The sequence below is a fragment of the Silene latifolia genome, chromosome 8 (genome assembly GCF_048544455.1).
Source record: "Silene latifolia isolate original U9 population chromosome 8, ASM4854445v1, whole genome shotgun sequence".
Classification (NCBI taxonomy): domain Eukaryota; kingdom Viridiplantae; phylum Streptophyta; class Magnoliopsida; order Caryophyllales; family Caryophyllaceae; genus Silene; species Silene latifolia.
The window spans coordinates 30246335-30318423 of NC_133533.1; the positions used below are offsets into that span (position 1 = coordinate 30246335).

Sequence of the window (72089 nt, forward strand, 5' to 3'; positions counted from 1 at the left end):
GTATTTCCTCACATTTACACTCGTTTTTATTTAAATTTACACTTGTATCTCCTCACATTTACACTCGTATTTCTCTTAAATTTACACTTGTATCTCCTCACATTTACACTCGTATTTCTTTAAATTTACACTCATATTTCTTAACATTTACAGTCGTATTTCTTAACATTTACACTCATATTTCTTTACATTTACACTTGTATTTCTTTACATTTACACTCGTTAAAATTATATAAATTTGAACTCATATTTTTTGTGGATATGAGTTGGTGGGGAAGGACGATGATGGTGGCGTTTTTTGGTAGTCGGACTAAAGTTTTACTCGTAAAGGACAAAGTTACACTTATAAAGGACCAAATTCACACTCAAAGGACAAAAGTTACACTCTAAAACCTTCAAATTGACTAAAAAATCAAATTTACACTCTTAAAATGTTACATTTACACTCGTAAAACTTCACATTTACACTTGTAAAATGTTAAAATTATATAAATTCAAAATTTCCGTCACAAAAAATCAAATTTACACTCTTAAAATGTTACATTTACACTCGTAAAACTTCCCATTTACACTTGTAAAATGTTAAAATTATATAAATTCAAAATTTCCGTCACAAAAAATCAAATTTACACTCTTAAAATGTTACATTTACACTCGTAAAACTTCACATTTACACTTGTAAAATGTTAAAATTATATAAATTCAAAATTTCCGTCACAAAAAATCAAATTTACACTCTTAAAAATGTTACATTTACACTTGTAAAATGTTAAAATTATATAAATTCAAAATTTCCGTCACAAAAAATCAAATTTACACTCTTAAAATGTTACATTTACACTCGTAAAACTTCACATTTACACTTGTAAAATGTTAAAATTATATAAATTCAAAATTTTCGTCACAAAAAATCAAATTTACACTCTTAAAAATGTTACATTTACACTCGTAAAACTTCACATTTACACTTGTAAAATGTTAAAATTATATAAATTCAAAATTTCCGTCACAAAAAATCAAATTTACACTCTTAAAAATGTTACATTTACACTCGTAAAACTTCACATTTACACTTGTAAAATGTTAAAATTATATAAATTCAAAATTTCCGTCACAAAAAATCAAATGTACACTCTTAAAATGTTACATTTACACTCGTAAAACATCACATTTACACTTGTAAAACTCATACACTCGTAAAACATCACATTTACACTTGTAAAACTCATACAACATTACATTTACACTTCAAATCTTAAACTCAAAACTGATTAATTAGGGGCTAGAGAGAGAAAGAAAAATTAATTAATGTATAGAAATTTGATTAGTGGTAAATTTTTTTGGTAATTTTCAATCTCAACCATCCATCTCAATCCAACCATCCACATTTTTTTTCCTTTTCTTTTTAAAGGCCTTTAATCAAATTCATCTTAACCTTCCATTTAGTCCATCCAATGGCCCTTAGAGGGACTTATGGACTCAATTTGAGAGGAGGACTCATTAGATCTTACCTCTATATATATATATATATATATATATATATATATATATATATATATATATATATATATATATATATATATAGTATTGATTGATTGATTGATACGAGTTGTAAAACACTCTTTTTTATAAAAGTAATTCTTTCATCCATATCCATATCCATATCCATTTACAACTCGTATCAATCAATCAATTAATTTTGGATTAATTTGGATAAAGAACACTCTTTTGTATAAAAGTAATTCTTTCATCCATATCCATATCCATATCCATATCCATATCCATATCCATTTAATTTATAGTCATCCATATCCCACCCTCATCCATTTAATATTTTTCCATCCATCCATATCCATATCCACCGGGTGAAGCGGGTACCCGTTGGATATTTTCACAGCTTATAAAATTTAAAGATAATATATCGTAAAAAAAATTGTTGCGATAAAATTAAAAGGCATACATAATTCAAGTAACAATATGTGTTAGCAAATAGAAACCCAATATATATCCAACAACAAAGTGTCTTTGCAAAGCAAGTGATCATAAAAATACGCCTCGTCAACTACAAAGAAACCGTCAACGCATTATATTATTGATTAAACTAACAAAAGTAAGTTACTTTGATTAGTGAAAATAACAATATCCACATAAACATAAGTTTTACTTTTCCTAAATAATAGTATGATATTAAAATTATGTAAAATTTCTGATAAAAAAATATACTTTTGAAGGGAAGACATTAATGACCTAAATAATTATTACTTAATAAAAAATTAATTATTAATATTAATTTCGGATATCCACAGGGTGGTTAAGCGGGTGAGAGATGATAATCCATATCCCACCCTAAATTCACCCATATCCATATCCTACCCTAAATTCGAAAAAAATTCTTCATCCATATCCCACCCATTTAATTTCGGGTGGATGGATATCCACAGGGTAAGGGTGAGACTGTCATCCCTAGTTGTGACACTCCATTTATCTCTCCCCATGCCACATGTCTATATATGATTGGACCATTTTTTTCAACTTAAAAAGCAAAATGGAAGCAGATCTTTCCGTTGGAAATGTACAACAAATTAGTAACGGCTCTATTTTTTTTTAAAAAAAAAAACTTTATTAAAATAAAAAATAATTACATAGATAGTCATATTTTTTCATGCTCTATAAATAGAGACCAATCTTGATATATTTTTTATCACAAAAAAAAAATCCATATTTTTCCTCTGTAGCTTATAATAACCAAAATACTACATATAACTTCTTAAAAATTTACCATTTCAATAATTATGGATCTTAATGACCCTAATTTTGGAAATACCTCAAATTATCCACAAAATGAAAACTCACAAAGTTTTGATTTTGATTTTACAAATTACCCCAAAGTTCTTTATTACCCCAAAATTATAATATAAACTCTCAAATTAATCCAAATGCACATAATTTTCCAACTCCCCCATATTATCACAACCCTCAATTTTATCCAACCTCCCAAGATCAATCAAATTTTCAAAATGTTCAAGTTTCTCAAAATATCTCAAGAAATTTATTTCAAGAGAATCAAGAAAAGCAAAAAAAAAATCTAGAAAACAATCTACCCCTAGTTTATGGAGTATTGAGAAGGATATGGTTGTTATGAAATCATGGTGTTATTATAGTTGTGATGAGATTAAAGGGAATAATCAAAAGGATGAGGGTTTGTGGGCAAGGGTGATAGAAATGTATGAACAATATCGACGAGAACATCCAGATAAAATTGGCGAGAGAAATTTGGATTTGATGAAAGGTCGTCATCAAAGAATTTGTAAAAACATCAATTCGTGGGTTGCTTGTTATAAGAAATCATACACTAGAAAATCAAGTGGAATGAGCATGAGTGATGTTAAGAAAGACGCATATGCTCAATATACTCAAGTGAATAAGTCAAATTTCAATGAAATGACAGTTTTTGAAGAAGTGATGAGTAAACTAAAAAAATGGGGAGTTCTAACGAGAATGGATATGGGAGGTAATCAGTACGTGGAAGAAGGCTATGATATCATTCAAGAAAGTGAAGGTAGCCCGAAAAGATCAAAAACCAATGAAGATGGAGACTATGTAATCCCTACAAATCCTGATACTCCAACTAGTGTTCCTACATCTAGTACTATTAGTCGTCCTCAAGAAAGGGATGCTGCTAAGAAGAAAAGGTCGGGGAAGCAGAAAGTTATAGAATCTTCCCACAATAGTGAGTTCACTGAAGAGTATCGTGCTATAAGAATGATAAGAGAAAAAGAGCTTGAATTGTCGGAAAGGCAAATTCAAGAAATAGCCAGGCTTAATAAATAAAGAGATGAAGCTGAGAAGCACAAGAGTTATGCCGCAATACTGAACACATTATTGGCAAAAACCCATTTAACTCTTGCACAAGAAGCCATGATAGAGGATCTTACAGAGAAAGTGATGGGTAAAACATTTTAGTTGTATAATTGTCACTTCATTTCAATTGTAGTGTATTGTTATTTCGTTCCAAGTTAGTGTATTGTGATTTCATTTCAATTAGTATATTGTCATTTCTTTTTATTGTCAGTGTAATGTCTTAATTTTATTGTCATTGTATTGTCACATCATTTTAGTACAATGTGCTTCAGTTTCTTTGTCATTGTAACATCACTTCATGTCTAACATAATGACAAACTAAATTATTGTGTTTCAGTATTCTAATATCTATATAACATGCTTGACTCTTAGAAAAATATGATATACAATTCAACAAAATCTATTACCTACATTTTTCTCTCAACTAAAAATATGTTTGATTCTGAAAATGAAACAAACTTAAATGATTCCAATATCATTTCTTTTGATAAAAAAATGAGAGATTTCTATGAAGGACGAACAAGAAATATGCAACAAAATCGTCAGATGGATAACATGGTTGATGATATGATAGGTTCCAATCAATACTATATATTAATTCCAGAAACCAAGGGACTCCAATGTAATTAAATAAATCTATACAAATTAATCATACTATATAGTTTTAAATCGATAGCACCGTGTGATGGACCTGATAAAGGGACCTCAATGTAAATATTATATAGTTTTGGTTAAAAGTATAATATAAAGATGCCTTGATGAAGAATATTTATGGAAATTACATTAAATTAAAGTAATTAAATTTATAAAACACAAGAATATAGTGATTTTCCTTAAAATTAACATGTCCCACTTATGGAATTAATTAATATCATCATAGAATTATACATTAAATTAAATATAGTAAAAGTAATAGTAGCAGCAACGAGATTAATAAAACTAACGGTATTAATGTGGGAGTAGTAACAGTTATAATAATGATAGTGGGAGTAGTGAAAGTAACTACGAATGTAGTGAAAGTAACAGTGGTAACAATGAGAAAAAGTATGAACAATTAAATAACCAATCGACTCAAGGAAAACTTTACACCTTAAGATGGAAATTCAAAAATAAATGCTTAAAATTGTGTTTTATTGGGTTTGGATGAGATTTGGTAGTGTTTTTAAAAAAAAATCAAACTTACAGGTAGTAGTTTTTAAACGAAAATTATTTTGGTAGTAGTTCTTAAAACCTTGTAATATAAAGGTAGTAGTTATCAAAAAAATTAAATTATATAGAAGCTTGGTAATTTGCCTAAACATTTGTGAGAGACTAAAACATGGTCAATTTCCTTAAAATAAAATAATTAGTTAAAATGATCAATTTCCTTAAAATAAAATAATTAATTAAGATGGTCAATTTCAAGGAAACTAAAAGAAACAAGATGCTTGCTAATTTTCCTAAATATTTATAGAAGACTAGAAGATGGTCAATTTCCTTAAAATAAAATAATTAATTAGAAATCTATGCAATTTTATTAAACTTTATTATAGTTTATTAGATGTATAGAGATGTTAATTATTTTAAATAAAAAAATATAATATAAGTTGGTTATAATAATTCAAGTTAGATTCCATAATATACAATATTGTATAATTCTTTCGATTTTATTTAATGCATATATGTAGTATATTTATATAAATATATAATCCTCTTAAAATTGCATGCCTAAGTAGTAAAAGTAATTTCGTCAGTAAGGAAAAGAATTGTATATAGTTATATGATAGTAATGACTCATTTGAATAGTAAAAGTAACAATATTATTAGCGAGATTAGTGAAAGTGGTAGAAACAACAACGGGAGTAGTGAAATAATCAATATTAATGCGGCAATAGTGAAAGTAACAATAATTACGGCGGGAGTAGTGAAATTATCAATATTAATGCGGCAGTAGTGACAGCAGTAACAATATTTACGGCGGGAGTAGTGAAATTATCAATATTAATGCGGCAGTAGTGATAGCAGTAACAATATTTACGACGGGAGTAGTGAAAGTAACAATGATTACGGGCAAGTAGTGAAATGTTATTACTATTGTTTCATTAATAAGAGTAAAATATTAATAGCGGGAGTAGTCGATTTGTCTCAAAATTTATTTCATCGTAATTTTAAGATATGTCTTAGAAAAATATATTAATGATAAATTTATGGGTTATGTAACTTTAAGTAATTTTATTTAATGAAAAAAAATTAAAAAATTAATGGTAAGTAGAGGTAGCCCGGGCGAAGCCGGGCACCAATACTAGTTCAAATCTATTTTTACAACCTTCAAATCTTATCCCTAAAAAAAAGCGTAGATATTATGAAAGAAATCGAGAGAAAGGTCACATACGGTTGTTCAAAGAATATTTTCATGATAATCCTGTCTACCCTGATCATATATTTAGGCGTAGATTTCGTATGCGAAAACCTATTTTTCTTCGAATAGTGGAAGCTGTCACTGCAACTGATACATTTTTTCAGCCAGGACCAAATGGATCTGGTCGGGAAGGTCATTCAGCATTGCAAAAATGCACTGCAACTATAAGGGTTCTAGCTTATGGATCAGCTTGTGATGTTGTTGATGAGTATTTACGAATGAGCACCGCACAAACTTCAAAATGTATCGCCAAGTTTGTGGATAGTGTTATTACAGAATTTGGGAACCAATATCTAAGAAGACCGAACGAACAAGATGTGGCAAGATTATTACATGTTGAGGGAAGAAAGGGGATTCCTAGGTATGATGGGAATTATCGACTGCATGCACTGGCAATGGAAAAATTGTCCACCTGCTTAGCAAGGGCAATATACAGGAAGGAGTGGGAAAACAACAATTATTTTAGAAGTTGTTGCAAGCAATGATCTATGGATTTGGCACGCATTTTTTAGAACACCGGGTTCACTGAATGATATAAATGTACTTCACCGTTCTCCCGTTTTTGACGACATCTTAGAGGGGCGTGCTCCAGAAGTTAACTATTATGTGAATGGTAATCATTATAATATGGGATATTATCTTACTGATGGTATATATCCAGCATGGGCTTCTTTTGTTAAGTCAATTCGTACTCCGGTACTTCAAAAGCACAAATTGTTCGCGCAACATCAAGAAGCTGTCCGAAAAGATGTGGAACATGCATTTGGTGTATTACAAGCTCAATTCGCATTTATAAAAAAACCAAGTCTAGTTTGGGATCTGAATCTCATGGGTAAAATCATTATGGCATGTATAATAATGAATAATATGATAGTAGAGGACGAACGAGATACATATCTTAACCAATATGATAGTTCTGACTTTGATGGGGAAGATCTTGATGACGATAATAGTCAACAATCCACATATTCAACTCAACGAATTGCAAGTCTATCATGAACAATCAATCACGACTTCAAAATAGAGAAACTCGTAATGCTCTTAAACGCGATTTGATCGAGCATATATGGCAAAATTTGGTAGTGGTGATTAATGTTGTATTTTTATTTCAAGATTTGTATTTTTATTTTAAGAAATGTATTAGTTTTGCCTCTTTTTTTGTTATTATTAATGTACACGTATTGTATTTTTTAAATTTTTATGAATTACTAAGATTTTTTATTTTATTTTTTAAAAATTTTTTTACAGTATTTTTATATTTTGTGGGTTATAAAGTAACAAAATAATTTATATTTTAATAGTAGTAATTAGAATAAATATTAATGTATAAAAGAGAATATAAAAGGTGGGGTATAGGAAATAGTGAAAAGTAAGTGTTATAAGAATGTTATTGATGAAGTGTCTAAATTATGAGTAGTATTATTGAAGTGAAAGAAGAATGAAAAATGTAAAAATAGTAATATAATAATCATAACACTCATATTATGAAAATTGTTGATGTACATAGTCTTATATTAAAAAAGTGTTTGATAAACTAAATGAAAAGGTAACTATTTTGATGAAATTACGTACAAAGATATGATAATTATTTAATAATATAAAGTTGAGGGGTAAAAACAGAAAATCAAATTAAATCAGGTACCTAAAATCTCAAATGCTACTCTAGGTAGTATTTCATTCCAGATAGCTTATTTGGTTAAATAACATGCCAAACACATACAAAAAAATAAGGTACCTGAAATTTTGGTCAAATAAGCTACTTTGACCAAATCAGGTACCTGAAATGCCTTGCCAAACGGAGCCATAAACTTGAAACGTAATTAAAACGTAAACATATCTCTTTAACATCGCTACTAACTTGATCGTTGTTACCGTCATTAGTCTATATGATTAAAACCGTTTTAATCGAAAATTAGGTAAATTAAATTACGATTTTTTTTCCGAAAAATCGTCTTTTTTTGTTTTAGAAAGATTTTAGAGAGAGAGACAAGGATGGAGTTAACGGGGGTAATGTTTGAAAGTTGTGTTAATAGTCGACGATAATTAGTAAAAGTATCGACGATATTTAACACAACCCACCCAAAATACCTTTTGACCCTGATTAACTTGACCTGATTAACCCGTTTGTCGGGTCTAACTACATTGTTGGGTTCCTTATGTTGATGATAACATGCCCATTTGATTTGTGTTATCTTAGTTTACCTTTTCAGGATTAATGATGTAATCAAGCTTGGATTAAGAAGTGTTGAAGTTGTTAATCATCCTTTGTAATTAGTCGTGTGTCATCTAATGTACAAGCGAGAAAGTTAAGTATATTAGAGTAATAGAAACAGTCCAGACGACTGTTGCTTTTACACGCAAACAGCTGTTTGGATTATGCCACAACTCGAGAAACTTGAAGTCCCTTTTATCTTTCAAAAGCTTTCACGTGATTATCATTTTACAAAGATAAAAATCAGATTTTTATTAAGGAGGTAGTATCCAATAAAGAGTGGTTTGAATTATTCAAAATGTTTCCTCTTTGTGCAAATTCAATCCCTTGGTTTTTAAGAAAACAAAAGTTGCTTTTTGCCATATTGGTGTTAACTTGTCTTTATGTGACTTGTCTCACATCCTTTGTTTTCTGAAATTACATGAGCATTTAAGGTTGTCTTTCAAACCTTCTTTCTCTATTCTTACCTTTGCAAAAGACTCCTTTTTGGTGCAAGTTTTGGGTGGTTGCAAATGGTCTTCACATGTGAGGTCTTTGACCCTTCAAAACCCTAGCAATCCCTTCACTCACCTCCTCTATATAAACCGTGCTCCTCCTCATTTAATCCTTAAGACTTTTCTGATTTAATTCTTCCATATTTGCAAAGTATTTTTTAAAGCTTTAAAACCGTGTCTTTGCAAAACCGTTCAAAAGTCTTCAAGTGTCTTTCAGTTTCTACAGTCGTGGCCACTGTTGCTTTTCTATACTAAACTCTCTTGCTTAAAAGTGTTGATCTTGTAAAAGTTGTCCACCTCTATTCTTTGTTAAGAATGTGTTAGTGGAAACTTGATCCTTTACATTTTAAGTGTGTTAGTAGAGTTTAGGACGGAGTAGTCCTTATCTCTTGACAACCGGAGTAGGTTGTGGGTTGGCAACCGGAGTAGGTTGCGAGTTGTTGAGTTCTAGGACGGAGTAGTCCTTTAACTCTTGGCAATCGGAGTAGATTGCGAGTTAGCTTGTCATAAGAACGGAGTAGTTCTTGTACTAGCTTTGCAACCGGAGTAGGTTGGCGTCTTTTATTACAAGGGTCTTTTAGTTGTCGGAGTAGATCACTAAAGGAAAGTAATAAAAAGGTAGATTGGACGTAGGCACTTGAGTATTTGCCGAACCAATTCAAAAATCTCGTGTTCATTGCTTTTCACTTTATTTATTTGCTCTCTTTACTTTGTTTGTTTGTATTGTTTCGCTTAACCTTAGAAGTAATGAGTTCATCATCATCGTATTTGGTCCGCAGTAATACTCCACAAATCGAGACAAATAGATACAGTCAGAACTATTGTTGCTTTCATACTTCAGCAAACATTCATCGTGATACTTGTTCAATCTTTCAATATTATTCAAAGTATCCTCTAATCTCTTTTGTTCACTTAACTTACTTTAATCCAATAAAGTTGAAGTTAAATTTTTTAAAAGAGTACCTAATTCACCCCCTCCCCCTCTTAGGTACTTGAATCCATAAACTCAACATACATAGTCCACCACCAACAACAACAAACAACATGATCACAAATAGTAAACTAAGGCCCTGTTCTTTTGGACTGAAATTGTCTCCCAACTTAGTGGAGTGAGAACTGAATCAACTTAACTTAATCGAAAAGCCGATCAATTCGATGAACTGATCAATCTGATTCAATCGAATCAATTGAATTGAATCGAATCAATGAAATAAAAATAAAAGATTATAATAATAATAAAATTAATACCAATAATAATAATAATAAATATTATAACAATATTATTCATTATTATTATTATTAATATATTAATATAATATAATAATAATCTAATAATATATATATAAAAAAATAGTAATATAATAATAAATATAGTAATAATAATAATAATATATTAGTAATATAAATGATAACATTATTTATAATAACATAATATTAAATAATACAATATATTAATTATAATAACTAAAAAATAAATACGATAAGTATAACATAATATAAATATTATAAATAATTTTAAAAATTAACATAAATAATAATAATAATAATAATAATAATAAATATGTTACTAATAATATTAATCAAAATGAATATATTAATAAATAATAAATATAATATAACAACAACAACAACAATAATAATAATAATAATAATAATAATAGTAATAAAAGTAAAAATAATAATAATAATAATAATAATAATAATAATAATAAATATTATTACTTTATACTACTAATATTGCCATTAATCATAATAATATAATAATAAATAAATATATTAAATATAAATAAAATAATAAAAACAATAGTAATATAATAAATATAATAAATGTATATTAATATAATAATAAAAATATTAAATAGATTAATATAATAATAATAATAATAATAATAATAATAATAATAATAATAATAATAATAATAATAATAATAATAATAATAACAACAGTAAGAATATAAAATATGAATAGTATTATTAATGTTGAAATAAACTGAACTGAACTGAACGAACTGAATGAAGCTGAACTGAACTGAACTGAACTTAATTTAATAGAGCTGAACTGAACTGAACTTATAAGAACTGAAATTAAGTCCAAAAGAACAGGGCTAAGGCTCTGTTTGGTAAAACGAACTAAAAAGGTAGCTGAAACCTGAAAAGGTATCTGGAAACTGAAAAGCTAACTGAAACCTGAAAATGTAGCTGATAAGGAATCGAAAATTAGGAGTGATAAGGGTTGATTATATAAAAAATTGTTTGGCAAACTAACTGAAAATGTAGCTTATTTTGGTAAAATGACGTACAGGGATATAATAATTATTTAATATATTATAAATTAAAAGGGCAAAAACGTAATATTAACAAGAATCAGGTACCTAAAATGTGAAATGCTACTCTAGGTAGCATTTCATTTCAGGTAACGTATTTGGGCAAAAAAGCTATTTGCCAAACACATCCATAAAAATAAACTACCTGAAACTTTTATAAAAAAAAACTATTTTAGTCAAAACAGGTACCAAAAATGTCTTGCCAAACGGAGCCAAAGTACAACTACAACGGTTCATGAAAACCTAAGACTACAATTCACAAACGGTTGAAAACCGTTGCAATTTAAGAACACTACTAGAACCCTAAGACCAAACACAAAACCTTGGACCTTTTCCCCATTTTGATTTCATATAGATTTAAGGCAGAAAATATATTCATGTGGGTCAAGAGCCAATTTAGATCTAAGCAACATTTGATTCATGCCTCACGAAGGTGGACTCTTGCCTTTTGCTTGATTCATGCCTCGCAAAAGTTATTTTTTCTTTTTTTGGTAAGATTTAATGTCCTTTTCAATCTTAACACAGCAGTTTATTTATTTCATTTTTAATCATTTATATGCATCTTTTCACATACTTAATGACAAAAAACCCCTTTTAATGCTAATAATGTAATCACATAAAATCATCTCGAATAATTTTCAAACATTCCATATGATTCAGTAAATGTTAAATCATATTCTTGACTAGTTGACTATAACAACCATATCATTATCACTATTTAATTTCATTGAAAAATCCAACATAAATTGTTTGATTGTGTTGAAAATTATTAACCCATTTGAAATTTTTGCTGTTTTTTTGCTGTATTTTTTTTTATTTGGGTTAATGGGTTGGTTTTGATGAAATGTTTGAGGGATAAAGTTGGCATCTTTTGCAATAATAATAATAATTAATTGTAAAAGAAGGTGTTTGATTATGGCTAATGATGAATTATCATCCGAAATTGGCAGAATTAGAGGAGAAGAGGGTAATAACAATGAGTTTGATGAAAAAGTGTATGTTGCAGTCAGTAAAAAATTGAAAGCTTGTAAGTCAACTTTGGTATGGGCTCTTCAAAATACAGGAGGGAAGAAATTGTGTCTTGTTCATGTTCATCAACCATCAGAAACTATATCTATTTGTGAGTGTTTCATTTCGATTCTCGCCTTATAATTCTGTTTTTCTGCTTGCAGGAATATAACCCATTTGTTACGATATCATTTCATAATCTGTTGCTATCAGCAGCATGTAAAAGAGACATTTGATCTCTCTGGCTGGTACTTGGTTGATACTTGACCGATATTACCAATCCTAGGCCGAGATATATACTAATAGTGGGATGGATTGGTTGGGTGACCAAATAAAACTAGCCGCTATAGGATACATCACCAGTTCATTGTATGTTATCGCGAATGTTACCATGATCACGGCCGATACAACAGTTTAATATGATGGCCTTGGGTGTAGATTGAGCCCATTGAGGTCTTGAGCTAGCTATTTATGAAACACTAAAATCACCCTATCCCTTGTATGATACTCATTTGTTTTTTTTTCTTGAGTAGTACTCTTGACAACAGTTGCAATTGTTTTCGTTTTGAATTATATCTTATCCATCGAAGACCTAAGTTGCCAGCTTACAAAATAATTTTTTTTTATCTGTCTAATGTATTTTCTCTTGCAGTGGGTGGGAATTTCCCCCTAAGCTTACTTTCAGAGCGGGAAGTAAGGGCACACCAAGAGAAGGAAAGGCAACATATGAACAATATACTGGACGAATATGTTCGCATTTGTACAAGAGCTGGGGTAGTCTATCATATTTCTTGTTGAATCTCTATTAGTTCACAGTATGCAATCTTTGTGTTATCTTTACGCACTTTTTTTGTGGATGGATGCCTGTTGCCAAAGTGTTTGCTTATGTTCAAATCCTCTCTATTGATAGGTTCAAGGTGAGAAACTGTATATTGAAATGAGAACAGTAGAAAACGGACTAATGAAACTCATAACTCAGTACAAGATTGAGAGGCTGGTGATGGGAGCAGCAGCTGACGATAGATACTCAAGGTGAGTCTGATGTTAATGTACTGGTTTATTCTTCCGTACTTAGCTTATGCTCTTCAAGCAAGAAAGTCATATGCATTCATATTTGCTTTTGTGTTGATTTGGTTGAATTCATTGATTTCACTCCGTCCTTTCTAATTTATAGTGAGTTCTGGATTCTGGATTCTGGATTAAAGAACATTAGCCAAGTGCCTCAAGTACTCCCGTAAATGGCGGGGTTACGAGGGTCAGACGTACATGACCTTACCCCTGTACAAATGACACAAAGAGGTTGTCTCAATATGACTCGTAATGAAAATTGTGTCGACAACATCACCGTAAAAAGATGCTTAACCACTTTAGAGAGCCAGGCCATTTTGATTTCATCATATCCAGAACCAACGGATAATGAATTTTAACTCCATTGAAAACGAAATCATTGTTCTTGATTAATAAGAAGGAAAATATTACATCAAAGCGTCGTGTTTTTTCATGATCTCTGGCGATTTTTGTGCTTGAAGCAATAAAACTTTTGTTTACTTGTTTAAATTTCAATTTCAGGAAGATGGTGGAACCAAAATCTAAGAAGGCCAACTATGTGCGCCAATGTGCACCTGATTTCTGCCATATTTGGTTCGTCTGCAAGACGCGTCTAATCTATACAAGGTGCAACATTTGTTCCCTGACTTCCCTCGTACAGGCATATCCCTTTTTACGATATTAGAGAACTCTATGGTTCTGTAACAACCTTACAAGAACAGTTACAGTTTTGCAAACACCAAAATTATACACTTCTGTGCATTGATGGACTGCAAACCCTGAAATTGTAGTATGGATGCAGCTGTTTTTGCGATTATGTCCGTTTTGGCAAAGCTTTGGGTTAAACCATCTTTCGGTGAGGACCACAAGTTGAGCTTTAAAATTTCCATAACTCACCCTTAAACAACTGCCATTATTTTACCCAAGTCGGTTAAGTAATTGGGTTAAAACTAGGGTTGTCAATGATATGAGCCGGCTCGTTGAGCCCTCGGAATCGGCTCGGTCAAAGCTCGGCTCGTGCTCGGTCAAAACGAGCTCGAGCCGAGCTTGGATAAATACGAGCCCGAGCTCAGCAAGGCTCGTCTCGGAAGCTCGTTTATAACTTTTTTTTGTATAATCTTTATGCTGTAGTATTATGTTTATTTCAAATTAGATGTTATTTAGTCATTTATATAAGTATATTATGATATAATATTTTTTAGTATTTTATAATTTAGTTGTCTTTCAAAAATATTTATATTTGATTATTATTAGACTTAAAAGTGAGAAAGTGAAATTATATAATGACAAAACGAGCTCGATTCGAACTCGAGCCGAGCTCGAGCTTTTCCCGAGCCGAGCTCGAGCCTCCGTTTTTTAGGCTCGACGAGCTTTGAGCCGAGCCCGAGCTCGAGCTAAAAAATTCGAGCCGAACTCGAGCTCAGCTCAGCTCGTTTACACCCCTAGTTAAAACACTCCTGTTGTTTATGGCCAGAAAATATTTCTCTATGAATGTGAGTAATGGTGCAGAATCTCAGTACCTGAATTTCGTAAGAGTTGGTCTCATGATTTTCTTCTTCCGTATTAAATCTAGTTATTCTAACTTCAGCATTATCTGCATGTAGGGAAGGTACCAAATTACCACAACTAAACTATAAATTAGAAGACAGACAGATAGCTCTCAAGCCTAGATTGACTCCATCTAGTAGTGGATGGTCCGGTAACATTAGTAGGGTAAACTCTGAAGAGAGTTTCGATGATGTTGATCAATCTTCCACATTTAGCCTTTCCCATTTATCCATATTTTCAAAGTCTTCTGAGACAGCTACAGAATCAACGCCTTTACCTATATCAAAAACTGAAGATCACGAGCCACCATTTAGGTCACTTTCACTGCCTCCAAGACGTGAGGAAAAACGACATCATTCACAGTCGGCGAATCTGCTGGTAAGCATCATACAAGGGTGTTTGAATTCGGTAACAAGAACGGCTTTTTATTGCTTAAAATAAAATTAATTAACTAACTGACAATTTGACGAAACTATGACAAATTTATTACTTGTGAAAAAAGCGTTCTTGAAAAAGTTGCCTTGTGTAATTTACTCATTTTGTTACGCATGCTTCTAAATTGCTGATATTGGTCATCAAACTTAAAACAGAAAATGAGTACGAAGGACTCATTGTCATTGCTTGATCAACTAGAGCAAGCTATAGCAGACGCTAAAATTGCAAAGCAGGAGACATTTCAAGAGTCATATAGGCGACACCAGGCAGAGAAAGAAGCAACGGATGCTATTGCCAAGGTAAAGCTGTTCTGAATACTTGACTTCATTTTTCCAGATGTGACTTAGCTTAGCTGATAAAGTTGCGGAGAGGCGGTACTTGTAATCTTGGTTTGAAAGCATTCAGTAGGCTCACACATGCTTGATAATAGATCTTGTTCTTGTCCACTAAAAATTGCTTCTTTTAAGTACTCCGAAAGAGTGATTCTTTTTCTTTTTCAGTTATCTCACACTCGTTAACCATTTACTTATCTTCCTGAGATGGATGAAGTAATAATCTTCAGATCCATACTTCGAACTGTTCTGACTAAAATACTTGTCAATGTGCCTATTCACAGGCAACTGCAACGGAGAATTCCTTCCATGAGGAATTGAGAAGACGGAAAAAGCTTGAAGAAGAGTTGGCTAAGGCCAAAGAAGAGCTAGAAAATACGAAGCAGCAGCGAGACACGGCCCTAGAACAACTTCAAATTACCCTGAATCAGAATTCATTACTGAAAAGTCAATCTGATAAATCTAATGCCATGGCGGAAGAGTTGGAAGACAAATTAAGGTCTACTTTGGAGCTGTTTCAAAAGTTCAGACAACCCTAAAGCTTCTACGGAGTATAATTTTAGCTAATCTTTGCTGAGAGGGTAGATTAACAATTAACTATGCTCTTAATATGTGATTGTATGGGAGGATGATGTTTGAAGTAATCGCAAGGATGTTCATGGTATTACTAGTATAGTTGTATATATACGTTCTAAGCCTGTAATACCGCGATACCTAGGATTCAAACTTTTGTACAGAAACCAAAAAGAAATATACGGTTACAATAATTCCTCATTGGTGCTTGAAATCTCTTAACTTCTGCCTGAAAATTGCTCAGAAAGATTAGAGGAATTTAATTTCTATATTTTACTAAATTTTCTGTTCTTTAAATAAACATTTTCCATAAATTTATTCGATTCTCGGGATAAATGAGTTAGGCGGTTTGGCTGGGCTGGGCAGTAGGTGGTTCGGTCTCAGGGGGAGTGGTGGATGGCGAGTTGGGGTCAAGTGGTGTTGGGTCGTTTATGTTGGGGGGTTGGAGGGTTGATATGGGTTCGAGTTCGATGGTGGTAGTGGGCTCGTCAATGAAGGAAGGGGATTCGAGATGTAGGGCTTGGTATGGGAATTCAGTTTCGATAAATATGACGTCTCGAGATGAAAAGTAAGTTCCTGTATCCAAGTCGTATACGCGCCACCCTTTTTTGCCAAAGGGGTACCCCACGAAAATGCACTTAGTACTTCGAGGAGCAAATTTGTCATTGGAACGGTTTATGTTTCGAGCATAACATAGGCACCCAAAAGTTCGAAGATGGTTCATTGGTGGTGGTTTTTGAAAAAGGGTTTCGTAAGGAGTTTTCCCGTGGTGAATGGAAGATGGGGTTCGATTTATAAGGTAAACGGCGGTTAGGATACATTCACCCCAAAAAAAGATAGGTAAACTTGCTTGAAAAAGTAAAGCACGGGCGACGTTTAAAATGTGTCGGTGTTTGCGTTCGACTCTCCCATTTTGTTGAGGCGTGTCAACTTGGGAGGTTTGAAATAAAATGCCATTTTCAAGGAAAAAATCGTGAAAGGAAGTAAATTCGGTGCCATTATCACTTCGTAAAATTTTAATTTCTTTTGAAATTGTCGTTCTACAATGGCGAAGAAATTTGTCAAAGTTTTTCGAGTGTCGGTTTTGCGTCGTAGTAAATAAACCCATGTCGAGCGGGAAAAATCGTCAACGATAGTTAAAAATATTGTGATCCACACGAAGCATTAGCAGAGTATGGACCCCATAAATCGCAATGAATTAAATCAAAAATACCGTTCGCAATACTAGAACTTAAAGGAAAAGGGGCAAGAGTTTGTTTAGCTCGTAGACAAATATCACAAGTAGTACTAGAAAATTCAGTTTTAGTCTTATTAAAATACGGCAGAAAACGTAACGTAGTTGAAGAGGGATGCCCCAACCTCCGATGCCACATTTCATGAGAATTGGTGATGTCGACTGCGTGAATACGAGGAGTTGGATTCCGGACCCCTGTCAAAAAATGAAGCCCATCGACTTGTTCACCCGCACCAATCACCGTCTTCGAGGAACGGTCCTGTATAGACACAATTTATGCGAAAATTGAATAATAAGCGAGTCATCATGTAAAAGAGTAGAGACGGAAATTAAATTACAATTTAAATTTTCGGCAAAGTAGACATTGTGTAAAATTAAACGTGTTGAAAAAGAAATATCACCAACATGTGTGGCTAATGTGGAATCTCCATTAGGCAATCCCACAGCCAATGGTGGAATGCTTCTTAAATTAGTAAAGAAAGAACGACAACCGGACATATGATGAGACGCGCCGGTATCAATAATCCAAGGAGAAGAGGACGAGATATTACCATTGAGACGGTCCGCAGAAGAGTTTTGGTGCGCCTTTAATAGCTTGGCCAGAACATCAAGCTCGGTGGGATGAAGGGTGTTGAGGTCGACCTTATCAAGATGAGATGCTGAACTGGAGCCGTGTTTAAGAGCTTTTCCAGAGGCCATATGAGCAGAGCCGTGTTCAGGGGCTTTCCCAGCCACCATGTGTGCACGCGGTGTCGAAGTGGACGAGGTTTGTTTAAGCTGCTCATATCGAGCTCTACCTTGGACATCGGGTATGACTGTGCGACTCATGTCTTTCTCATTTATAACGATTCAGTCTCGTGGACGTTCCCCCCACCAGTCGGGGAAATCGCTTGTGACTCGAAAACAGACCGGATAAAGATGTCCAAAGCGACGACAGGCTATACAGTAGGGTCGATTAGGATCGTCAGTGTGAGGTTTGGTGTTCCTGTTATCACGCCATTATCGTCTCTGTGGGTCCCTGTCGGCATGCTAAGAGATCGGCCTGCAGTCGATATATTCGGGCATCATTATATTGTTTTGACAGAAACGAGAACGGATGTCGAGCCATACCTGTTGTGCTTCGGTTCGTTTCGAGATCGATCGCTTGAGAGGAAGGTCGATTGTATTAAAAATCCACGCAGTCACAAGAGCGTTTTGTGACTTTCAGGACTCGAAATTGGCGGCGGTGGTGGCTGGTTTCTGGATTGTGCCATCAACATAACCACTTTTGCCTTTGGCTAAAAGAGCAAGAAGAAAGTCTTGCGCCCATTTGTCATAATTATGGCCTGTGAACACGGTTTGTGAGATTTTAATTCCGGGATTTTCAATGTGAGCATACTGATAAACCGGGTTTTTGGAGGAATCGATTAATTGGTTGCTTTCTGTGGTTTGGGTATCGTTTGGGTTTGTCATTGTGACGATGAATCGAGATCGAATGAAAGAAGAACCTAGACGGCTGATACCATGTTAGAAACTGTATATCGATGTATTATTGATATTTATCACTGAACTTGTGTTATTTACATGGTAAAGCAAGCTATTTATATTTACAGCTAATTACTCTATTTACGGTAACGAATATACAATGCAATCAAATAATGGCAAATAAAGCAAGGGATATAAATCCCTTGATGCTCTCTTGAACGTTGGAGAGAGCAGTTGGTATAGGGCTTGGGCTTTTGATAGCATATTAAAGCTTAGCCCTATTTCAGACTTTCAGTTTTAATGCTATTAGTACAAGTTAATAGTCTTTTGTTTTTCTTAAGGTATTTTATACCTTACCTAATTATAATAGGCCCTCTCTTCTTTCCTTTGTATGTGTGCCAAAACCAAAAATAACCAAATGACCGGGGCGAGGGGAGTACATTGTATAACGGACATTTGTTAGAATTAGTAAAAAATCTATTTATATTACGTCAACAATAAATGGAGCTCCCTTGAGATGTCCTCGAGTTTGATTCCATGAAGCTACCTATATTTGGGGAGTGATTTCAGATACGGAGAGTGAACATTGAGTTTAGTTTTGTTGGGAGGGAAGGTAACCAACTAGCTCATTTATGGCACACCTTCCTCCCCTTGTTTACTCGACTAGAAAGAATATGGGTTGGCCTGAGGTGGCTGTTAAGCTTGTAGAGTCGAACGCTTTGATTATTTCGGAATAAATAAAATCACGTCTTTTCCTCTCAAAAAAAAAAAAAAGAATAAATGAAATAAAGTATACTCTGACCTATATGCCAATATATTACAATTTCCTTAAAAAGAATACGATAACTTAACAACTGTCAAATACTTACACGAGTCTCTCTCATTCCCATCGAATCCTAATTACCCATATCATTAAGGGGGCGTTTGTTTCGCATAAAGGTATCGGTATGGAATCAGGAATCAAACCAGGGTGGTATGGGTTTGGAACTCCATTCCTGATAGCTTATGTTTGGTTCAACTCCGGAATGAGGAATGAACTTTTTTTTTGTACGTCTATTATTATTCATTGTACCATTTACTTATGTATTATTTTTCTCCTATAAAATTTCATATATTAATTAGTTAAAAACTTGAATATAGTTTTTTGTACATATTTTAATCTTTTTTTGATATTTTAATACTTCTATTCTTAAATATTATTAAAAATGTTCAAGAAAAATCATCGTTTGTATTTTTCACGGGAAAAAAAAAAGAATTCGAGAAAAAAAAATTATAGTGATATATTTAGTTTTGTGAGGAAAAAATAATTTTTTTTAATGCTAATTTTCTCCCCAACACTTCTTTGATATGATACCCAAGGTATCATTCTCATACCCACCTCCCCCCTTGGGTATGAGAAACCCATACCTCATGGGTTTGAGGTATGGGTATCAAATTACAAAAAATGTGAACCAAACACAAGGTATGGGTTTAGCTCATTCCAAACCCATACCTTATACCTACAATGCTTGAACCAAACACCCCCTAAAATACTTAACTTAGTACAATCATAGTTAAACACCACCATTATTTGATTCGTCACCTCATATATGACACTAATCCCACCACACATCAATTTCATTAATTCTTAATCACAGAATTCTTATGGAGGGAGTATCACAATTAAAACTCTAAAAACATGAAACAAAACAAAAAATAAACAAAGGTTGACGACATCATAGACTTTGTCAACTCTCTTCAGTCAAACATCTTCAAAATTGGTATCTTTTTTATTTTAGTTTTATTCCAAATTATATTTTTTGTTGAATTAATTAGAGAGTGATATATGATTTGATGATGATATAAAGCTATCTTCTTCGTTGTCTTGCTACATTGGTTTTTGGGTTAAAGACAATTTATCTCTTTTACCTCTAAAAGGTCTGTAATTTACTAATTTTATGTCATTTACTTTTTGACTTATTACTATAAAAAAAACTCTTTTTTTACTTGAAGTTAGTTGAATCTGTGTTGAATTTCCATAGAAATTAACTTTATCTTGTTGTGTAATGTACCCATAATTGTAGTTCATCAAATCATTATATAATTGTCAGTGTTTGTGATTATTGAAGCTGTAGGATTAATTGGGTTTATCTTAATTTGAGGTAGTAGGAGTAAAGTTGCAATCTTTGCTTATTTTATGTAAAATTCTATTTTGGGAAAGGGACTGTTTCGTCGTATGATTCATTTTAGTCGACCCCAAATCATTTCGCGAGCTTGGGTTTTTGGATTTGTTTTTGTAGAATTCTGTTTTGGGAAAGGGGCAATTCCGTCGTATGATTCATGTTAGCCGACCCCAAATCATTGGTGAACTCGGGTTTTTGTTGTTGTTTTAGGTGTGAGTGATTGAAATTGAATGTAGGTGTGGTAGGAGAAGCCCAGAAATTGATGCATCTGTAGGAATGGGATCAAGGGGAGAAAGTATGGTGGAACCCAGAAGAGAAGAGATTGTGGATGATAAGATATTTGTGGCAGTTGGGAAAGAAGTGAAGCAAAGCAAGTCAACACTCACATGGGCTTTGCATAACTCAAAGGGGAAGAAAATCTGCATTGTTTATGTTCATGTGCCGGCGAAAATGATTCCAATGCCAAGTAATTACTGCTCTTTACATCTTAGACTTTGCTCTTGCTAAATGCTGTGATTTTATGGTATTTTTTTTAAATTGATATTCTTTGGTTTCCGAACAGCCTTTTTGTGTTGCCACTTGCTAGCACAAGGGTAAGGCTGCATACATTCGACCCCCCTCGTGCTGGGGGACGGGAGCCTGTTGGTGTTGTTGTTTTGGTGTTCCTTGGTTTCCAAATGTTTAGTTTCATGACATTATATATCGAGATTAATAGCTGTAATGCATTGATCGTATGTTTTCTACTCTTCTTCGGTTCATTACCTTATAGTCTGCACTTGCCCCAGCTGGCCAAGGAAAAATTCGAAAGTTTTAGTAAAAATTTCCGATTTTTTTCAGGTTTATGTTATGACATTACTTGTTTGGCCCCTCTGAGATTCTTCGCTCCCCTAACAATATATCCTGGCTTTGCCACTGCAGCTAGTGATGTTCTGTTAACCTTTTTGTTTACTCATCATTTATCTCACTCAATTAGCTCCGTTTGACTTTTTCTCGGTAAAAGATAGGGTCAAATGTGCTAATTTAGTGAAGCGGAGGGTGTAAATTTTTTCATGCTTGGTTTTGGTAATTTCCTGTTATGTCGACAAGTTTTAGTATGGTATATTTCAGTCAGTCATAAAATTAGAGCATGTTTGTAAGGTGATCATCAGAATGTTTAATTTTTCTTTACTTGATGAGTTTGTAGCTTTATTGTCAGTTCCCTTACACTGGTTTCAGATACTTACTTTCAAACATACCTTAATGAGATGCCTTTTCATTTGGATGCTCTTTGTTTTGTACTTTGGGTCTGTATGTATAGTTCATTGCTCTCTTGCTGCTCTTGTTGTGTGATTGTAGTGGGCGGAAAATTTCCAGCTGATCAAGTGGGAGAGAGGGAACTGAAGGCATTTAGGGAGAAGGAACAACAAGAAATGATCAATATTCTAGATTCTTATCTTAAGTTGTGTACTCAAGTTGTGGTATAGTTTCTTTTTACTTTTCATATTAGCAAGCCACAAAACATAATCTATCCATTTAATTTTCACTGACTAGGAATTTTCATGTAACTATTTTGGTAGGGACGTGCTGAGAAAGTACATATAGAAACAGATTCGACCATAGAGCAGGGAATAGTGGAGCTTATATCTCAGCAAAGGATAGGGATACTTGTCATGGGTGCGGCTACAGATCGTTCGTATTCGAGGTGGGTGTAAGGTCGAGGCCTACTTTCTCTATAGGTGTTTTCAATTTTTAGCATCTGGTAATTGTATCTTGCTATTCTACTTTTAATACGGATGACTAAATTTTTATAATCCTTGATATTTTTCCATCAATTATACTGAAGGAAAATGGTGGAACCCAAGTCAAGAAAGGCCATATATGTGCGCAACCACGCGCCTGATTACTGTCACATCTGGTTTGTATGCAAAGGTTATCTAATCTATACGAGGTAACCTTTCAATTTTGCTTTGTTTGTTTGTTACATTCACTTCTTTTAAATAAGTCAATGGCGATTACTTTGGTTGTGTGAAGAGATCTTAAAGCTCTCTTGATTATACTGTGATGTCACAATTTTACAAATGAAGCATGTATGTCTTAACCATTTTACTGGTTGGTTGGCCACATATATATACGCCATATTTTATCCTTATTGTGTATTGAGCTCGTTTACTGTCCCAGAGACTTGGTCTGCTGAATGCCTATTTGTGATTATGAAGGGCTTTATTAGACCATAGTTCAATACAAGTTCATTTTGTCCATCTGTGATGGATCTGTGATGAGAGTCGAGAACGTGTAAAATAGAAACTTTGATTCTCATGTAACTTAACCTTATACAGAAAGTGTTTCACTTGTCCGGGCTTTAGGCTTCCTCAATTCTCTTATTTCCTTCAGAATTTGGGGGACTGGTTGGCCCTGTAAATCGAAAGGGACTTCGCATTTTTGTGCCTGTGGCCATTCTCTTTATTGGCCCAAGGACGTGAACCCTTTCGGCTTTACTTTGGCATGTCAGTCAATTGAAAGTTTCTTCTCATTGATAAACTGCAAACAACAAATTAACAGTATTAGTCACGATTTTAGTATAATCACTCCTCCAGTTTCTTCAACTTCGCCTTATTATCTGGGGATGAGATAATTATATGAGTTAGTTGAACAAAAACAGAAGTTTCGATCTTAGAATTTTATGAGACTATTCAGATTTCTATCATATTTGAAGCCTATTTCACAGCTTTGTTCTCATACTTTTAATAGCCTGCTTATATGGGTTATGAGGCCCATAATTCGAAATTCAGAATAAGTCATATCTTGAGCTGACATTTTTATTTTCTCTTCAGACCTTTGAGTTTTCTGATTCGTTTTAACAAAACCTTGGTTGCAGAGAAGGTGTCAAGCATTCAATTTTGGATAATAAAGAGAAACTGTCAAATAACCCAAATAGTAATCAACTTGATGTACTAAGTCCAAGTCAAGATTTAGTTTCGAGATCGAGATTTTTTGATTTTGATGGAAATGAAGGTGCTTCTGAAGACTACGGCCATTCTTCAAGGGTCAGTTTTTCCCAGTCATCTGTCCATTCAACAGAAGTTGATTCAGTTTTGGGTTCATCCAGACTGTCGTTTGTCAGTAGTGATGCCGGAGAACCTGGTCAGGAATTACTGGTTTTACCTCAGTCTCTGGATAAGAACCTGTCATCCTCACCTCCTAGTGTATTGGTATGGACCCATCATTCGTGATTTTTCTAAACGTTTTTAGAATGAGAAAACTGACAGTTACTGGTGTATTAACATCAATTATTCCTCTCGCAACAACCTGATAGGGCCTTTTTAAAACATCTAATTTGAATTTGGATAACCTTCTAAATTCGTTAATTTGTTGATTTGCTCCAACAGGAAAGCAGTATAAATGATCATCTGTATGATCAACTTGAGCATGCCATGATAGAAGCTGAAAATGCACGTCGAGAAGCTTTTGAGGAATCAATGAGACGTCGGAAAGCTGAGAAAGAGGCTCTAGATACAATTTGTAAGGTAGAATTAAGATTTAAATTCTTCATAAAAAAAATTTATCTCCTTTGATGGAGGGTATACTAAACTATATTGCTGTGGGTAGACAGTGGGTATTAAAGGGTCTCCCTCCATCCCATCAATACAAATTGACCAACAAAGTCGGGTTTTTTTTCTGTGAAATTGGCAGGCTAAAAAGGCCGAAAGATTGTATTATGAGCAATTAAGACTAAGGAAAGCATCACAGGAAAACCTTGCTAAAGCGAAAGAGGAACTTGAAAATACGAAAAACCTCTGGATTAAAGTTTCACATGAGCTGCACGAGACAATGGATCAGAAGTTATCGCTTGAAACTCTAATCGAGGAATCGAATTCTTCTGTCAAGGAGTTGGAAGACAAGTTATTTTCTGCAGTGGAGTTGTTGCAGAAGTACAAGAATGAGCGTGATGAACTCCAGATAGAGAGGGATAATGCTCTTAGAGAAGCTGAAAAGTTAAGGAAACAACTTGACGAGGGACCATCAATCTCACACGTCCCTGTTTTTTTCTCAGAGTTCTCTTTCTCAGATTTGGAGAAGGCGACTAATTACTTCGACCCATCCTTGAAAATTGGTGAAGGAGGCTATGGGAGCATATACAAAGGTTTTCTGCGTCACACTGAAGTGGCAATAAAGATACTTAACCCTGGCAGCATGCAGGGTCCTCAAGAGTTCAATCAAGAGGTAGGTATATTAAAGAACTGTCTTTCTAATTTAGTCAACTTTATGTTATTTTTAGTTTTTGCTTCACTTCTTTTGGTTTACATTGTATAGAGTGTGAAGATTCTGTTCATTTTATGCGGGTCTAAAAGTTCGATGTCTGTCTATTTGGTTGATGGTTCTCTGCCAACAGAGTGCCCACACACGGAGATTCTGTCAGAAAGTGAGGATACTGGTGTCGGGAGTGGGGACACATCTACAAAACAAAAATGTGTATAATTTTAAATAATTATAGATTGTTCAAGTTAAGTAGATGTTTGATATGATAAATAAAAAATAGTAACGGGTAAAATCATAAAATATCCTACTCGTAACTTTTTTCATGGGGACCCCCCTTTTTGGGTGTTTTAGAAGAAGTTTCGGATTAGTAAGAGCCATATTTGGATTCCGTACCATTTAATCATTATTGTTTAGTGGTTTACACATTTTTATAGTTTCAGTATGGTTTAGTGGTTTACACATTATTTGACCAGTAATGAAAAATCCTCATAGGTTGATGTTTTAAGCAAGCTCCGTCATCCAAACATGGTCACTCTTATTGGCGCCTGCCCAGAATCTTGGGCTCTAGTTTACGAGTATCTTCCCGGTGGAAGCCTTGAGGACCGACTCGTTTGTAAGGATAATGCCTCCCCACTGCCATGGCAGACTAGAATCCGGATAGCCACCGAGTTATGTTCTGTCCTCATCTATCTCCATTCCAGCAGACCTAGTTGCATTATACATGGCGACATAAAACCCGCAAATATACTTCTTGACCACAATTTCGTGTCCAAACTCAGTGATTTTGGTATTTGCCGCGTGGTCTCAAATGGTGAAACCTCGATGGAGCAAACTAGATTGTTCTTTACTGAGCCGAAGGGCACATTTACATACATGGACCCTGAGTTTCTTTCTTCCGGAGAGCTGACACCAAAGTCCGATGTTTACTCATTTGGTATTATATTGTTGCGCCTATTGACGGGAAAATCAGCCTTGGGGATAGCTAAGGAAGTGGAGTATGCTTTGGCTAAAGGCACTCTTGATACCTTGTTGGACCCTTCTGGTGGGGACTGGCCTTTTGTGCAGGCTGAACAGCTGGCTCGGATGGCTCTGAGGTGCTGTGATAAGAACCGAGTGAACCGTCCCGACCTTGGGTCTGATGTATGGAGAGTTCTTGAACCAATGAAAAGCTCATGCCAAAGCTTATCTATGCTTCGGCTGGAATCTTGCAACCAAGCACCAACTTATTTCATGTGCCCTATTTTTCAGGTTAGTCAGCACTTTATTTCATCATATTTCCATCTTTGCTATATTTTTGGATTAGACTCGACCATGACAATCAGGTCATTCGGGTCAAGTCAGTTCAAATTAGGTCATTTTGAGTTTTGAGTTTAGGACTTTGGGTATTGTTTAGGTGTGTTGATATCAGGTCATATGAGTATGTATCAGTTTGGATAGAGTTATTTCAATTTGATGGTTAGAGTCGGGATGGAGTCAAGTCATTTTGGTCGTGTTTGGCAAGGTTTTTGGCATTTGCCATGTAGATAAACTTAGATTTAGTTTTAAATTTAATCTTTTCGGGTCAATTTGGGCCATTTAGGGGTCAAATCAGCAATGTTAGACCCATGTACCCTACAAAGTTCAGGGCCTGTTATGGTTTAATATGAAGGCCGTTACTTCAGGCTGCAACCGTATTGTAAGATATAGCGAGATTACGTCGCAACGGGTGATACGATCTAAAATTATGGGGTCACCTTCAGGTTGGATTAGGTCAATTTGGGTTTCACATCATTGTTTGTTTTATGTTTAGGACCCTAAATCGAGTTTCAGGTGAGGTTATTTGGATCTGGGTAAAATCCGGGTCGTGTTAGTTTGTCAGACCGAGGTAAGACGACCTTATAACAAAGACGTGATGAAAATAAAATGCACGAGTAAGCTTGATAAATTTCAAGTTCCAAAACAAATGTACCTTAAGCTCTTGTAGTTTGACCCTATGACGATGTTCCAAATTTGGGTTTTCAATCTTTCGGTCCCAATTTTTTCCCTTTTATGATGATTTCATTTAGAATGTGCTTAAACCTCGGTTGAACTTGCAGGAGATTATGGAGGATCCACATATTGCTGCAGACGGTTTTACATATGAAGCGGAAGCTATACGAGGGTGGCTCGATAGTGGCCATGACAGCTCACCTATGACTAATGTCAAACTTGCAAATCACAACCTTATTCCTAACCGTGCTCTTCGTTCTGCGATTCAGGAGTGGCTACAACCACACCCAGGTGCCTAGGAAATTATATATCAACGTCACAAATAACAAATCTCACTTCCCTCATTAGTCATTCTTGTCTTCTGGTGACCCAGAAACAGGCCGGAGCTTTTAAGACAATGAAGTACTCCGTAGTATTGTTGTAGCCACGATTCATTCCGTCTAGCTTATATGTGCTCTAATTAGTTAATGAAATGTACTACTAGTACATTATTGACAATCATGACCATTTCACATACCACGAACATATAAATCAATAGATCTCAATGTTTACTACACAATAGTAGCATTATTAATTGGTCTTATTTAAGACCGTCATAACTTAAGTCTTAAGACCTCTCATAAGTCATAACCATAGGTCCATCGAATTACCTGTTACTTAGTAACTACGATTAGAGAAGTGGCAATCTTATCTATATAAATTCAGAAGACAATACTCATTGTACAGCGCGCCACGTCATAAATACATTTTTTTTTTTGGAAAATCCAGGTTATGGTGGAACCCATGAGTGTGCAACGTATTTAATTATTCAGATATCCGTCTTTTCGAACCTGCGCTAAATTCCGTGTCGCAACAAATTATATAAAATAATCTTATGGAATACTTCTTCGAATTAATATTATGATAAAATTTTATACATTCCGTGTAAAGAAAATGCATAACATTTACGCAGAATTAATTACAAATGCGAGTAAATGTGATCAAATTACATAATTTTTAAAACGAAATTACATAATTTTAAAAACAAAATTACACAATAAAATTACAGAAGGATTACAGTTAGATACGGGATCGAACATACAACGGAAATGAATTACATGTATTTTTGTTAATATTATTGTACCACAAATTCACAACATAATTTTTAAAAACTACAGGGTATAAATTTTTTTTTTTCAAAAAAAATAATGACGGCATATGTACTTGGAATATAAAACTCGGCATCTTAACTATCAGCCGCGCACACCGAAATTGGTAGGTGGCAATGATAGGAAATCGAGTTAATATAGTCTTCAACAAGCATTTAAAGCTATTTTTAATTTTTACAAGAGTAGATTACGTTATTTCCTTATAAACCAGTGCATGTGAACTCATGTTTGTAACAAATTTAAACATTAATTATGTACATCGTTGATTTACACCAATTAGATAGGTACAATAGAAATGCTGATGGGCATATTCTGCACCCGCTGACCGAGTCAACATATTGACCAAGGTCAAAGCCAAAAGACAACAAGTCAAAGGAAAAACAGCGTACTCACATCCAGTCCCCTCGGCATGGAGTCAACCAGGCCTGCCGGCCTGTCATGGGTCCCTCGGCCGAGGGTAAGACAGTCTTTCCACCTGCTATGCCACTTGGCCACTACGTGACAAAAGGTGAAAGTCTATAAATACTCATCATCTCTCATTGAGAAAACGATCCGAAACTAACTGGAATAATCTGGTATAAACTCCCTTATCTCTCTACAATATACTTTGCCAAGTTAACATACAACTTATCTCTCTAAGTTTACTGACTTGAGCGTCGGAGTGAGTACGTTCGGCCCCAAGCCGAGCTCTCAGTTTGTTCATCTTGACAGGAAAGAGTGAAAGGAAGACACGAGCAACGACATTATTCTACAAGCTTAAGTGGTCACAATCCTGCTCCGGAATTACACCCGGAACAATTGGCCGTGGCGTCTACTAAGCATGTTGGTCGCTTTCGCGAGTATCAACTGCATTTGTAGTGACTGCTCGGCTTTGGCCGTGGCGTCTACTTTGGTACGACTACGGAGGGGACAAGCATTTCGATGGAAAACTTGGATCATTCTTCATAGGCCCACAACAGTCTCGGACACCTCCGCCGCTATACGAAATATTTCCTAAGGTTGTCTGTGTTCCAGTGGCTCATTAGAGGCACACCCTCCATGTCTGTCAGCCGGTATGTCCCCGGCCTCATTTCTTCAACCACCCTGTAGGGTCCTTCCCTGTTGGCCGTCATCTTACCATGGATGTTTCCTTTGTTGGTTGCGGCCGACTTTCTCAAGACTAGATCTCCTACCCTCAAGTCCCTTTTATGGACCCTACGGTTGTAGGCTCTTCTCATCCGGTTTTGATATACTGCCAAGTTGAGCCGTGCCGTATCTCGACTTTCTTCGACCAGGTCTAGGGAGTGACGGGGAAAAACGACCGATATGCTAACATGTTTACAACAACAGTTGGGAAGCGCAAATCTGACCACCTCGGCCAGTCCGAGAGTGGAGGAGGAAGCGACCGACATGCCAACATGTTGCTAAAAAAATTGGCACGACCAATATGCTAAAAACGTTTAAGTACAGTTGAGATACGCAATCTAACTGCCTCGGCCAAGCCGAAGGTAAAACGAAAAAGCGCTCAATATGTTAAAAAAAACGTAAGAAGACAACTGAATGGAGAATGAGATCAAAGCCGAGGCCAAGCCGAGGGCAAATAAACAAACTTTATTAAAAATGTTTACAAGTGAGACAAAATCAAGTCGACGGCCGTCCCCATAAGGATAGCCTAAACACAACCTACCAAAGTTTAACAAAAAAGAAGGAACAACAAAAATTACAATATTTCAGACATGAAGCGCCAAAAGGATGGCAGAGAAGAAAGACTCAATAGTTGGCCCCCGAACAGCTGAAGCTGTCCGAAGGGCCGGGTGAATCTGGTGACGACCGCCCGTCTCCCTATGCTTATTCTTCGCTCGCCACCGGCACGAGCAGAGCATCACCAACGATGGGCGGCCCAGAGGACGACTTGGCAGCTTCACTTGCCTTTGCCCTCTCAGCCCCCTCTCTAGCCTCCTTCACCTTAGCATCACGAGCCTCCTTGGGCTCAGCTTCCTGAGCAGCCTTCGCCGCCTTCGCCTCATCCGCGGCCTTGGCCTCCGCAGCAGCCGCCTTCTCATCCAGAAGCCTGTCAAAATCTTGCCACGGAAAGGTGCCTTCAGGAAGGAGCTCTTTAATCGCATCCCTGGTAGCATCTTGACTTGGTTCGTCAGACGGCACACATTTCGGATGATGACGGTTTTCAGCATCTCAATATCCTTCTCCCTCTGAGCAAGGATAGCCTTTGTGCCCTTATGCTCCTTCGCCTCGGCCGAATGCAGGGTCTTCCATCTTTCCCTCTGCTCAACCATGGCCTTATAGCCGCCCTCAAATTTGTTTCTCTCCTCCCGCAGCTTAGCGGCATCAGCCAGCGCAGACTCAACCTTAGCTCTCTCGGCCAGGACCACCTTCTCAGCGTCCTCCTTAAGCTTTCGCTCAGCGAGGAAGTCCTTCATGGTGGCCAGGTAGTCCCTCTTCGTCCTCTCGGCCTCCTTCCTAGCAGCGGCAAGTTCAAGCCTAAGCCGTTCGAGCGTAGGGGCAGTTTGAGCCACGAGCTTTTCTTGCTCGATAAGATGCGTGCCGGCTAGTTCAGCCCACTTCACCAGCCTTTTGGCCAACTTTATGCCATCCGCCCTGAGCTGAACGGAGGAAACCTTCTCGGATGAGGAGTCGGCGGCGGCATTTTTATCGCCCGTCTGCACAGGCTGCCTCTCCAATTGCCGTTCGGTGAGAACAACAGCTGGCGACGGCTGATCTATAAAAAACCCAGACAAAGTGTCCATGTCAACATTCATCGACATATCAGAAAGCCTGTCATCAGGAATGTATAAGGAACCTGCTAAATCCGAACCATGGGTTAGATCCGTACCAGTCCTGGCCTTCTTGGATTGAGGGCCGGCTGACCCCTCCTCTTTCTTTGCCTCGGTAACAGCAGCAACAGCAGCAGGCGTTGTCTCTTTCCTCTTATTTGAAGGAGGAGGACCCTCCAAAACGGTGACGTCCTCGTCAACATTGACGACCACCTTCTCCTTTTGGACTACGGGGATTGGAGACCGGATTGGAGTTGACGTCGTAGCCGCCGAAGACATTGCTTTTGGTTTTCGGCGCGGCACGTTACCGCCAATCTCTGCCTGAGTCGCCCCCACATCCATTGCCTTCAACGCCTGCTCCATAAGTTCGTGCGGGGCCTGCTTGCGATCACGCGGCGCGGCCTTAGGGTGCAGCTCAACAACTCTCCCGTCCTGGTCAAGTCCCAACTTTTTTAGGATGGAGACAGACATATCCCGGCCAAATCGATTTGCAAAAGAAACAAAGCAGGAGTTAAGCAAAAGAAGTAAACCGAGGCTCAAATAGAGAAGCATAAAAAGCAAAGGTGGACCTCATACCGACCCCACTCACCCTGGCCGAGGGCCGGTATGAGGCCGACGTGACAAAGCGGCTCGTCTTGAAGGACGATCTGCGTCGGAGGCATCCAACCCTTCGGCGTGCCATCCCTCTCAGCCTCGAACATGCTCATGGCCCGCACTTCGTCATCCTTAAGATAGACCTTCTTGGCGTCCATCTTAATCTTATTACGGGAGACATATCTGTAACACCCCTATACTCCAAGTGCCTTACCAGGACCACTCAGGTATAAGGATGCCACCATCTCGGTTACCCGAGGCATGATATTCATAAGACAATAACGAAACAACTTTAAAAGTAAATAAAGTTTAAAGTGATTACATAGCAATACCAAACTGATAAAAATAAATACAAGATCCTCAGACGGTCTACTGCTATAACTATCAAAGCTATAAAACATCGTCTGACACAGCGGAAGACTTCTAACTGCCACGTGATGACTCATCCGCCTATCCCATACGCATCACATCATACCGCTCAATAATCGCTCACCACCCCGAATGGATCACCACGTTTTTAAAACATTTAAACGGGTCGAGTACTAATCACACAATTCAATATATATCAACAATAAGATAAACAGACGACTTAAGCGTCACACACACAACCATACCAATTCCAACAATCTCAATCACCGATCGTCCCTTTGGACCGATTTACCGCCGATGGGGGACGCGGCCGTACCCACCAAATCCCCGCTCCTCATAATGAGCGATAACCCTGTCCATTAATGTGCACATCCCTTCTGTGGCGGGTTCCACAGAAGGCGAAACTAGGGCGTGAAGCCACTCCCGCAAGTGACCCCACTCAGCCGAGGACACGCCTCGAGGACCATAGACAACAATCACAATCACAATCACAACCGTCACAATACAATTACTATATCAAACAACCAATCACAACACATCAACAATCATCCCATTATGGGACTAATACTGAGTAGGAAATCCTACCTGGAACAGCAACACAATCAGACAGTCTCAACAGCTGTATCACAAATCCTTTTTTTACGAATCCTCCTCCTAACATATAATCACATAATTACTAACAATCACAAAACTAACACAAAACCCCCAATCCCAAAATTAGGGTTTAACGAAACTTGACGAAATACTATAGAATTGGTATGTAGATCTTACCCTCGACGCAAGGATCACAAAGGTATAAAGAACGATGGAATCCGACCTCTCAAGCTCCGGGATTTGTCAACAACACGGATGAATGCGAAGAACGGAACTTGAATCTCCCTTTTAATGTTATTAGGTTTGTAAAAGTGTATTATGAAAGTGACGGAAAGATTTATATATTAATCCGTGTTATTAACAAAACCCGTCGAATTATCACTCGCTAACCGAGCTACTCGATCGAGTAGCTAAGGTACTCGATCGAGTGCCCCCTTACTCGATCGAGTATCCTAGTTACTCGATCGAGTACCCAACAGGTCAGAAACTATTTTAAAACGCAACTCACCCTTACTCGACAGAGTAAGGCCTACTCGATAGAGTACCCAAAGACTCATAAATACGGAGTATTACAATATCTTTCATGCTCCCCCTGACTCTCACACCGCAAATTGACGCGGCGCTGGAAGGACCGGGACAGTGGATAGTCCTCCGGAACCTCGATATATACCCACCGCCCCTTCCAATCTTTACAAGATGTCAGCTTGGAGACGGTCACATAACCCGGCTCGGTCTGCACGCTGTACCACCCCGTGCCGCCTAGGGTAGTCTGCCGAAAATGGTGGAGCCGGCGGAAAAGGTTCACCGTTGGGGCCTCCCCCTTAAAGAGACAGAACCATACGAAGCCAATAATCGTCCTGATTGCCAACGGATGCAGTTGTGCCACGGCGACATTCATGGCTTTAATTATGGCCGCGACGTGTTCATTAAGAGGAAACCGGAGCCCATACTCCAGGTGTCTAATATACACGCCGATACAAACTTCGGGAGGGCAACAGATCGCTGATCACCCTCGGGGACAATAATTCTATACCCCCTGCCGAAGGAGTAATGGTCTTCAAAAAGTTCAGGCCCGGAGACACTAGCGAACTTGTTCGTCCAAACACGATCGGGTTTAATCGAGCAGGCTTCGCCGTGCCACAAGTAATGCGGCCTCTCTGAATCGGATTGGGTCTTTTCATCATCGTCATCATCAAAATCCTCCAAAAATTTCTCATCAATTTCAGGAGAAGGCGACTTGCGGCCCCCGAACCCTAATCGGGGTGACAACCAGTGGCTCTGTTCATCGGGATCGACGGTTCGCCCCGGAGTTGAGGTACTAGGCGAGCATCGCGAGAAGACATGGTGGCAACAATTAATTAACAAATAAAAGTTGGGGAAGAATTTGTTTGTTTACCTTGAAAGAAAGTGTTACGCCGAGTAACGCTTCGAAAATTAGAGAGAAAACGCTTCGAAAACTAGAGAAAGGAAATTTTTTGAGAAAAAGAAGTTTGCAGGTCAAAATGAGGGGCATACTGCTCTATTTATAGATCAAAGCCCATTCAGTGGACCAATCAGAGCAAAGCCCATGAAGCGTCCACCAATCAGCACCAGGCCACGTGTCAAGCATGTAGCCACGGAATGTCAATCGACATACAGTGACCAATCTTCTTCGACACGCTCCTTGATATCTACTTGCCAACGGCCAGCTGATCAACCAAGCTTGACAGCACCGGCCGGGGGCAATCAAAAGCATAAGCACTCCCAACCTTGGTCTCGGCCAGCGCCATTTTTCTTTTCCACATTCGATGTCCATTACACAACCATGTGGAGGGGGGATATGGTACGGCCTGAACAGAACCAAACCGAGGAAGAAGTTCGACATGCGCAGAATACGCTCAACACGCATCGAAGGTCCATACCACGACATAAACTACGCTGGGGGCAAATTGATGGGGCATATTCTGCACCCGCTGACCGAGTCAACATATTGACCAAGGTCAAAGCCAAAAGACAACAAGTCAAAGGAAAAACAGCGTACTCACATCCAGTCCCCTCGGCATGGAGTCAACCAGGCCTGCCGGCCTGTCATGGGTCCCTCGGCCGAGGGTAAGACAGTCTTTTCACCTGCTATGCCACTTGGCCACTACGTGACAAAATGTGAAAGTTTATAAATACTCATCATCTCTCATTGAGAAAACGATCCGAAACTAACTGGAATAATCTGGTATAAACTCCCTTATCTCTCTACAATATACTTTGCCAAGTTAACATACAACTTATCTCTCTAAGTTTACTGACTTGAGCGTCAGAGTGAGTACGTTCGGCCCCAAGCCGAGCTCTCAGTTTGTTCATCTTGACAGGAAAGAGTGAAAGGAAGAGATGAGCAACGACATTATTCTACAAGCTTAAGTGGTCACAATCCTGCTCCGGAATTACACCCGGAACAAATGCAAAAACAAATATATATAAAAAAACATTCATTCTGGCCCAAATACATACCCGTGCAATTTTGCACGGGTTTAAAACTAGTTTGGTCAATCAAGTCGAATTTGGGGCTCACTACTACAAACCCCTTACATTGATGACGCTTTTTCAAGCGTTTGTTGACGCTTTATTGCGTCAGTTTTTTGTTTATCGACGCTTTACAAAAGCGTCAATTTTTGGGCCGTCGGTTATTTTTTACGCTTTTTTTTGTCAACAAATTTGACGCTTTTAAGCGTCTTCAGTTATTATTGACGCTTTTTTTTGTCAACAAATTTGACGCTTTTAAGCGTCTTCAGTGATTATTGACGCTTTCTTTTGTCAACAAATTTGACGCTTTTAAGCGTCTACAATGATTATTGACGTTTTTTTGTCACTTGATGAGACAAAATTAGGCGTCAATTATTTATATATTGACGCTTCTTATTGTCACAGTATAATTTCTGCTTTTAGATTTAAAGAATTTGATTTCCTAATAAAATCGTAGAGATTAAATAGACATATAATGTAGTAGTACTACTAGCTATTACTAAATCATGAACAAACATAATGAAATATATATAATGAAGTAGTATCCACGTACTTTTATAAAAATCAAAAATCTGATACATATATCGTTTCCGTCACAAATACTAGAATTGACAATTTAACTAATATAAACTAGTACTCTATAGTACGACAAAATCAAAAATAGTAATAGGGATCCGGATGATGGTAAAATCTAACATAAAGTTGTCCAAAAAAATCGTAAATAATGCTATGTAACTAGCTAGACAAGGACGCTTGTAGTTTGAATGTCGTAGGGGCTTCATTCATGTAGGTGCAGTGTCAAAGGGGCTTCAATCACCATATGAAGGCGCATCGTCACCATCTGGCGAATTTGAAACCTATAACGGGCAAACAAAATATAATTTATATGAATATATTTGATTAGTACATATACACCGAAGTAAGGAATAACATAAAGTAATAATTTACATGAATATATTTGATTTACATCAAAATTCCAGCAGGAAAACCCAACTCTGATGGAAGCAAAAGTAAATGTTTAAGGATTTTGGGTTTATGATGCTATTAGACATACAAACATATAGAAATCAACTCATTTACCTAATGCATTGATATACATCCGTATGATTCATAACAAGAAAGAAAACTGATGTTTCATCATCATACTCCACCATTATCATTTGACAAATAAGGTAGTATTAAGCTATGGACTAAAGGCATTTGGTAAACTAAACCTGAAACTCTAGTGCTGTACTAGTCGAATCTCGAGTCTCACGTCTAACAATCATTATGCAAAGCTACACAAAACTCTTAATGGCAGTACTACCCATAACTAGGCTCTACTCCGCTGATAATACACATTCAAAAATCTCATTAACCAGCAGAAAATCAAAAACAACCACATTATACTCTTAACTACACAGCAATATAAGTATACAAAATTGACATTCGTCAAATCAGAAATGGCAGCACTACCCGTAAATTGGCATTCGTCAAAAATCTCATTAACCAGCATAAAATTAAAAACAACCACATTATACTCTTAACTACACAGCAATACTCGTCATTTTCTAAGCTAGTTACTGAATATTGGTCCAGCGCTACAAGAAAAGAAAATAAAACTACATTTTTTCCATCCTAGAACCTGACATTAGAACTGTGGTTTAACACTCAACAGGTCATCTGAAACGAAACTCATCAAAACATCAATCCAGCACCATACAGGAAAATAGAAATAGATGACACAAGTAATAAACCCCCTATCAAATTAAACAGAGAAGTAAAAAAATTAAGCATACCTTAGTCAATGTAATAATTATGGCAGGGACTGCGGATATGTCAAGACTGTAGAAATTCTTCATCACTGACATCAATTGTCGGCTGATCAATTGAAGAACTAGCGTCACCTGAACTCATGGTAATCCTGTACCGCTCAGAGCTGTCTGCACAAACACAGAAGTTCAATCTGTAAGCAGATGCTCCACTAAGCTCTAATACTTGAGTAGATGTGTAACACAGTAACAACAGTAGTATTGGGATTAGTTTCACAATGACAACTGCATTGGATTCGGCACATTGTATAATAATTCTAGTTCGCAACCTACATGCATCTAAATAGTGAAAACTGGAGGTCTCAGATCCTGGAAAAGACAGGCTGACAAAAAAAGAGTTGGTTAAAAAAAGAGTTGGTTATCAACGTGAAGCAAAGCGGTATTACGTCACTGTAGGAGTGGGATACGAGGATAGCGGTTTGAGAAACAGAACAATTTTTGGAATTAAATCACCTAAAGACGTTTACAATTATAACCATTTCTACACAAGCCCCTAAAACATGGCCGAATTGATAAAAGGCTTTGTCTAACATACAATGTGAGAAACCGACATGCAAAAATCTGACAGAGGGTGGCAGAATCCAGTGCATCAATAGAAAAGCAAGTGAGTAATACCTTGATACCGACACCTAAGGTAAACAAATGATTTCGACGGAGGAAGGGAGTACCAAAGAAAAGTAATATACGCTACCTTCACACTTGCAATAACATCAGTTTCTCGTATCTTGATTCTTGCTGACCTGTTCGCCTATCATAGATTCAGGGGCAAACAATATAGTCATCTCGTACTCCCAAACTTATACAATTAACGCCAAACTTTTACAATTAAACGCAGATAAAAACTCCATTTGTCTTAAGTCATTTTGTTTACCTTACTAGTTACTTATGAGAGGTAATTTAATTAAAGGTAAACAAATGATTAGGAAAGACATAGTACCTGACTTCACCCTAAAAACTCGAGTCCTACACCGAAAAAGCACTCATTCTACTACCAGTAGAGCCAATGGAATGCCATGATATTCCACCCAAACATCATCTTCTCGCAAGAATTAATCGATCTTCACATCACAAACAACCAAAAAACTGAAACTGTTAAGAATTATTCTCTTGTCAATTAAGACAAAAAACAAGAATCCATATATCTGAACCAATCTTTGTTCTGAAGCCATATGCTACTTAGCTTATTAATTAAATTATCCACTTGCACATGTGCTTACAGTCTTACACACTAGGAACATTTTACTCTTCATCCTTCAAAAACTGGTTATACATAGCTACGTATAATTGAACAATAATTAGCAAATTGTAGTAGGCTAATTATTGGAAAATGGTATTCATTATGACCTCGTAAAATTCTTTATGTCATCTCTACGGTCTAAAAATCAACTAGAGCTGCTAATATCAGAAATAATTTACTCTAGAAGCAAAATGGGAAGGTAGCCCAGCCATCAACGGTTGTACTGATTTACCAAATAACATTGCTGTTAATGTACATTACACAAAACGTGAAAAGATATGCAACTTCAATCTAAACTACGCCTTATGAACCTCGCCAAAATGAGAGAGCAAGACAAAGCAAAAATAAAACCTCATAAATAACCAACTAAGGACTCAAGTGGCCAGTACAGAACTTTAAATTGTTAAAACCATAACATCTGAAAATATGAATAGAACAATATCCATGACTGAGCAAAGATAATCACTAACTCGGAACCTTGTCTACAATACTTCCAATTAATATTCATCCAATACCTTATACAATTAATTCCCTTACTGAATGAGTTTCACTGGAAGGTCTCAACAACAACATCCCTTGAATAAATGAATCAACTACACACCATGGAAAACCACGGCATAGATGGGATATTAACTGATAAACTCACACCATTTATGGAAATCACATATTGTTCAAAAGATGCAATTTTCATGAATCAGAAGATAACAAAACCCCTGCTTTTGGATCCAAATTTGATAATAACCACACACAAATCATGAATTAATTGTAGAAGAAACATAGAACCAAAACAAAAAAAATCAAATTTGTGTACAACAAAAACTGGAACCATGGATTAATTCCAACAATCGTCCGCATGAAAATAAGAAAAAAAAAATTCATATTAAACCAATATCAGTTGACAATCAAAAAGAAAAACTTGCTTCAAATAAGTTGAAACAGATAGCACTGAACTATCTGAATATATCTCAAAAAGACCCCATAGTCTTGTTGTTAGAAGGGAAAAAAAACGGACTATGAAATCCCAAACACCACAGTTCTGTTAATTTTAATAAATGATTATAGTTCAGTTACTACTCCAGATTTGCTATCTGTATATGACAAATTTAACTCACAGTTTCATAGATTAATTGAAAGGGAAAAAAATCAGACCGGCAGCGTACTAGTATAAGAGACGCAACTGAATCAATACGTGCTCAAAAACCCAGATTTGGTGCCAGAATTCTCTCAGGAGGACCATAAAACAGTACATGTAGCAGCCTGTTCTCACTAATCACCCTATCAACTACGCCACACATTTACAGTAGTCGTTTACATCCAACATGTCATATCGCCATCATTTTACTACTTAATTTGAATTAAACATACGAAATTGAATTGAATTGAATACTTACCAGTGTCGATAATGTCGCGGTGTGCCGTGACGTCGGCGAGAGTGAGGACGGTATTATTCTACCCATGGCGTGATTTTGTTCTTATCAGATGATTGTTCGACCTCCATTGATGTCGTGGTTTCCGAAATTATCCTGGGTTTTCTAGGGTTTCAATCTTTCAATTTCAATTTCAATTTATGTTTCTAATCGATTATTGTTGGGAGATTTTTTATTACTGTTAAGAAGATAGATTTTTGGTTATTGCTGAGAGAGTTTTAGTTATTGTGGTGCAGATTAAGGGTTTTGTTCAATGAAAATAGAATGGGACGACTAGACGAAGGTGAACAAGCAAATGAATTTAGGCGGAATACCCTAGGCGCCATGAACTTTGGTGAATTTTCAATTTTTTAATAATTGCGCCTAATTATGTGGTTGACACTCTATTAAAGCGTCAATAGTGAAGCGTCATAAATACAAGGGATTTGTAGTAGTGGCTGGTCGGGTAAACCTATCATTTTGGGTCGAGTTAGGTCTGGGTCGGGCCGTTGCCATGCCGAGTCATTTGGAGTCAAATGATATATCGGGTTTGGGTCGGGTTACTATCGGGTCTAGTTATTTTATTACATCACTTTACTTTTTGACCTTTAAAACTAGTTTTCGACCATTTTTTGGTTTAGTTGATTCATTATTAAGTTAAACATCAAACAAAATATTTAATCACTTTCATTTAGATAAATTTAACCGGGCCGGTTCATGTCGGTTCGGTTTGGGTCACTGATCAATCGAGCCGTGTCGGGTTACGTGTCATCGTCAAGTCGGGTCGGATTGGTTTCCGTTTGCAATATTGTAGAATTCTGTCTAGTTAAGTTTCTCAGGTTGGAGTTGTGTCAGACTTGCCAGCTCTAATGGGGACCCTACACCCACTGATCCATCCCTGGCCCGGCCCACACCTATCACTCTATCAGACTATCACTCAAGAGAGTCCGTACTAGTTTGTCGGTTACACAAGATATTTATTTACTGTAGAAGTGGCCTACCATCATTATTGATTCTTCCACAGTAAGTTCCCAGTAAGTTGACCCAGTAAAAAAACACCCAAGTCAATTGACTTTATCATCACTGCAAGTCTACAATTATTCCCGCTTCTATATTCTTATTAATATCATCTGGGTTTCTGCTAGATTCTACCAGCATACCCAACAGTAAATTAATGTGCTTGATTTGTTAGTTTTTCCCAGAAAAAAAAACCCCAAAAAAAACCATGGATTTAATAGTGTTCAATGATGAATATGATGAATATGATAGTTGTGATGTTGAAGCAGGAGGAGGATTAATCAGACATAAACAACCCATTAAAGTTGATAAATTGTATGTAGCAGTTGGTAAAGATTTGAGGAATAATGAGTCACTTCTTTTGTGGGCAATTCAGAATTCTGGTGGTTGTGTTATTTCAGTTATTCATGTTCATCAGCCTGATGAATTCATCCCCATTTGTATGTATTTTCTTCTTTGATGTTGTTTTTTATGTAATTTTCATCTCGGGTCATTCGGAAATAGTCTCTTTGTGTTTCAATTTGCGGGAGCCCTTGAGGCACCAGGGTAATGTTATTTTGTTTTGTGTTAAGGTTTAGAGGGTTTACAGGTTTTGGTGCATTTGCTCTTGTTAGGTTTAAGTTTTGATCATCTGTGTTTGTTGAATAATGATTAAAGGTTATCATTTTACTGATTAATTAATGTATGTTTATGGTTGGAGACTTGTTTGTTGATCACTTTTTTACATTTTGATCAGTTTTTGACATTGAATTATCTGTTCTTGTTGAATGGTGATAAAAAGTTGCTCCCTCTGTCCCAATCATTTGTTTAACTTTGATTAAAGTACCACTCACAAAGAATAAAAAAGTAAACAAATGAATGGGACGGAGGGAGTATCATTTTGCTGATTTTTTCTATGTGTATGGTTGAAGTCTTGAAGACCTGTTTGCTAATTAATTTTTTACATTTATGATCAAATTTTAACATTGAATTATGTGGTTTTGTTGAATGGCAATAAAAAGTTGAACATATTGCTGATCAAGTCTATACATTTATGGTGGCAGTCTGGTAGACTTGCAAATTTGTTTGCTGTGTTTTTGTTGATGATCAGGAGTTCGGGGCTAAAGTGATCTTTTACACCATTAATCTTATATATGTGATGAGAATTATTAGAAGGGTTGAACTCTTGCAGTTCTGCATTTAATTATCTTGTTTAAGACTCGGGATTTTAATGAACCCTTCATGGAGTTGGAAAGCCATCAAATTGGCGTTGAAATTAATATATTTTGTGTATGTTATCGTTCGAAATATTTTTAAGAGTGTTTAGAGTTTTGGATTTGCTCAACTTGTTAGGACTTAGGACGTGTGTTTTCCGTGTGATTTCCACATTATTGTTTAACTTGTGATTTGTGCGTGCTTGTATCCTCTTTCTGAATTAGAGTAAAAAAAGTGGTGATTTTGGCAGTTAGCAAACAAAATTATACGAGTATATGCATTGCTTGAGCATGTTGGTGCTTGTTTTTTGTAGGCCTTTATGAGATGGTGTTTGTTTTGAAGTGTAGGTTCGTCTTAATAATATACTCCGTAATAATTTTCTTATAAAGTTAGCTGTGATATCTTATTCAACTTGAGTCCACAGGTATAATGCTATCTGCACAGAGCTTTTTTCTAACTTCCACAATAAAAGATCGGTTATTTTTGGGCGATTGAATGTGTCTTTAATTGCTGTGAGTTGTGACAGATGTCTCATTACCTTTACTTCCTCGATTTCCCTTGTGTCTTTTTTTATCGGTCTTTAGAGTAAAGTGTAAACATGGACTATATGTATTTTGGGGGATGGTTTGTTAGAGTTGCTTTGACCTCCGATCTAATGAGCTATCTAACTTTCATCCAATTTGAAACATATATAATTATTATGATTGTTGGTAGTGGGTAAAAAGCATCACTGGAGCTCCTTGAACGAGACACAAGTTCGGAAGTATCGAGGAATTGAGGAACAGCTTATGCTGAAAACTTTAGATGAGTATCTCGGCATATGTCGCCAGTTTGGGGTATTTATTTCTTTCATTTCAGAATGCATTTCTGAACTTAAGTCCTCTTGCAGTTCATTATCTCTGTTTGTTTACTTATATTGCTTCCTTTTCGGCCACAAAAAAAACAGTATTGGTTGGGTAATCGTTGGGTTGCGACTAGCCCAACAAAGGGCCAAGAGCCTTATCCATTACAAGGTGTCTCAGTCAATTGTGATCAGTTCTTTTTTGGGTAATTTTTTACCTATGAGATTAATGGTACCTTCCTTTCACAGGATTGAGGTTTATTTATGTTTTATCCATGTGACAGTTGCAGATTTTGTTTAAAATATTGCTTAAGTTCACTCCATCAATTCTCTAGTTAATTGTTGTGCCAAAAACTAATGATAACTATTGATTGGGACACACTGTATCGTATGTAACCAAAGGAACTCGATTATGCTGTAAAGTAGCCATCCTGAAGTCCCAATTCTTCTTGGATTTTATGTTTTTTTTCTTCGTGTAGGTTGAAGCAGAAAAGCTGTATATTGAGATGGACTCAATTGAGCATGGGATTATGCAGCTGATTAACTGCCATAATATTGAAAAGCTTGTCATAGGTGCTGCTTCAGATGACAGCTACCATGTGTACGAATCTAACTAAAACACAAGTTTCCTGATTGCCTACTCCCTCCATCCCACTTATATTATCTTCATTTGACTTTTGGTGGTCAATTGATGTCAATTTTGACCATTTTCTCATACTAAAGTAATAACCTATGTTGCTCGGACTCGGTTAGAAGTATCCGACATATGTGCGTGTCCAAGTGTCGGATTCGTCTAATACAACAACAACAACATTACCCCAGTGCCTCAATGGCTCCCGCAAATTGCGGGGTAATGGGGGTCGGATAAATCTAATATTATGGAAAAAAATCATGCTTTTGGTCTAAAATAAAGTGTTCGAGTGCGGAGTGTCCTACCCATGCCCGAGTGTCCGACACAAGTACGCGAGGTAATCTTGAAGAGTCCGAGCAACATAGGTAATAACAATAGTCACAACTTTTAAAAGATGGAAAGATGACAAATACTTAAATTAAACTCGACAACTTTTTCTTAGGTCTGCATATATTTGGAGAAATTAATAGACAACGTTGACATTGTTTGACCATTAACGTCAAATGCGGACAATATAAATCAGGTGGAAGGACCAAGGAGTATATCCTTGCTACCCACAAGAGCTTGATGGGTACAGCTTTCTCTCTTAGTCTGATATGACTGATGCTCGTGATGCCACAACTGTGGATCCTAGAGAAAAAAAAATTGAGTCTCCTTGAAATGTTGTGAACTTGTAACCTTGTTCTGAAAACTTCAGTTTGTGAATCCCTCAAATGTGCAAAAAGCTATCAATTGACTTTTGTATAGGAGTTTTTGAATGTAACTAGGCCTATTGTCCATAGTATAACATCTGCTATGTGATTAGCACTAAGTGGCCACCTTCCTTGCGATGATTTACCTTTGCCTTTAACCTTGTAGGAAGATGATTGAACCCAAATCTAAGAAGGCAGTCTATCTCCTCCAGAATGCACCTGCTTCTTGTCATATCTGGTTTATCTGCAAGGGGAATCTTGTCCATCAGAGGTAATGAGCTTGCCTATTCATCCATAGAAGTAAGTATTTGATGGCTACTTCAAAGCGAATTTTATACTAGATAATGACATGATTAGGTAGCAATAGTTAGATTCGTACACATGCGATGATTTAATCCAAATAGATACAACAAACCCCGTTTCTTTTCACCTACCCTATATGTCGGATTTTTTTTTTCCTTTTCCATGTACCTCTACATTAAACCGGGTATAACCAAGAGCTTTTATGATTTCGTATGTGTTTCCCCCTCTTAATAATGATTAGCTGACTGATAAATGACTTTTCATATTGTGCTTCTTATGGACAGTGTCTTATTTGTTTCTTGGGGTTGACACCTATTGACAACATATGAGGTGAGGATGTCATCACGAGGCATCGAGGCATGTAGGAAAAGTGGAAATTGTCATTAGAAAAATAAACGACTTTTGAACAATGCGCGTGTTGCCAGAAGTATCTTGCTAAGTTTCGTAATATCTGAGTCCTCCCTAACGATCAGTTTTTTGAAAATATTGTTTTCTTCAGGGAAGGTCCTTTTCACATGAGAAATAGTTCTGAGAATGAGAGATCGAGCAACTTGAAACCTCTTTCTGTAATAGGCCCGAGTGACAAATCTGGAGGCAGCAGTCAAGAGCCACTTCTTATAGAGGAAATATCCCATTTTGACTCAAGTAATGGCTAATATCTTTTTGATGAACACCTTTGAAATCTCATTTTTCATGGACTCCATTTAACATTTGAAGACTTTTTTCTTATGGTTGGTTTGATATTGTTATATTGATCTTATATTTTCTGATTTTTTTTTTATCTCTAGGGGTGTCTTCTCACAGGAGTAGAGAGTTAACACCTGACTTTCTAGAGCTACACACAGAGCCATACTCTGAACCAAATCATCGTCATTTATTTTCTCCACAAGCGATTGCCCAGGTTTGCTCAACACTGTCACAAACAATGTTAAAAGAGTATTTTGTGAAGTGTGTGCTGTGGTTTCAGCCCTTGGGGGCACCTGCACTGTGAAAGGCGCGCACATTTGAAATTGAGAAATTGATGGTCAAAGTTAACTTCGGTTGACTGCCAAAGTCAGTTGAAGATAATTTAAGTAGGATTGGCATAGTACAATGTTTAATAAATAATGAAGAAACTTTACAAGTCCAAGTCATGGTTCTACTGATGTTTGCAGGCTAAGTCATTTGAAAGCTTATATGTTGATGAATTGAAGAAAAGAAAACAATTGGAAGAAGAGCTTGAAAGCGTGATTAATGATCGAAACAGGCTTAGGGAAGAACTCCGGGTTGCAAGGGATCAGAATCTAGAGCTGGAAGGCAAAGTTGCTAACTTTGACCTGGTGGTGAAGGACTTGGAAGATGGGCTCTGGTCAAATATGGAATTACTTCAGATTTCTGAAGAAGAACGAGATGCTTTGAAAAATGAGCGTGATAGTGTACTCAAAACAGCTGAAGAGTTGTTAAATCAATCTGCAGAGGCATCAACTGACGTAGTTGTTCCCAAATTCTTCACGACACTGACTTTTGCAGATATCAAAGAAGCGACTAATGACTTCAATCCTGTACAACAACTATGGGAAGGTGAAAATGGGAGCATTTATCGAGGTGTTATGTCTTGTACCCCAGTGACTGTAAAGATATGGCACCCTGAGGGCGTTCATGGTCCTGAGGATTTTCATCGAGAGGTATGTTGTTGGCAAACTGTATGCTTCAGTATTTCCGTTATTCATCTGATTATTTTAGGACTGTCCCGATAATATAATCATGAGAGTGACCCTTATGAGAATTAATTGGGTTAATTGTTCTTAAAGTTAGCGGATAAATTGGATTGGTCTCAAATGTTATTAACATACAACTATGTTTAGGAGACTAAATGTTAAGCAATCGGGAAGACAGAATTTAATTGAGATGATTTAATTCCTTAAATTTTGCAAAGTTGGCATTGACTGACAAGTCCCTTTGATTCAAGGTTGAAATACTGAGCAAGTTCAGGCATCCAAATGTGGTAACCGTGATGGGAGTTAGCCCCGATGCTTGGGCTCTTGTCTATGAATATCTCCCCAATGGTAGCCTTGAAGATAGATTAAGTTGCAAGGACAATACTCCTTCGCTTTCGTGGAAAACCCGTCTAAAGATTGCCACCGACTTATGCTCTGCTCTCATCTTCCTTCATTCTCAAGCACCCCAAAGAGTGGTCCATACTACTCTAAATCCCACCTCTGTTTTTCTCGACTCAAATTTTTCATGTAAAATCATTGATTTTGGATTCTCTCACCTGATTCCACACCATGAAAGTCCACACCATACAGATGCGTCGTTTTATCCACAATCGTCGCTAAGTTCTGGGTATATGGATCCGGAGTTCCTTATAACTGGAGAAATTAACCCTGCCATGGATATTTTTTCTTTCGGGATGATACTTCTTGAGTTACTAACAGGAAAACCGGCAGCCATGGTGACAGATGAGTTAGAAATTGCTCTAGATGAAAACAACTTGGGTTCTCTCTTAGATGCTTCCGCTGGGGATTGGCCCTTTGTGCAAGCCAACCAATTAGCATCGCTGGCATTCAGGTGTTGCGCGGAAAATTCAAGTGGAAGGCCAGACCTCGAGTTAGACGTATGGAGGGCCCTAGACGCAATGAGGGCTTCATGTGGAGCTTCACCCTCTCAACATCTAGGGGACGAAGAACACCGTGAAGCTCCATCATACTTCATGTGTCCTATTTTTCAGGTAAATTTCTTGTTTGCTCTTGTAGTTTAACAAGTTACCTACTATTTTCACTTCAGAAGCTTCAACACTTTTAAGTCTTGTGTACCATACTTTCTAAACTATATGTGATCACTTGTTTTGCGGGCGTGAGGGGCGTCACAAAGGCAATATTGAATTATTGATGACTTTACTAGCTAGGTTAGTTGATAATTGTTTATTAGGTTGATGGCATCACTGTCAATTTGTTTGCTCATTTTGTAATAAGTGAGTAGGACCTATTTCCTTTTAAAAGCGACCCTTTTGGTTTTAAAAGTGAATTGCTCTAATCGTGATTTTAGATCCAACTATCTTATTTGTTACGGAGTCCTTGATATTTTTGGCGCTCACTTAACATGCATTGTACGTCGAAAGAAGAACAGTGCATTGGTTTAATTTTTGATTAAAAGAGAGAGTAGTATATCGAAAATCCTGCTATGGTGATTAAGTTTCAAGATCTGAACATATGTAGAAGCTTGTTTGGATTTGTTTGTTGTAGTTTCTTTTATGGATCATAACTTTCGATGCAAACTTCAGGAAGTGATGAAGGATCCACATATTGCATCGGATGGATACACGTACGAGGCAGAAGCATTGAAAGGGTGGCTTGACGCTGGCCATGATACTTCCCCAATGACAAACCTTCAACTCGCGCACTGCAATCTCGTCCCCAACCATGCTCTTCGTTCAGCCATCCAGGAATGGAGGCAGCAGCCTTGAACTTCTTGGCCTTTGTTTTTCATCTCCAGCCTGTCGTAAGACACTCAAGTTTTTCTGTCTTGAATTAGGCGTGCAAGGACAATGTTAGGTTTTCGGTACGATAGTAATCAAGGACATAAAATCTATGTACATAAAATGTGTGTCAGTGTGTGTGTGTGTATATATTATCACAAGAAAATGTGAGAAACGTACTGATTTGAGATGTTTTCATAATTGTTAACTTTGCGAATCAGGAAAGCTCAATGGAATTGCCCGTGTGGCTCCCTTTTTACACCAAAAAACCTGCAATGAAAACGTTTTCATGCTGAGGTCGAAAGCATGTAATATGCTAGTAGTCATGTAAATTCCCACACGTTACGGCATGAATATGTCAAACAAGGGAGATGATACACCTTATCTTATTCCTTTGGTATCTCAAGTTAATCTTCACTCTTTTTTGGTACTTACTGTATGATCATGATCTAAATACATGATTATGACCTTTGCTTTAAAAAGTAGAAAAAGCTTCATTTGTCTTTTTATGAGAAGAAATTTTCACGTAAAATTGTGGGTTTTGATTGTTACTTCGTATTTACTTGCACGGTACCTACGTTGCTAAATTAACAACACATCAACAAGAAGTCGGTAGCATTTCTTTCATGACATAAAACTATGCTCTTGTGAATTTTAAAAAGATTCCACAATAAAAAATTTTAGTTTCTATCTATTTATTAACCTTTTTTTAGGTATTTTTTTACAAACGTCATCTATATTAGTACATTACCAATTACGGAGTAGTATGTCCATACTATTAACACCTAGCATCTAAGGTTGTAGCATTTCTTTCATGCCATGAAACTATACACTCGTTTCATAGACCGAATTTTAATAGATTCGACAACAAACTTTCCAATTTTCATTCATTTTATTAACCTTTTTTAGGCCTTTTTCACGAAAGTCACCTGCGTCACACTCTCAACAATCACATATCCCCTATCTATAAAAGCTAAAACATTTAGGGGGTGTTTGGTTGGGGGTGTTGGAATGGAATGGAATGGATTTGAGTGATTCTAGTGTTTGGTTGAGGCATTTTGGAATGGAGTTAGAATCCATATGGATTCTAATTCCACCCCAACCCCTTGGAATCCCATACCCACCTTCCCACTCAGGTTTCTAACTCCATTCCCCCTCCATACAATTTTAGAGTGAACCAAACAATAAATAATAGGTATGGGGTTTTAAATCCATCCCCTCATGGTATCTCATTTCATTCCAATCCATTCCGACCTTTTGAACCAAACAGCCCCTTAGCTTATTCCCATTGGCTCCTGAAATTTAGGTATTGCAACTTTTTTTTTTTACTGAAGAAGAAACCCACGATCTTGAACACAATTAATTACTCTCTTCCTTACTTCTAATTCTCTCCTGTTTTCCATATTAAATATTATGAATGAACTCTATATTATATTATTCATATTCATATGATTTAGTTTCATTAGTTAATAAAATGAAACGTTATACTATACGAAGTAGATCAATGAATAATTCGAATTGGGAAAAAAATTAGGACTATTAAATCTGAACCAATTTGACACAAAAATCGAAAAAGAAATAATGAAGAAATTAGATATGGAAAATAAATCAATAAAAAAAAATTGCATATGAAATGATACACCAATTTTTTATATGCCAAAATATAAGAATAAAACAACATAATCCTATAGTAAAAAAAAAAAAAGTGAGTAATATATTAAGGTAATAGTTTTTTTAAATCAATAAAAACAATTGAAATGAAAGTTAAATTCTAGAACTCCTTAGAAAATAATTTACTTGGTAATTTAGTATTTAAATGCCTACCAAAATAGCTTTGTATTTCAGAAATAAAAATTGCAAAACTGTAAACAATTAGCTTTGTATTTCACAATCAAAACTACAAAATTGTTCACATGCAAGAAAAAAAAAACCAATGAGTTTAAATAACTAACAAGGTTTGTGACCCGTGAGATTCACGAGTTTATCTTTTTTAGTTTTGTTATTTTTATCGTATTGTTTATATTTGTCTGAGCAATTAGTTGATTCATTAAAAAAATATAGTCTTAAAATACATAAAAGTTAGTTGGTTAATGCCTTATTTCTTTGACAATTTTTTTTTTTTTTTTCAAAACTACATATTGTATTTTAGTTGTTATTTTGATTAATACTAGTTTTACACCCGTGCAAAAAAATGCACGGGTCGTAACAACAGATGTTAAGTATTCAATATTGTAATAATATAAATTGTCCATAGAGACGGTATTGAATTTAATCGGGCCTCTTATTTATTATTGTAACCACATATAATGAATTGAGCAACTTTATTCAAATGTTCAAATTCAAATGACGGTATTGAAATTGTAAATATGATATTGTTGATGCCTGATTACTAAATAAATCTTTTTGTCTCATAATAATGCTTTGTAAGACTTGTGTTTTTTTTAAGATAAGAAAATTAGTGTTGATAGTTTTTTATAATCATTAAAATCTTTACCATGTGTATTTTTTTAACGTTATAATGATATGAATCTTCTTCAAATTTTGCTAAATTTTGTATATTTCTTAACATTATGAATTATAATTATATGAATGTGCTTTAATTCTTATCGAGACTTGCCTTTTTTTTATATAGGAATGTTATTTGGGTACCTATCAATAAGAAAACCGTACAAATAATTTGTAATTTTATTCATTTTGTAATTTTTTTTAATTGTTTTCACTCAGATGTATTCGTAACATTTTAGGAAAATATATATGTATAATATGTAATTATAAAAAAAAGTTAAAACTAAAATTAAAATATCGTAAACTCAGTAGTTTGAAAAGGAGAAAAAGAAAAGCAAATTAAGTGAAATATAGGAGAGAGGGTAATTTAATGTGTAGGATGAACATGAGGGATCCTACCTTAATTTTTTTTCTTTTTCATCCTTAAAAACCATGGACCAATAGGAGAGCTTTATTGGCTTTAACTTTTTTTTACTATTGTGAAACGTGCAGTTAACTTTGTAACGAAAAAACTTCACCATATATGTATATTAGCATGAAAAACCATCTTATCCTATATTAGTGTAAGACATATATACCCATTAGACACCCGTAAAATTTAACTAAAAACAAAATAAAAGAAGTAGTAACAACCCGTATTTGAGAGGTCTCACCTTAGATTTCGGTGATTTCTATATAAGACTTTGTCATATGAATGAGATTACCATGAAAATGGCTCAACTCAATTTTTTTATGTAAAAACAAAAGACTAAGTTTTTTTTAGATATAAACAAAAGACTAAAATTACCCAAACTAAGAGAGAGTTTTTGGGCCCAACTAAAATATTTAGATTTATATATATATATTAAAAACTTAAGGAGTAGATAAGTATTGGTGTATTTTACCCAAACTAAAATAGAATTGGTGTATTTGCATAACAAATTAACTACATTTCCTCCCCTAATTGTTTGTTACAAACCTAAAACAATCCTAGTGCACTAACACAAATCCATTGAAATTCATTCCCTCACCTTCACCCTCGGACCTCACCCATGTCATTAATGCCCATAGCTCACTTCCTTCTCTCATATAGTAACCAATTACCTCCCCCGCCTGTTCTTTCTCCCATACGGTCTTACATATCCCATCTATCAAGTATCATCTTTATTATTGAGAGTTGAGACCCTAAATAAATTACCCTAATCTCAGATTAAGGAAAAAGGTTAGATCCGTTTGCATGTATCACTTTTTTTTTTCAGCAATATCTCCAATTTTTTTCTTCAATAAAATTTTTATTTCAATAGTATTAGCTTAAATTCTAGATATCAAAATAATTTGGTCTAAAAATTTCCGTGTATTAATTTTTTTGTTACCTAAATTTATTTTTGAATTAAAACGAATTTATCTACGATTTAAGATTGTTTTTCCATATTTTACGTGTATGTTTCCGATTCCATTTATATAATACTTATCTTTATTAAAAAAAAAAAGTTTTGATTTTGAGTCAAAAATCAGAATTTTACATTTAAATGAAATTCTTATTTGATTTCATTTTTTCAAAAAAGAATATTCTTAAATTTAGTTTCATGCAATTTTTTTTTTAAAAGTAGTTTCATGCAATTTTATAAGTCATTAGTTCAACCAATATCCGATGTGCATTAATAAGTGATGGTGATGGCAGTTAATGGATCTCTAAATGTAAATTAAAAGGTTTTTATTTAAGTTTTGTAAATATTTAATTTAGTTTTTAAAATAAAATTACTATGTTATTTTCAAATTGTATAATGTTTGCCATATTCGATTTGTTATTTATTCGTGTCAATTAAACAATTAAACAATGATAACTAATAAATAATTTAGTTTGGTGTCATGTTACTTTCCCACATTCAAGATTGTTTTTAAAAATCGTATGGGACTATGGGTCATTACATTTTTTTTTTTTTTGAATTTTTGTATTTTTGGGATGTTCATATTACAAATTTGTAATTTGTGTATGTTCATATTGTCATGTATGGTTTAATATTAGATTATGACATGTGTGAAATTAAAATAAGCTATATTTTTGGAAAAATAAATTAAAAATTTAAATATTGTATAAGAATGCATATCAAATGTATAATGTATAGTTTGTATTGAATTTGGAATCTATTTAAATCATAAGAGAGAGATTAATTATCATAAAGAGAGATTAATTAAATCAATAGAGAACGTGGGTCTCCAGTCTATAGCAAAAAAAATAAAATTACCTTCTCTCACTCCCTAAATAAAAGGAGCCAATGAAAACAATCTAAATGCTCCAGCTTTTATAGAAAGGGGATACTAAAAACATGTGGTTTTAAAAAAAGTTACCTTTCAATGAGTTCAATAATTCGTGACACCGTATAAAAAAAATGCTTAAGGTTGCTTTTTGATTAGATTGTATAGATTTTGTACTAAATTTTCTATGTAAAAGTTTGAATGTCGCTTTTATCTTCCGGCAAATAAAGTTAATAAGTAAGACGAATGGGCAAATTAATGCATAATGTTGAATTATTCTCTTTTTTTCCTTCTTTTTTTGAGAATAATAAATCTCACAATGTAAGGAGCTTAAAACATATAGAATTATAAAGTTTTTTATCTTCTCAATATTTTAATTGTCATAAATCTTATAGTAGCATAGTTATGAACTTTAATAAATTCTAGTCTTACTATATAATCTATACTAATTTGTCAAAAATTCTAAATTTTATATTTTTGCATAAATGATAAAATGAGTTAAATAATAGCCTGCTACAAATCTCATTGCAATTTCTTATGTGTTATAAGACATATGCATTAGATAATATGACATGTACGCATAAATATTACTTGTAGATAATGATTTACATTTAGTCATTATCTATGTCAATAGTATTTTTTTTGTCCAACTTGTTAATAAGATTGAGATCCTCGCAACTCCAATTTCATTCTATGAGAGCTATTTTTCAAAGGAAAAATGATGAATAAAAAAGAAACATGTGACACCACCTCCTAAGACTACGTCTTATACTTCCTCACAACCATACATATCAATCCGGTCTCTCAAAATCAACCTCTTTAGATTGGCCATCTTTCCTATTTATCATCATCTTTAACCACTAGTGACAACACCTCCACATTACCACCGTTCGTAAATCAAACCTCTTATACTCATCTCTAAACATCACGTTTTTTTTTCCTATCTTTGGTTATCATCCCAAATAACGAACATCAAATACATCAACAAAAATCACCTCAACAGTCAACACTATTTCTAATTTCATCCTTAATTGTATCGTCACCCGACTCACCACCAAGATCTCATATCGTGCAAATTCTTTACCCAACTTTTACTTTACTTAATTCCTCGAAACTCATGATTATCATGTCGTCCTGGAACTCCTATATAACTGTTAACTCAAATCCTCATGATAATATCATACATCTCGACGATTCCTTACTTTTATATCACATAACTCCGGTGAACATTTTCCTAATTTTACTCCCCTCATTCTTTTCTTTTTACACTCGACAAAAGCAATTAACCATTCAACTCCTTATCACTTCTACCTAACTCTTTAGTGCTCCTATTACCTTCGCATTGCTCCGAAACTCACATCTCATTATTTCATATCGATATCATCTCACTCTTTCTTACCATAGACATTCTCTTATTATGCTATCACTCACCCTTGCCACTAATCCATCCATAGAATCAACGTTTACTTGTTCAAACAATTACATCTCCTTTTTTTACATCTCTAGAAATCAAAATTCATTTTATACCGTTAATTGTCCAAGAAAATCACACATTAGTTTCACCTCTTGATAACACAAATTCCCAAACTCACTCACTATCTGCAAATCCACGTCGCAACATGTCTCCATTAAGTTCACTATATACCACTCTTCTAAATTCCTCTAAAACGACCTTTCACTACATATATTCTTAACCCACACGATTCATAACCATCTCCCTCCATAATTCCTTACACATCTCAAGTTGCCACCATCCACATCCTTCCTTTCAATCTTTTCATTCTCATGTTCCTTAGACTCCCATCATCTCTTGCCCATATTTACTTACTTTTACATTACTCAGCACAAAATCATATCACTCATCTCTTCTCACAACCGCATATCACTCATGTCCTCCCCACCGAACTCACACTCACACAAGTGCCACTCTTTACATCATAAGATTGGGTAACTTACGCATCAGGACCATTACATACGTAAAATAATGCATAACGAAGCAAAATAACACATTTGAATCAAACATAATATTCAAAAAAGTCAAAAGATAAGCATATGACCCAAAACAGGGGTCACTAGATCGAGTACAGGCCACTCGATCGAGTGAATAGCCTACTCGATCGAGTAGGTGAAAGTTAGAGACACGTATAACAAATTACCAGGGCTACTCGATCGAGTAAGGGTTACTCGATCGAGTAACAAGAGGTGCACTCGATCGAGTAAGGGCCACTCGATCGAGTACCCTACGCATTTCTCAGCACTGTCAGTTTTCGTAAAACGGTCATAACTCACTCGTTTCTTGGTCGTTTTGGGCGTATGACCTATCGTTAGAATCGTAAAAGAACAAGCTATCACCTTCAATTGGAATCACATTAAAATCATTTATGCATCTCAAGTTATAATAGTTTAAAGACAACTTTGTTGTAATCAGACGACATAACTATTTGATTTTTTTCTTTCAAACAACTTAAACATCAACAAGGTGAACAAAAACGACTCGATACTTGTAAAACCACTATCCCCAACATCATGTTACTATCTACCAAAAGCCATACATTTACATCTATTATGCTCATATAACACTCAACTTATCAATCATGTACTACCACATACTTTAACTTTATAACTTTTTGTAAAATAAAACATGCTCATACATTACAAATCCTATTTCCATGTTACTATATATTACAAATCCACTTTGTCACCTAACGTGTATTCATAATCACGAAATTCATATTCTCATGCAATTGCTACTTCATCTTTTCCAATCAATTCACTTAGTTCAATCACATTCTCCATCTAACAAGTGCATATGATACCACATTAGACATATATGAACTTATTATATAACTTTACGCAAACAAAATTATGTAAAATCATATCAAATCCCCTAATCACATGTTACTAGTATAGACACATTATAAATCATTCCTCCTGCAACATCATTATTCATCATATATTATCATATATGAACTACTTCCTTTTTCCACCACATCATTCCTCATTCTCATGTACTTTTCCAACAATTCAAAACACATTGTAAACCAACTATCATACAATTCATGTATTCAATCAACGACAAATATAATCATATCATCATTATTCTTCACTACACATCTCACATCCTCCACATGCATGCATCCACGATTCATACAACACCTTACTATATAGATACACAACACACAAGGTAAACACTTAGCGATCCCGACTCATATCCCATGTGACCGGTTCAAAATTATAGGACGAGTTCGCAACTTTAGGACGTCTCCCAAGCCTTTGCATTAGCTCCTATAACGTCTATCCCGGGTTCATTTTAATTTGATTCCCTATGTTCATTAGGTTCATTGGTTACAGGTTTCAGGATCATCGCTCTAATACCACTTTGTGACACCCCCATACTCCAAGTGCCTTACAAGGACCACTTAAGGTATAAGAACGTCACCATCTCGGTTACCCGAGGCAATGATAATCAAATGACAGTGAAGAAACATAATTTAAATAACAATATAGTTTAAAGTGATTACATGATCAAAACCAAAACTGTTAAACTGAAATACAAGGTTCTCAGACGATCTACTGATAAAACTATCAAAGCTATAAAACATCGTCTGACACAACGGAAGACTTCTAACTGCCACGTGATGACTCATCCTAGCTATCTCATACGCGTCATATCATACCTGCTCAATAACTGCTCACCATCCCCGAATGGATCACCATAATTTTTAAAACATTAAACGGGGTCAGTACTAATTACACAATCAAAGTCACACTGAAACAATCATACAAACAGCTCACACACAATCCCAGTCTCCATCTCCAATCACCTCATAACTGACTACACACTAAAGTGTGTAACCCTGCCAGAGTACCCATCGCAACAGATTGTAATACTCCGTATTTATGTCTTGGGGGGTACTCTATCGAGTAGCCCTTACTCTGTCGAGTAAGGGCAAGTTGCGAAGATAAATAGTTTCTGACCTGTTGGGCACTCGATCGAGTAGCTGGGGCACTCGATCGAGTAGGGGGGTACTCGATCGAGTACCTTGGGTACTCGATCGAGTGTCCGGTTTATCGGGGGTTTTTCTCGGGTTTTGTTAATTACGCGATTAAGGTATTTAAACATATTCGTCTTTATTCTAAATCACTTTTTACAAAACCTAAAACCTGTTTAAGAGAGAAAGCAACTGGTTCTTCTTCCTAATCGCGTTCTTGACAATTCCCGGAGTTCAGACGGTCAGTTTGTATCGTAGTTCGCGTCGTTGGATTCCTTGCGTCGAGGGTAAGCTTCTAGCACAATTTTTATAATGTTTTGCTAGGTTTGGTCAAACCCTAATTTAGGGTTTGGGGGTTTTATGAGTAGTAAGTAATTGGTAGTCTTTATGTGTTATGTATGATAGGAGGAGAATTCGTAGAGGAGCCGTTTTGATATTGTGTAGATACCGTCTCGCATGTTGTGCTTTCCAGGTAGGATTTCCTACTCAGTATTAGTCCCATAATGGGATATTGGTGATGTGCTGTAGTTAGTTGTTTAACATGATGATTGTGATTGTGATTGTGATTGTGATTGTGATTGTGATTGTGATTATGATTGGTTTCTTTGGCTCTCGAGATGCGTTCTCGGCTGAGTGGGGTCACTTGCGGGAGTGATCTCACGCCCTAGTTTCGTCCTTCGTGGAACCCGCCACGAAAGGGGATGTGCACATTAATGGACAGGGTTATCGCTCGTACGATGAGCGGGGCTTAGGTGGGAACGGCAGGCTGCGGTCCCCCATGGCGGGGCTGGTCCAGTGGACGGTCAAGATTGAGATGATGGGAGTTGGTGGTGTGTGTGTGTGTGTGTGTGATTCAATTTTGTCTGTTTGTCTTATTATTGTTATCTATATTGATTATGTGATTAGTACTGACCCCGGTGTTGTTTTGTAAAACCTGCGGTGATCCATTCGGGGATGGTGAGCAGATATTGAGCAGGTATAGAGATGAGTACGGGGATAGCTGGGATGGCCACGGCATGACGATAGAGTCTTCCGCTGTAGTTTAGCATTTATTTATAATTCAGTTGAGAACAGATAGTTTGGAATAATGTATTGTACTTTCAGTTTGGTTTCGAGGATTGTATTCATCATTAAACTATTTATAATAAATGTTGTTTCCGTTTTGTCTATTTGATTATCATACCTCGGGCGGCCGAGATGGTGATGTCTTCATACCTGAGTGGTCCTGGTAAGGCACTTGGAGTATGGGGGTGTTACAAATGGTATCAGAGCGACGATCCTGAAACCTGTAACCAATGAACTTAATGAACATAGGGAGTCAATTAAAATGAACCCGGGGTAAAAGTCGTAGGAGCTAGTGCAAAGGCTTGGGAGACGTCCTAAAGTCGCAAGGGGTCGCCCTACAACTTTGAACCGGTCACGGGGGAAAGTGTTTGTCGAATGTATGTGTGCTTGTTAACTTGTGCAACAAAGTGATGAAGTGTGTTGATTGTTTGGTGTTGAAGGAGAAGTTGAGAATGTGAAAGAAAAGTAATATATGATTGGAATAACATGTTGAGTGTTTACAATGTGGCTTTCATAACATGATGAATTGATTTTGTTGATAGGTAGAATAGATGCGTAGCATATTATTTATGATATCATGCGGTTTTTATAAAGTTTAGCATGTTAGTATGTGACGTAACATGCGGGTAGCCTTTACGTATTAGTGATACTTGATCGAGTGAGACTAACTCGATCGGGTAGGTTTTTGACGATTTTGAGTCCAGAATCGCGTTTTGGGGCACTCGATCGAGTAACTAGGGGTACTCGATCGAGTAGGGGGTCACTCGATCGAGTAGCCTAGATACTCGATCGAGTGGGTTAGAGATCAGAAGGTCTGTTTGGTTCTGGAGTTTGGGTACTCGATCGAGTACATGGGGGCACTCGATCGAGTAGCCCGTTACTCGATCGAGTGGGTTTGGATACTCGATCGAGTAGGTGCTGGGCAACGCATTTTCGTGTTTTGAGGTCTAGTACGTGTGTTTATGTTTATCCCTTTCTTGTATAGCTTCAAGATGCCGCCCAAGAGAAACGCCTTGTATGCGAGAGCTGAGCTTATGACTACGGACGACATCGTCAAGATGTTAGAGCACCAGGACGCTCTTACTGAGACCCTGAAGAGAGTGAATGAGGACAAGGATAAGAGTAAGGAGAAGGAGGTTGACCATGCTAAAGTCAGCCTCTATATTGCGAGGTTTAATCCGAAGGAGTATAAGGGAGTTGAGGAGCCTAATCTTCTAGATAGTTGGCTGAGGGAGATGGAGAACATACTCGATTTAGTTCGTTGTCCTGATGAGATGAGAGTGGATCAGGCTGCATTTTATCTGAGGGAGGCAGCTGGCAAGTGGTGGGACTCAGTGAAAGTGAGTGCCAAGGAGATATATACCAACCAGGGGTTACCTGCTATACCTTGGGAGGAGTTTCGTAGGGCTGTGAGGAAGGAGTTCGTACCAGAACATGTGAGGAGTAAGTTGAGAGAGGAGTTCGACAAGTTTAAGATGACGCCGAGATGTCTACGTGGCTGAGTACTACAGCAGTTCAATGAGAAATCTAGATATACCGAGGATATGGGTCCGAGTGAGGAGAATCGGCTTTGAGGTTTGAGAGAGGGCTAACCACGAAAATTATGGATAAGTTACCCGTGGGAGTCCTTGCGATGTAAAGGAAGCATATGAGAGGGCGGGAGAGCCGAGAGGCTAGTGGAGATGGCTCGGGAGAGGTCGGGTGGAGAGAAGAGGAAGTCGGAGAGCGAGGGTGGTGGCCAATCTAATTTCAAGAAAGGCAACCACAATCAATCTAAGGGGTTTTCTTCCGGGTCCGGGTTTAGTCTTTGGAACTTCCTTTGGGAGAGGCCGTGGGAGTGTGAGCAACACTGGGAGTGACTGCTTTGGTTGTGGTGGCGTAGGCCACAAGAGACACGAGTGCAAAAGTGCACGGGATCTTTCCGGAGACTGCGCGAGCTTCGCGAGCAACAGACCGGCGGGATCATGGCCAAACCGGGGAGGTCAGAGCTACCAGAGTGGAGGCAACCGCAACGGCGGTAATTCTTATCAGAAGACACCGGCGAACAACAACAACAACAATCAAGGGTCGGGTGCTAAGCCGACCGCATCAGCCAGTACTGTCCAGGGAGGCGGGCAGAAGACCAGTGGCAAGTTGTTCATGATGGACAAGAAAGCAGCTGAGGAGGATGAGCACGTTATCACCGGTACATTTCTTGTTAATGGTGTTCCTACGTTTGTTTTGTTTGATTCGGGGGCTTCTCAGTCGTTTGTGTCTTCGAGTCATGTAAAACAGTTGGGTTTGAGAGTATATGAGTCTGTTAGGGAGCAAGTTTTCATACCTTCGGGAGAGTCTGTATCGTGTGGGAGGTTGTTTAGAGATGTATCCTTGATAGTTGGGCAAGTCGATTTCCCTGTAGACTTGCTAGAGTTTCCTTTTAATGGTTTTGAGATGATAGTTGGGATGGATTGGTTAGGAAAGTATAAAGCTAAGATAGACTGTCATCAAAAGAAAGTGTCCCTAAGAGGCCCTAAGGGTGTTAGTGTGTCTTACCGTGGGTTTCTAGTCAAACCCAAAGTTAAGTTGATTGCAGCTGTCACCTTGAAGTCGTATCGAGGAAGGGATGTCCCTCGATTTTGTGCCATGTGAGAGATGACCGGATAGAGAGCCCGCGATTGACGAGATACCGGTGGTGGGAGAGTTTGCGGATGTTTTTCGAGAGGAGATTAGGGGTTGCCACCGAAGAGGAGATAGATTTCACCGTTGAGTTGAAGCCAGGGACGGGGCCAATCTCTAAGGCACCGTACCGTATGGGTCCTAAGGAGATGGAGGAGCTTAGGAAGCAGTTGGATGATTTGATAGAGAAGGGATACATTAGACCAAGTGTATCGCCTTGGGGAGCACCAGTTCTTTTCGTGAAGAAGAAAGATGGGAGTTTGAGGCTGTGCATAGATTACAGAGAGTTGAACCGTGTGACGATAAAGAACAAGTATCCTTTGCCAAGGATAGATGACCTGTTTGATCGGTTGAGTGGTGCAGTGAGTCTTTTCTAAGATTGATTTGAGGTCGGGGTACCATCAGGTGAAGATTAGAGATGTGGACATACCGAAGACAGCTTTCACGTCGAGGTATGGCCATTATGAGTATGTGGTGATGCCGTTTGGGTTGTCTAATGCGCCGGCAGTGTTTATGGATCGATGAATAGGATCTTGACGCAGTTCTTGGACCGATTCGTGGTGGTGTTTATCGATGATATCTTAGTCTACTCTAAGACTAAGGAGGAGCATGAGGAGCATCTGAGGATCGTGTTGCAGACTTTGAGGGATCATGAGTTGTATGCTAAGTTGTCCAAGTGTGAGTTTTGGTTGGAGAAAGTTGCTTTTCTGGGGCATGTAATCTCTAAAGACGGGGTAGCTGTGGATCCGGCGAAGATAGAGGCAGTGACAAAGTGGGAAGCACCAAAGAATGTTGCTGAAGTGAGAAGTTTCTTGGGTTTAGCTGGATACTACAGACGGTTCGTGAAAGATTTCTCCAAGATAGCTAGACCGATGACAGCGTTGATGAGGAAAGAGAACAGGTTTCGTTGGGATGAGAGTTGTGAGACGGCGTTCCAAACATTAAAGGAGCGTTTGACCACAGCTCCTGTCCTCGCATTACCTGAGGGGAGCGAGAATTTCGAGGTTTATACGGATGCCTCGAAGAATGGGTTGGGATGTGTGTTGATGCAGAATGGTAAAGTGTGTAGACACCTCGTTTCTACACCTCTCGCAAACCACCCGGTGATGATTGGGCCGCATGTTTGATCCGCGGAACGATTTGTGACAATTCGTAAGATTATCGTCAAGTGATTGCTCAAATATTAATGTCAACCTCTTAGTTGTCATCTACGTCCTGATACGGTCGTTTTGGCAGTAATTAGAGTGCATTGAGTCCGGGTCAAAAACCGTCTCCATTTTTCGATATTTGTTAAATCCGAGTCGAATGTTTGGAATGTTCCGGATAATTCTATTCCATATTTCTCAAATTTTATCTTTTGGCAAATAATATCCCGTAATATTTACGTAAGATATTAAAGATAATCTAATCAATTCCGTCCTACCATAACTAAAACACGGAAATCTTTCTTAAACAGGAGGAAACCTCCTGGGAATAGACGCAGCAGTCTTGCGCCTCTTCCAAGAGACGCAGATGATCGCTGCGCCTCTTCCCGTGCCCTTCTTTGCATGATTTACGTATCTTTTTTATATCTTTCCGAGATTCACTTCCAAAGAGTCTCCGAAACCCTAAACCTCCGTGTGATTAGTATAAATAGGAGCTTTCGTTCCTCATATTTCTCACGCGAGTGTCCGCCCTTCTCTTCTCCCTTTGCATTATAGACTTCGTTCTTACTAATTGGCGCCTACGTGCTTGAACCTTCGACCACGTAAGCTCGGATCTTTCCGGGTACCAGCCTCTCCGTTGCATGACCGACCAATTTGACCACTACACTCAATCGATCTAATTAATCAACTTGTTAAATCGTTTTCCTCTCACGAGGGCATTCTTTCCTTGCATTCGCGTCGAGCATTCACTAATCGATCTTCTTAGTTCATCTCGTTCCGTCAACATGTAAGTCTGAGGGTGTATAATCTCTCTTTTATTTATTGTTATTTATTTTATTGTAATCATCATTGTAAGATTCACGTCGAAAGTACCTCATTAAAACCGATTTCTAAAACCGTCTTTTAAAACCTTTTTTGCGGATTTCCGGTGAGACAGGGCGTCGAGAAAAGACGCAGCAACCGCTGCGCCTCTTCGAAGGAGCGCAGCACCTGCTGCGCCTCTTCGTGAGGCTGCCGCAGTTCCTGCTTCTTTTCTTCTTCCTCCGTCCTCTGTAATTCGTATAAAAAATATTTATTTTATTTTGTTCGTCTGTTAATTCGTTCATCATGATAGTTTAATAATTCATATGTATATTATTCATCCATAATTCACATGTTTTAATTGTCATAAATCCGACTTAAATCCCTTGTAATCCAATATTTGCGGTTTTTTTGTCATTAATGTTCAATTCGAGTCTTAAATGTTCAATTTCATCATATTGAGTTTCTGGGATTTATTATTGTTACATTCTAATCTGTTTATTCATTAATTCGTCGTATTCATCATGTTAGTATTTAGTTCGTTTAGTTAGTTTTATTAATTATTCATTAACATCGACCCTTCACATAATTAATCCGTTTGTTTCCGTCTCATCCATGTTTTACTGTTTTATGACTTTATCGCATGTAAATAATCCATTAATTACTTTCATCCGAGTAGATAATTTAATCGATCCATAAATTTACTAATTAACATTAACGGTTTGCAGTTCCGGCTTCACAGCCAGAACTCACCCTTGGAACAGACGCAAAGAATCGGGCCGCGCCTCTTCCAAAGGGCGCGATGTCTGCTGCGCTTTGTTCAGATGAGTTCTGTCCCTGAACTCCTTTTCTGCCTTGACGTAGTTTAATTAGTTTACGTATTAATTCACTAATATTCGTATTATCACCTTCTGATCTGTCGTGTTTTATTCTTTTATTTCTTTTTCTCAAATAATCCGTTTTAAAGGTATTTTCGACATGAATCACCTATTCCATTGTAATTAATGTAATTTTCATTATTGTAATTCATAATTGTTGTATTTCTTTCATTTTTCACATGTAAATTGAGCATTAAATCCAACTTCGACCCAATTGTATGCTAATTACGTGTCAACCGACTTAGTCTAATTTCTCACATGCTAGGATTAATTTATGGATGTTGCATTGCATGCATATAGCCGACGATATATCAAGTACGAATAACTTCCCTAATCATTAGTAGAGGCCGCTATCGAGGCGGGCGGGATTAGGTGTTCGATCAAAAGAGCTTCCTAATACGTACCCTCACCCCTTACTCCAGATCTCCGTGAGCACCCGTGTTCATTGGCATCCACGAGAGTCATTCTAGACATAGAATGCTAAGGGTAACGATTGCTTAGTGTTCATGTCACTACTTTGTGTCTTGACATGACACGAGGTATTCGAACGGTTCCAATTTCCCATAAAAATTGGTGGCGACTCCTTACAAAATGCAAACGCTTGTTTTCGAGCCCCTTCACCAAGCGCCCCGTGGGCGGCCCGCTGTCCACAGTTTGGCGACTCATTGGGATATACACTTACGTGTAGCTAGGGTGAAACTTGAACAAGGTTAGGGAATAAGTTTGTACAAGACAATTGTCGGTTTTCATAACTCGGTCTTCCTAGACCGTTTAATTCGGCCTTCCTAGGCCCAACCCAACCCATTCGACCAATCGTCCCGTCTAAACGGTCCTAATTCTTATTTGGGCCTAAGGATGAATAGCGATTGACGTCATCCATACCATGATGCTTACTCTTGTTTGTATCAAGGGCCTTCACTACTTGAGGAAATGGACTAGGAATCGGCCTTACTCTTGTTTGGCACGAGCCTCTCCACAGACTTCGGGTTTGATGGTTCGGTATGGCAACCCACCCTTTAAACCAAAACCCTTCTAAATGCACTCAGCATCCCGTTATAATGCTTGTATAAGTGTGTATACCTTACGTGATCACCATTTCACAACAAATCATGACAAATTTTCAAAAATCAAAACCCAATCAAGAATTTCGAAAAAGGGGCCTTTAATTAGCACAAAATCCGATCAAAACTCTGTCCGTTTGTCGTGTCAAAATTCGGGCCATAAGCCCATTTCAAACCTCACCTCGAGTCCACTCCTACAACTACACTACAGTTGGCTAGGACACGCATTTTCAAAGACCTTGTCTTTCTTCAAAACTCACTCAACACAAGTGGCACACACCCACTTCACGAGTCAAAACTTTTCCTCTTTTAGCAAGTGTGATAGAATGGTCGATCGTGTTTTGATTCGTCGTCGATCTCTTATCCAGTTTCCAAGATGCCTGGGTCAAGTGATGAAACAAACCTCCAGCAAATTCAAGAAAATAGTGATCGAATCCTAGCCGCGATAGCCCAAATGCAAATCACTCAAGAACAAACCTATGACCGCCTCGAACTTATCGAAGGCCGCATCTTTGATGTAGAGGGAAAGTTGCCTCCCGTTAAAGTACTACAATTTTCTGATGACGAATCTAAAGATGAGAATCCTCTCCAAGGGACGACGGCAGCTGAGAAAAGACTCCAATACCTAGAGGAGCAATTGATGTACCTTAAGGGGGATGACATTTACAGGGAGAACAATCGTAAGTATGAAGCCGTCAATTCCAAATTGCCCACTAACTTTAGCATGACGGATATCCCTAAGTTTAAAGGACATGAGAATCCTTTGAACCACATCCGCGCCTTCAAGGACTACATGTCTATCAAAGGCATCAAACCCGAGATGTTCTTAAGGATCTTTCCTTCATCTCTTGACACCATCCCAAAGCAATGGTTCTACACTTTAGATCACAAAAAGGTCGCTACTTGGGAGGACGCCGCCATCGAATTCTCGAAACAATACGCTGATAATGCCGAGATACAAGTCAACATGCGCACGCTAGAGGTTCTTACCCAAAATGACAAGGAAGGATTCACCGACTTCCTAAGTAGGTGGAGGAAAACTAGTACCCAGCTAGTTGAACGCCCGGATGAGGCCACTCTTGTAGAAAAGTTTGTGGACAATCTCAAGCCCATATATGCCAACCATTTGAGATATCAAAACATCAAGACCTTCAAAGACTTAACTATACTAGGGACACGAATTGAAGACGACATCCGTAAAGGACTCTTGTCCAAAACGGTAGGTCGAGGGTACCAAGGGTCCACAAGTCGTTCATACGGCTCTACTAGCAAGACCGACGAAGTTAACCTTCTCGAGCCATCCAAGAAAACTAGCCCACCAAGGAAGTTCACAAACCTTGGGGATACATACTCCAACGCTCTAAAAAGACTAATGAAGCAAGGTAAACTCCAACCCATTGGGCCTACTCCCGAACCTGAAAGGAAGTCCAAATTCTGGGATGAAAATTCCTACTGTGAATACCATAGGGGCAAGGGGCACGATACAGAAAAATGCTACAAGTTGAAACACGTGCTTCAGGATATGATTGAAGACGGTCGACTTCCAATCCCACCAGGAGGTAAACCCAACAACACTCAGAATCCTCTTGGAGTTCTAGTGATTACAAGTGACGAATCTACCTTAGATTGCTCACATCTCATTTCTCCCACCGAAAATGAAATTTATGCAATTGAGAAAGAAAGACTCTACTCTACCATCTCCCCTACCATTTCCGACTTCATCGCATGGGCAAGGAGTGTAGATAGACAAGTGTGGGAACTAGAAAACTTGGTAACGACCTTACGCGATCCCAAGGCAACGCCTAAAGAACGCATACCATTGACCTTCGCTCAAAATGCCACTATGCAAGAAGTAGTCACCGTGGTCGACAAGCTAGTCGATCAAATTATACAACTAGAAAGTGACATCATGAGGATGAAGGAACTAGCTGCAATCAATGGGGTTTGGGCCGATGACGACGAGGACGAGTATCTCATCGAAAACTCCTTAGTCAAAGAAATAGTCCAAAATGGCGAAGACCAAGATGTGGATCACCTAACTCGCTCGGGTCGTCCGTACCAAAGCACTACTTAAAACGGTCCAACCAATGTCATCACACCAAATGACAACGAAGACGACCCCACCGATCATTTGCTCAAGCAATTACAGAAAACCAAGGCTGATCTTTCAGTCTGGCAACTAGTGGCAAGCTCATTCCCGCATCGCCAAGCTTTACTGCAAGCTTTGGCCAAACTGAATGTAGCGCATAACTCTACTCCCGATGTAGTCAACTTGGTCTTCCAAGAATCACCGAGGTTAAGTAATCCTATTACTTTCTCAGATGAAGACTTGCCACCTTTTGGCGCTAGTCACAACCTTGCTCTATACATCACTGTCATTTGTTTAAAGAAGAATGTGCCAATGACTTTGGTAGATGATGGCTCTGCGGTCAACGTCATACCCCTCAAAACGGCATACAAATTGGGCATGAAAGAGTCGGATTGGACTCCCACCAATCAAGGTGTACGTGCATACGACGGTACGCGACGAAAGGTGGTTGGACTTGCTAGCCTAACCATAGCCACGGGACCAATCGAGCGAAAAGTCAACTTCCAAATAGTGGACATCGAAGCTTCATTCAACATACTTCTGGGAAGGCCTTGGATTCATGCTTCCAAAGCAAAGAACATCCACTCTTCACCAAAAGATCAAGATCCCACTCAATGGCAAAGTTGTGACGATCACTTGCCGCCTATCAAGGCAATAATTGAGAAGCAATCAAACAATCAAGTCCTTACGGATCCCATACACGAACTTGGGGGCTTCCAAAGTGTAAATGTCATAGAAAGTGAGTTGGCACCCTTATACTATAATCCCTACTCTAACTTGGTGGTCAACCACATACTCAAAATTCAGGGATACTTCCCTGGAATGCCTTTGAACCCGATTCGGAAGAACACCTTCGCGCCATACAAGAAAGGCAACTCATCGAGAATACCACTTGGACTAGGGTACAAACCCACAGCTGAAGAAGTTCTCGAAATGCTCGCTCAAGTCCAAAATCGCAAGTATGTAGGAGTCCAAATGAGGCCATATCTCCCCACCTTAAATGGATACTTCGTTCAAGAAGGAAGTTCAGAACTCTTTCACGGGTTTCCCGAACCTTGGCATTACCTTGAGAGGAAGTTAACCGGAATCGAGATCTTTCACGATTGCTACTTCATTCCTCCCGAAACGGTTCCTACCGTCAAAACCCGTCAAGCACCTTGCTTTGACGAACAAGCCGTTAGCCTATTATTTGGAGAGGACCGATTCATTAGGGCCGCGCAGGATGAGATCATTACTATGATACTTCAGGACGATCGCTTCAACCCCACCGCGTTGATCACGGAAATCGACACAAAACAAAGCGAGAAAGGATGGAGGAAATCCATCAAATGGACCAACAATCAAGGAAGGCTCTTCAAGCTCACTCTTTGGAGAAGGAGAGATATTCAAAGGAGAACCAGGAAGACGACGAGTTCGAGTCGGAGTCGGAGTCGAGTCGGAGTCTAGAGAAGTCATTAGAGAGTCTACCCCGTTGTCATCCCCACTCCCTTCGTTTCTCCTAGCCTAGCATCGAGTAGTCACAGTAGTTCGGGAAATGCCCCACCATCGTTCCTTTACCGCCACCGACCATGGATCGGTTGGCTTCTTTGTTTCAACTTTACTCAAATCTTAATATGAATAAATCAGGTTCTGCTTACTCTTTGCGTTATCTTGAGTGCATTCATTTATGATGATACCGAGGATGACCAAGACCCAGACTTGACCGAAATACCTCCCTACGTAGCCAAAGAAATATTACGGGGAAAGGGAAGGGGGACCAAGAATGGTGAGGACACCGAACCTATCAATGTAGGAACCGAACTAGAACCCAAAGAACTTAGGATAGGGACTACCTTGAGCTCTACCGAACGGGCCGACCTCATAGACCTCCTAAATGAATTCAAAGACGTCTTCGCTTGGTCCTACAAAGACATGCCAGGGATCGACAGGGATATTGCCGAACATAGAATTCCGATTAAGCCGGGTTTCAAGCTTTTGTGAAAGCAGAAGCTCGACGAATGAGAACAGAGTGGGCTCTAAAGATTAAAGAAGAAGTGGATAAGCAATTCAAAGCCGGGTTCATCAAAGTTTCCGAGTATTCTGACTGGGTAGCTAACATAGTACCCGTACCCAAAAAGGATGGGAGAATCCGAGTTTGTGTTGACTTTAGGGATTTGAACAAAGCGAGTCCAAAAGATGACTTCCCTCTGCCTCACATCGACATATTGGTGGACAATACTGCAGACCACGCATTACTATCCTTCATGGATGGGTATGCGGGTTATAACCAAATCAAGATGGCCATGGAAGATATGCACAAGACCGCGTTCGTCACCCAATGGGGAACCTATTGCTATACAGTAATGCCGTTCGGATTGATCAACGCCGGAGCTACATACCAACGCACCGCAACTACGCTCTTACACGACATGATGCACAAAGAAGTTGAGGTATATGTAGATGATATGATCGTCAAGTCCAAGGAGAGAGAGGGACATATTGCGAACCTTCGCAAGTTCTTCGCAAGGCTACTAAAGTATAACATGAGACTCAATCCTCAGAAATGCACATTTGGGGTAACGTCTGGTAAGCTCCTAGGATACGTCGTTAGCCAACGAGGTATAGAAATAGATCCTTCCAAAATCAAAGCTCTGATTGAAATGCCACAACCCCAAACAGAAAAAGAAGTCAGAGGGTTCCTGGGAAAAGTTCAATATATAAGTCGATTCATATCGAAACTTACGATGATTTGCGAGCCTATCTTCAAGAAACTCAAGAAAACAGAACACACCATGTGGGATGATGATTGTCAAAAGGCGTTCGACCGAATCAAGGAGATATTGGCTAAACCACCAGTGCTCATGCCACCACAACAAGATCAACCTCTTGGTTTGTATCTCACGGTAACCGAAACCGCCATGGGTGCCATGCTAGCTCAAACCGTAGGAAGTGAAGAAAGAGCTATTTACTATCTGAGTAAGAAGTTCTTGGAATACGAATGCAAATACTCACAACTCGAAAAGACATGCCTCGCTCTTGTGTGGGCAACAAAGAAGCTACGTCACTACATGCTTAGCTATTCCGTCAAGATATTCTCCAAAATGGATCCAGTCAAATACCTCTTCGAGAAACCCGTCCTCAACGGACGCCTGGCAAGATGGACCATGATGCTCTCGGAATTTGACCTCAAATATGTGCCACTGAAAGTAATAAAGGGTCGCGCCGTCGCCGAATTCTTCGCAGAAAATCCCATCGACGACGCACAAACCATAGATACTTGGTCATTTCCCGACGAGGATATACTTCAAACAGATGTAGACTCCTGGGACCTATACTTTGATGGAGCATCAAACCTAAGAGGATTTGGGATAGGAGTGTTGCTCATTTCTCCTGAAGGTGAGCATACATCGATTGCTGTCAAACTCGACTTCGAGGTGACAAACAACGCCGCAGAGTATGAGGCTTGTCTAATTGGACTACAAGCGGCAGTAAGCTTAGGCATCAAAAACCTCCGAGTGCATGGAGATTCGTCACTAATCATCAACCAAGTTACGGGATCCTGGAAAATCCGAAGTGAAAGCCTAGCACCCTATCAGGCTAGGATAGACCAAGTCGCTCAATTCTTTGATCACGTAACCTACTTACACCTACCTCGAGAAGAAAATCAATTTGCAGACGCTCTTGCGAAACTTGCATCTTTGATAAACATGCCGGATTACATGATGGAAATGCCTTTGTGTATCGAACGACGGTCGGAGAGCGGCTTATGTCCATCAAATTACCGATGAAGAAGAAATCGCACAGAAACCCTGGTTCCAAGCAATCCTGAACTTCAAGCTTAATGGTACCTATCCACCAGATATGGACAAGAGGGGACAACGAGCTATACGCCTATTGTCTTCACAATACGTTCTCATGCAAGGAGAATTATACAAAAGAACACCTCTTGGTGTAATCCTACGTTGCCTTGATCATTCACGGGCACGAAAGGTGATGGAAGAAGTCCACGACGGAGAATGCGGTCCTCATATGAGTGGACCTATGATGGCAAAGAAAATCACACGTCTAGGGTACTATTGGACCACAATGGAATCCGATTGCATCAAATATGTGAGACATTGCCACAATTGCCAAATCTTCGGGAATGTACAACATGTCCCTCCTTCGTTGCTCTATACGATGACATCTCCTTGGCCATTCTCCGCATGGGGAATTGACATAATTGGGAAAATAACCCCAGCCGGAACAGGAGGTCACTGTTTCATCCTAGTAGCAATTGACTACTTCACCAAGTGGGTAGAAGCGGCTTCCTACACCGCTCTTACGGCCAAAAATGTAGCCAAATTCATACAAAATAACATCATCTGTCGATATGGTTGCCCGCATGAGATCATTAGCGATAATGGGTCCCACTTCCAAGCCGAAACCGAACAATTGCTAGCCAAATACAAAATCAAGCATCACCACTCTTCGCCCTATAGACCACAAACTAACGGCGCGGTAGAAGCGGCTAACAAGAATGTCGTCACAATCCTCAAGAAAATGACTGACAATTATAGAGATTGGCCAAGCAAAATACCCTTCGCTTTGTGGGGGTATCGAACATCCGTCAGGACGCCCACCGGGGCTACTCCTTTCTATTTGACTTACGGCATGGAAGCCGTACAACCAGTCGAGCTAGAAATACCATCCTGCGCATCCTACTCGAAAGCCAAATCCCGAGGCCGATTGGAAGAGGGATAGATACGAAGAACTCATCCTCCTGGATGAACGTAGACTTCGTGCCTTACATAATGTCCAAACATATCAAGCACGTATCAAACGAGCTTTCAACAAAAGGGTTAGGCCAAGAAACATCAAAGAAGGAGATTTAGTTCTTAAATCGGTCGAGCTCTTTTTGTCAATCGAGGGGAAAATTCAAACCTAACTGGGCCGGACCATATCTAGTCAAATCAATACTCCCAGGGGGTGCGGTTAGAATCACAGACCTAGACGGGAATGAGTTCTCAAACCCCACAAATCTCGACCAACTGAAACGATACTATGCCTAGAACAGGAACAAAAACGCGCCTCGCGTAAACCTACGTGTCGCTCTTGTGGCACTAAATAAACGGCCCCTGGCCCATTTGAATGTCACTATGCTTGTGCATCTTGGCAAACTTGTCATCCTCATATCATCAAACAAACTAAATTCGCACCTCCAGAGTAAGCAAAGGCTCATGCCTATTTTCTATGTTCATTACAAGCTCTTGCTTCGAACAATTATTCTTTTACATTTACTCGAACTACGCGCAAGGGTTTGATTTCGCTTTTTAAGTGAATACGTAGGCAATCCTTCACGGGATTCAACCCACCATCATATTTAAAATGTGAATAGAAGGACATTTGCATTGCATTTGAAATTCGACAAGAATAATTAAAGAAAATCACTACGGTTTCATAACCACTTAACCTTTTTATTTCATTCAATTTCTAATAATAATAATACGGCAAATAATAAAAATAGACTAGGCTAGGATTCTAAAAATCCCTCCTTTCTTATTACAACAATAATAATAATAATCAAATAATAAATAAGACTTGGGCTATTCCTCCATCTTTCCCTTGCCCTTGTCGTTCTTGTCATATTTCTTATCACGACCTCGAGCCGGGCGCTCTTGCACCACTTCAGAACTAATCACCAACGGTCTTTCTCGAGGCCTGACTTTTCCATTCTTGCCAACCACCATCTCTGCGACAGGAGTAGTCTTCGATTTCTTCGAAGGATGAATGACTTGGAACCCGGCTTCTTCTTCTCCTTCAGTCAGATGCTTCTCCTTCTCTTTTTCTC

The 72089-nt window shown here is 37.6% G+C and overlaps 3 protein-coding genes and 1 long non-coding RNA gene across 7 annotated transcripts; 3 read left to right on the top strand and 1 right to left on the bottom strand.

Moving 5' to 3' along the window:
* The first annotated feature begins 11614 nt into the window (after positions 1 to 11614).
* On the top strand, positions 11615 to 16294 carry LOC141596675 (U-box domain-containing protein 33-like). Of its 2 annotated transcripts, XM_074416902.1 has the most exons (8): positions 11615 to 11780; positions 12240 to 12409; positions 12950 to 13071; positions 13208 to 13329; positions 13867 to 13971; positions 14949 to 15270; positions 15483 to 15626; positions 15944 to 16294. In XM_074416902.1, the coding sequence occupies exons 3-8, from the start codon at positions 13024 to 13026 to the stop codon at positions 16196 to 16198; spliced, it is 996 nt and encodes a 331-aa protein (XP_074273003.1). In that variant the 5' UTR covers positions 11615 to 11780; positions 12240 to 12409; positions 12950 to 13023; the 3' UTR covers positions 16199 to 16294. The 2 variants fall into 2 exon arrangements, with proteins under 2 accessions (XP_074273003.1, XP_074273002.1); XM_074416901.1 differs by lacking the exon at positions 11615 to 11780 and having other exon boundaries at positions 12118 to 12409.
* A 4213-nt stretch (positions 16295 to 20507) lies between these two features.
* Positions 20508 to 27852, top strand: LOC141596674 (U-box domain-containing protein 33-like). 3 transcript variants are annotated; one of them, XM_074416899.1, is made up of 10 exons: positions 20508 to 20690; positions 21329 to 21558; positions 22428 to 22549; positions 22649 to 22773; positions 22915 to 23019; positions 23947 to 24280; positions 24458 to 24595; positions 24762 to 25292; positions 25821 to 26576; positions 27404 to 27852. In XM_074416899.1, the coding sequence occupies exons 2-10, from the start codon at positions 21369 to 21371 to the stop codon at positions 27593 to 27595; spliced, it is 2493 nt and encodes an 830-aa protein (XP_074273000.1). In that variant the 5' UTR covers positions 20508 to 20690; positions 21329 to 21368; the 3' UTR covers positions 27596 to 27852. The 3 variants fall into 3 exon arrangements, with proteins under 3 accessions (XP_074273000.1, XP_074272999.1, XP_074273001.1); XM_074416898.1 differs by having other exon boundaries at positions 20560 to 20847; XM_074416900.1 differs by lacking the exon at positions 20508 to 20690 and adding an exon at positions 20776 to 20847 and having other exon boundaries at positions 21303 to 21558.
* A 7942-nt stretch (positions 27853 to 35794) lies between these two features.
* Positions 35795 to 40064, bottom strand: LOC141596677 (uncharacterized). The gene is made up of 5 exons (XR_012522542.1): positions 39705 to 40064; positions 38014 to 38134; positions 37768 to 37824; positions 37044 to 37187; positions 35795 to 36122 (listed from the first exon to the last, which is right to left on the bottom strand). It is a non-coding gene; the product is annotated as an uncharacterized LOC141596677 (long non-coding RNA).
* A 614-nt stretch (positions 40065 to 40678) lies between these two features.
* On the top strand, positions 40679 to 48085 carry LOC141596678 (U-box domain-containing protein 33-like). Its single transcript, XM_074416903.1, has 9 exons — positions 40679 to 41176; positions 42645 to 42766; positions 43251 to 43372; positions 44261 to 44365; positions 44897 to 45042; positions 45186 to 45298; positions 45552 to 46061; positions 46346 to 47107; positions 47660 to 48085. Exons 1-9 carry the CDS (start codon positions 40945 to 40947, stop codon positions 47840 to 47842), a joined length of 2295 nt encoding a protein of 764 aa, XP_074273004.1. The 5' UTR covers positions 40679 to 40944; the 3' UTR covers positions 47843 to 48085.
* The last annotated feature ends 24004 nt before the right edge of the window (positions 48086 to 72089 follow it).

What these genes read in the sequence shown, in the direction of transcription:
- LOC141596675 (XM_074416901.1), top strand. Translation starts at nt 12,205, where the DNA reads ATGGCTAATGATGAATTATCATCCGAAATTGGCAGAATTAGAGGAGAA. An exon ending in CACAGTCGGCGAATCTGCTG is followed by an intron (nt 15,271 to 15,482) that starts GTAAGCATCATA and finishes AACTTAAAACAG; the next exon opens with AAAATGAGTACGAAGGACTC. An exon ending in CAACGGATGCTATTGCCAAG is followed by an intron (nt 15,627 to 15,943) that starts GTAAAGCTGTTC and finishes GCCTATTCACAG; the next exon opens with GCAACTGCAACGGAGAATTC.
- LOC141596674 (XM_074416899.1), top strand. Translation starts at nt 21,369, where the DNA reads ATGGGATCAAGGGGAGAAAGTATGGTGGAACCCAGAAGAGAAGAGATT. An exon ending in ACAGATCGTTCGTATTCGAG is followed by an intron (nt 22,774 to 22,914) that starts GTGGGTGTAAGG and finishes ATTATACTGAAG; the next exon opens with GAAAATGGTGGAACCCAAGT. An exon ending in CCTCACCTCCTAGTGTATTG is followed by an intron (nt 24,281 to 24,457) that starts GTATGGACCCAT and finishes TTGCTCCAACAG; the next exon opens with GAAAGCAGTATAAATGATCA.
- LOC141596678 (XM_074416903.1), top strand. Translation starts at nt 40,945, where the DNA reads ATGGATTTAATAGTGTTCAATGATGAATATGATGAATATGATAGTTGT. An exon ending in GGGAATCTTGTCCATCAGAG is followed by an intron (nt 44,366 to 44,896) that starts GTAATGAGCTTG and finishes TGTTTTCTTCAG; the next exon opens with GGAAGGTCCTTTTCACATGA. An exon ending in AATATCCCATTTTGACTCAA is followed by an intron (nt 45,043 to 45,185) that starts GTAATGGCTAAT and finishes TTTTATCTCTAG; the next exon opens with GGGTGTCTTCTCACAGGAGT.